Source organism: Lynx rufus, unplaced genomic scaffold, assembly GCF_022079265.1.
Source record: "Lynx rufus isolate CCGP_SWC_20201006 ecotype Redwood Valley unplaced genomic scaffold, mLynRuf1.p SCAF_7, whole genome shotgun sequence".
NCBI classification, from domain to species: Eukaryota; Metazoa; Chordata; class Mammalia; order Carnivora; family Felidae; genus Lynx; species Lynx rufus.
In genome coordinates, this window is record NW_025814889.1 from 29,885,666 (window position 1) to 29,946,613 (window position 60,948).

General features: G+C 40.4%; 1 long non-coding RNA gene across 5 annotated transcripts; it reads right to left on the minus strand.

The window, feature by feature from the left end:
- Nucleotides 1-18,313: 18,313 nt before the first annotated feature.
- LOC124501732 (uncharacterized) lies at nt 18,314-38,369 on the minus strand. 5 transcript variants are annotated; one of them, XR_006959808.1, is made up of 4 exons: nt 38,150-38,367; nt 22,313-23,216; nt 21,908-21,983; nt 18,314-19,995 (listed from the first exon to the last, which is right to left on the minus strand). It is a non-coding gene; the product is annotated as an uncharacterized LOC124501732 (long non-coding RNA). The 5 variants fall into 5 exon arrangements; XR_006959805.1 differs by having other exon boundaries at nt 18,314-20,197; XR_006959806.1 differs by lacking the exon at nt 18,314-19,995 and adding an exon at nt 25,726-25,789 and having other exon boundaries at nt 21,381-21,983; nt 38,150-38,369.
- Nucleotides 38,370-60,948: the final 22,579 nt, after the last annotated feature.

The window sequence follows — 60,948 nt, forward strand, 5'->3', positions numbered from 1 at the left end:
CACACCCTTACTGGAAACCGGCTCATATAGGAATGCGGAACCCCTAACCGCCAAAGAATGTAAACCCCGCCTTTTGCCCGCCAAACTTGCGCGCCAATTCTGACCAGAGTGATAGGCTAGTTCAAACAGTTACTATAGGATAAATTGTAATTCAGTTGGCCACCTGTGTGTGGACTGACATGACTGTGCAACTTTCTGTGTGTGTTACAATCTCATTGGCCACCGGCCCCTATAAAACTGCTACGCCTCTTAGCCTAGGGGTCCAAGTCCCTGCTCCGCTGTGTCGGGTATACTTGGGCCCAAGCTTGAGCTTGCAAGTAAACCCTCGTGCATTTGCATCGGTATTGGCTCCCTTGGTGGTCTCTCGGATTCGAAATCGGGGGCATTACACTGCCTAAGAAGTCACCTTATCTCTGGATTTGTGTGAGCCAATTATTTCATATTCTTTAAGACAAATGAATATTGAGTCCAGATTTTTTCTGACTTGTCACTAAAAGCACACTAATACATGTAGGTTCAGAGAGAGGGAGAGAGAGGAAGGGGAGGAATTATTTCTCACTTATTTCTGGCTTGTAAGAATGGGAAGTGGCTGACTTGTTCATTTATTATATTCATTTTTGTACTTTTCTACATTTTCCATATTTTTAGTAATGAACATGTACTGCTGTTTTGAATAAAGTGAAAAGTTATTCTTAAGGGCTATAAATAGTATTAAGTGCTAATCTCAGAGGGTTATAAGATCACTGGGAATTGGCATCTTGCTTAGAAAAGTGGTGGGTAGCAGGAAGACTCCTCAGATGCAATTGAATTAATTCCAGAAGAATGAGTATGCTTAGGATAAGTAGGAAGAAGTAAGTCCATGAGTCCTGATTTGGTTGAGGAGAAGAACTGGACGAACACTTTAATCATATTTATTGTTTCCTTTCTTCTCTTCCTGATGCTTTACAAATACATAATTGCCTTTCATCATTGCAATGGTCTTGAAAGCATGTATTATTGTCTCTGTTTTATAGAGGTAGGAACTGAAGATCTAAAGCTCACAGGATTAACAAATATTGGAACTGAGATTTAAATGCAGATCTCATGTTAAATACCATGTGTCACGCCCACATAGATGACCTTTCTGGAGTGAAAAATCACAAAATGTTAGAGCTGAAGAGACCATTCAGACAAAGCATTGTTTTGATGATAAGCATTGTTTTGATGATAAAACCCAACCCAAAGTAGGAGCATAAAACAGAACTGATTGGCTTACGAAGCGAGTAAGGAAGACAGCAGACCAGCATCACACTTGGTTAGATCCAGGGGCCAAGGCGTCAGCCTGTACAGGAGATATTAAATGATTTCTTCTACAAAAGGAGAGTGTGTCGCAAGGCTGCAAAGAGGGGGGACATAGGCAATATGCCTCGATAATACCCCTGCAAACCTCCTGTAGTCTCAAAACCTGAGGTCCGAAGGAAGCAACTTCTCAGGGTAAAAGTGGTAGTCAGTCCAAAAATTTGTGGCAAAGATATACATCATTTTGGTTTCTGTTGTTTATATATCATTGTTTTTTGCATATTACTGTTGTCCTTAAAAAAAATCATATTGTTTAAGAAATCTGGACACAGTGGGGTGCCTGGGTGGCTCAGTCGGTTAAGGGTCTGACTTCGGCTCAGGTCATGATCTCATGGTTCATTGGTTCTAGTCCCTCATCGGGCTCTGTGCTGACAGCTCAGAGCCTGGAGCCTGCATCAGATTCTGCATTCTCCCTCTTTGCCCCTCCCCTGCTCACGCTTTGTCTCTCTCAAAAATAAATGAAAACCTTAAAAAGAAAAAAATAAAAGTAAAAGAAATCTGAACAGAGCTGCTCGTTCTTTTTTCCCATAGACAGAGGAACCTAACTCTCACTTCCTGTCATCCAGCAGTAAAGAACACCGACCACAGGGTGACCTTTAAGGCTTTAATTAGCATTAGGCTGGACCCTGTTTTCCAACTCAGTACAAAATATATTTTAGAAGCTTCTGATTATACATTTACTACAGGAAAGGAGAGAACCTACTTTCTTTTTCCTCACTTAGTCCCCAGATCAGGAGTGGGTAAATTTTTTCTATAAAGGGTCCACTAGGAAATATTTCTGGCTTTGCAACCATATGGTTTCTGAAGCAACTACTCCCCTGTGGTCGAAGTGCAAAAGCGCTTGTGGACAATATGTAAACAATGAGCATGGCTGTGTTCCAATACCATTTTATTTTTAAAAACAGGAAGTAGGCCAGATTTACTTGGCAGTTCTTGGTTTGCCAATCCCTGTCTTGGATCACTGTTTTTTGTTTTTTTGTTTTTTTTTTAATTTCTGATTACAGGCATTTTTTTTTTCCACACCCATGACAAAGCAAGAGAATTTCACATTTTATATGAGTGTATTCTATGTTAATTATTTTGATGGTTACAAAAGCAATCAGTATGAAATTGGAATTATTTTTTCTTGTTTTGTGCGTCTGTTCACTCTAGAAAAGGAATAAACTTTTCAAGGCATGCAGCTTAAAACTTTTAAGTTAATAAAACTACTTCAATAAAAAAATCATTTAATGTTTTAAAACCTTGGATTTCAAATACAAATTTGGTTAAGAAAAAAGAGCTATGCAATCTGAACTGTGAGAAGTAGGCGGGATCATAAATTTGAGGAACCACTAAATTATCTTTTCCTGACTGTGGAAATTAAACGGTATTTCCCTGACTAATGAGATAATAGAGTAGCTGCTATTTTTATTTATTTAGATTTTTTTATTCTTAAGAAATCTCTACACCCAATGTGGGTCTCAAACTCACAGCCCTGAGATCAAGGGTTGCATGTTCTATTGACTAAGGCAGCCAGGCTCCCCAGGTAGTTGTTATTTTAAATCTGTAGGAATCCTGCCAAGTGAACCTGTTGACAGATTGTACTTGACTAGTTTTTGGGGGAAGGAGGGAGCACTTTTTTCTATAAATTAAAAACACCTGGGCTAATAAAATTTGGACATTTATTAACATAAAGCTTTAGATGTACATACCATATTATTGAAACTCAAACTCAGTTTAGTGATAGTTATTATCACTCAAAATATTATTGTCAAAAATAGGAGCCTAACTTACTGTCTTTTTTTTATATAATGTTTATTTGAGAGAGAGAGTGTGTGTGAGCAGTCGAGAGGCAGCCAGAGAGGGAGAGAGAAAGAATCCCAAGCAGGCTCCACACTCAACATGGAGCCTGATGTGGGGCTTGATCCCACCACCCTGGGATCATGAACTGAGCCAAAATCAAGAATCAGATGCTTAACCAACTGAGTCACCCAGTTACTCCTACTCACTATCTTTTACTTTTTTTTTTTTAAATTTTTTAAACGTTTATTTATTTTTGAGACAGAGAGAGACAGAGCGTGAACGGGGGAGGGTCAGAGAGAGAGGGAGACACAGAATCTGAAACAGGCTCCAGGCTCTGAGCTGTCAGCACAGAGCCTGACTCGGGGCTTGAACTCACGGACCACGAGATCATGACCTGAACCGAAGTTGGACGCCCGACCGGCTGAGCCACCCAGCCGCCCCTCTTTACTTTCAAACATAACACAACATGGAGATCAGAGAGGTTACCTGATTCTTCCTAAGTTACATATCTTGTGACCAACAGAGCTAGAACTAGAATCTAGATTTTTGGACTCCAAGTTCATAGTCTTGTACCATATTTACCATACCGCCCTCATAGACATGTAGATTTTCCAGTTCTCAGGATTTAAAACATTGTGAATAAAGGAACAAACTATCAAGTTTTCAGTTGTAACCTAGAACTACTTTTTGAAAATCACAATGAAAAAACTTGCGTTTTGGGCACAGATCACTTAAATATGTAGAATGAAGGGGTAGGAGTATATATGGATTTTGAAGCTGTGCTCTGAATTCCTAGAAGCTCAGGTGAACCTCGGAAGTCAGGGGCATGAATATGCTTAAATCTTCCACCATGGATATGTCTTTGGCCCAATTATGAAAATTTAGACTATACAAGAAGGCAGTGTACCAGTTTTAATATTTTCTTATGTGAGTGACCTCTGTAGAATTATATTTGAAAACAAAATTGTCTTGCTAAATAATTTACTAGGTTAGATCATTTAGCTAGTTTTTAAAATTTGTGGCACTTTAAGAATGAAATCTAGACCTGAATGTGAAAAATCTGAATGAGGATAGCAGATAATTACACTGTTTTAATAGAAAAGCAATTTCAGTTATTCCTATTCATTGATGATTTTAGTAAGATCTATACTGCATCTGACCTATAATCAATAGCTTCCAACTCTTTCAGTTTTAGAGTGACTTAAACTCTTGTGTGTGTTTAAAAAACTTTTTTTTTTCAACGTTTATTTATTTTTGGGACAGAGAGAGACAGAGCATGAACGGGGGAGGGTCAGAGAGAGGGAGACACAGAATCGGAAACAGGCTCCAGGCTCTGAGCCATCAGCCCAGAGGCCGACGCGGGGCTCGAACTCACGGACCGCGAGATCGTGACCTGGCTGAAGTCGGACGCCTAACCGACTGCGCCACCCAGGCGCCCCTTGTGTGTGTTTAATAAACATTAAACATGGGTTGAATGAATGAATGAGTGAGTGAATGACTACAGATTTAAGGTCCTGGAAGGGAAAATCCAAAGACCCCACAGCTAAATGTCAAGTAAGAACAGCCAGATATGGCTTTGGAAGCCAGGTGTCCATTCCCGCTGCCCAATCTTCTTTCCTTTTATTTATTTATTTTTTATTGTGGCAAAATGTGCAGAACACAAAAGTTAGCACTTTAAGTTTTTGTAAGTGTGCATGTCAGTGGCATTAAGTATATAAACATTTGTGCAATCATCACCACATCCATGACCAGAACTTTGGCTTCTTCCCAAACTGAAACATTGTACTTATCAAATAATAACTACATGGACCTCCCTCCCCAGCACTTGGGAACCACCATTCTATTTTCTGTCCCTATGAATGTGACCACTCTAGGTGTCTCATACAAATAATAATACAATGATACAATAATTGTCCTTTTGTGTCTGGCTTATTTCACTCAGCATATTGTCTTCAAGGTTCATCCATGGTATAGTCTGTGGTAGAATTACTTTTTGGAGCTGAATAATATTCCACTGTATGCCATTATACATGTATACCATTCTTTTTGTGTCTCCATAATTTTGCTTTTTCCAGAATGTCATATTATTGGCGTTAGACAGCTTGTAGCTTTTTTCAACTAGCACTTATTCACTTAGCATATTCACTTAGCAATATGCATTTAAATTTTTTCCATGTCTTTTAATGGCTTGATAGCTCATTCTTTTTGTGTGGAAATAAGTTTTAAACTCTTTGCTACCAAAGAGTGTGATTCTTAGATCGTATGGTAGGAATATGTTTAGTTTTGTAAGAAATTTCCAAACTGTCTTCCAAACTGGCTATACTATTTTGCATTCCTACCAGCAATGAATGACAGTTCCTGTTGTACTTCCTTACCAGCATTTGGTGATATGTATTGGCATCTCATTATTTTAATTTGTGATTCCCTCCTGACATATATGTAGAGCACCTTTTCATATGCTTATATATCTTCTATATATCTTTGGTGAGGTGTCTGTTCAGGGTTTTTTGCCTATTTTTTAACTGGATTGGTTTGTTTTATTAATGTTGATTATTAAGAGTTCTTTGTTCATTTTGGGTAATAGTCCTTTATCAGATAAGTCTTAAGAAATGTTTTTCTCCTAGTCCTTTCATTATCTTGACAGCGTTTTTTAAAAGAGCATTCTCAAGATAATTTTATTTCTGAAAACACATTGTCTTTCTGTACCACTAGATTTTGGTATGGACCAAAATTGGTATTATTACCAAAACTGCTCTTTGTCTTGGAATTCCCTTCTCAGAGATTGTGTTCTTCTTAAACAGACTGAAATACATCATGCCTAGTAATCAGTTTGAATAGCATCAATCTCAGGCCAACCTCTGTGCAGGCACAGAAGTCTCTTGCTATACCCTACCTAGCCCATGACATGGCTGTCTGTACACCCTACGTTTGCCTAAAATGGTCGGAAAGGTCACACAGGACAAAAATCTGACTTAAAATAAAAATTATTAAAAAATACAACACTGAGGGTCATCTGGGTGGGTCAGTTGGTTAAGTGTCCGAGTTCAGCTCAGGTCATGATCTCACAGTTGGTGAATTTGAGCTCCATGCTGGCTCTGCGCGGACAGCTCGGAGCCTAGAGCCTGCTTCAGATTCTGTGTCTCCCTCTCTCTCTGTTCCTCCATGGCTCACGCTCTTTCTCTCAAAAATAAATAAACATTAATATATACATATATATATGGCACTGAAACTGTTCTGTATGATATTTAATAATAGATACATGTCAGGTATGTGCATACGTGTTAAATGCTTATTATGCGTTTGGCAAAATGCATAAGATGTACAACATCAAGAATAAACCCTAATGTAAACTATGGACTTTAGTCAATAATAAATGTATCAGTATTGGCCCATCAACTGCAACAAATGTACCACACTACTAATTTGAGATGTTAGGAAAACTGTGTGTGTGTTTGTGTATGTACTGGAGCAGAGTGGTAAATACAAGGGTATATGGGTTTATATATACAAGGGTTTATGCTGGATTTTCTGTAAACCTAAAACTGATCTAAAAATTAAGCCTATTAATTAGGACAAATATACTGCTTCAGATTTCTCAGGTGATTTTATTTACATTACAAATTAGTTGAAATGTATGAAGAACATTTTTTAAAAGGTAAAAACAAAACAAAAGTTAAAGACATCAATTCATAAGGTAGAAAGCTAAGATAATTATTTGGATAATTTAATATGATGTTGAATACACACCTTGACAACTGGCCTTTCCCCTACCCCCTACAATCCTGTTCTTTACTAAAATGACTCAACTAACATAGAAGGAGAAATGTCATCCCCTCCAGTGGAAACTGGAAAGGATTCTTACATGTCTGAGATAGTGAAAGGCAGAATTCTAAGAGGGTTTCCCCCTAAGAGTCCCACCTTCGGTATACATGGCTTGGATAATCCCTACTCTTTTGGAATGTGGAATGAACCTTTGCATATGATGGGTAGTTACTCCCTCGGTTAAATGATGCCATATGGCAAATGGTGATGGAAGAGTCACTCCGTTGATTGCATTACATTTTATAAGGCCCTCTTATAGAGACTGGAAGGAGACTGGAAGTCAGAGAAACGTGCTTCTGAGGGCCTGGAGAAATGCAGATAGCCAGGTTGTGAACTGCCTTTTGGGGCTATGCGACAAGAGACCACAAGGGGCTTTATGAACTGAGAGTGTTTCCCAGCAAGAAAATAGGAACATCAGTCATATGGCTGCAAGGAGGAGAATGATGCCAAAAACTCGACTAAGCTTGCGGGAGGACCGAGAGCCCTATATGAGAACGGCAGTTGTGGCCAACATCGTAATTGTGGCTTTGTGAGACCAGCAGAGGATCCACCTAAGCCATGACCGGAATCCTGACCCATGGAAACTATGAGATAATGGGATGTGTTAATTTAAGGCATTAAGTTTGTGGCAATTTGTTATGTAGTAATAGAAAACTAATACAGAGTTTGCACACGGGAGAGTCAGGTTACAAGAAAGACCATCTGGTTTTGTTCACCTCTCCTATGGGAAGCCTTTGGACTCTGTGGTCAGAAGCATTGTCTAAAGGAGTGCCCTCACTGGTCTGAATCTCTCCAGTTGGCCAGAAGAATAGATCCAATTCCAGTTGTCACCTTGACCCCATTGCTTCCTGTCTTGATAGAAAAGAATCAGCATGCCAGACCAGTTTGCTCTGTACACTTAGAAGGGAAACCACCTGCACCTTGCCGTCATCACCAATCCATCTAACGAAAGGCTCAATGACTCTGATTTGTCAACTCTCAGACCATTTCCTCCTCGGAAATCCCAGAAGCACATTTCTCTGACTTTTAATCTTGCAATCTGCTGTAAGAATTATGAAAATACCAGAGACTCATACAGCTAACAATACTAAATAAGCTAGACAAAGCACCAAATCACTAACTACACAAGTAGAATCATCTGGTCAAAAGGAAAGCACCAAGGTGATTGTTTAGAACAAATGAACCTCTATGAAAGAACCAGGAGAGAGTCTGGAAGAAACATTCTTATTCATATTCTCAGTGAAACTGGAGAGGATATCACATCAATTACAACAAACAAACCAGGGCACCTGGCTGACTCGGTTGGTAAAGCACACAACTCTTGTTCTCAGGGCTCTTGGTTCAAGCCCCACGTTGGGCATGGAGCCTACATACATACTTACATGCATACATCTATCAAACCAACCACGCTTTCCTGAAAAAGAAACGCTCTGAAATCAAGAAATAATTCTTTGAGAGGCGCTTGGGTGGCTTAGTCATTTAAGCATCAGACTCTTGGTTTCCGCTCAGATCGTGGACTCAGGGTTTGTGAGCTCAAGCCCCGAGTTGGGCTCTGTGCTGACAGTGCGGATCCTGCCTGGTATTCTCTCTCTCTCTCTCTCTCTCTCTCTCTCTGACCCTCCCCTGCTCACACTCTTAAACTCAAAAATAAATAAACTTAAAAAAAAAAAAAGAAAAGGTTCTTTGAAAAAAAATTTCAACCATAATTAACAAAATGAAAATCTGAATGACACTGAAGAAACAATTCCAAAAACCAAATGACGTTGACAGAGCACACACATAAGGAGAAAGATCACGAGAAAAGAGGAGCATCTTGGAGAACAGATTTGGAAGTCTAATTTAAAAATAATCAGAGTTCTAAATGCAAGGAAAGGAAGCAAGGGAAAATGAGTAATTAATGAACTAATAAAATATAATTCTTCAGAGCTGGAGAAAGGATTGTGTTTGCAGACTGAAAATGTTCAACAACCAAAGATGGAATTGTTTTTCAAAAGCTCATTTTTAATATCAGGAACTATGAGGGATGCCAGGTTTTACCAGGGCTACAAGTTAACAAGGAAAAGAATTATAATTCAGAATCCTAGATATTCAGAGATTCACAATGTAATAGTATACCAACCAGGTACACTTTTTGGATAAATAAAAACTGAATCACAGTAAAAATCCCAGGAAATAAAAAAGTTACAATATACAAGAAAGGGCAGCACTAGGACAAATTCGATAAAACTCAAATCTAAAAAAAAATTTATTATTACATTTTTATTTATTTTTGAGAGAGAGAGGGTGCAAGTGAGCAAGGGGCAGAAAAGGAGAATCCCATGAGGGGCAGAGAGAGAGAGAGAGGATCCCACACAGCCTCCACACCCTCAGCATGGAGCCCAAAATGGGGCTCAAGCTCACCTGATGTGGGGCTTGAACTCACGAACTGTGAGGTCATGACCTGAGCTGAAGTCGGTTGCTTAACTGACTGAGCCACCCAGGTGCTCCAAATCTAAATTTTTGATAAATGAAGTATGTTGCAATTAAAGTAATCTTGAAAAATAAGTCATGCTGTAAAATAATTATTAAAGCATCTGGAAAATTGGGCAGATTATTCAGTAAAGCCTGGTAAAGGAAAATGTAAGGGAGGGAGGGAAAAGTGAAAGCTTGCAAAATGTCCCAATTGAGGTCTCCAAGTAGGAGAGAACATAATTCTGATGTGATGTTAGAATCTGACAGAGAAATGTGGGCCCACATTTCTTTGTTAAAATATAATAATGATTACTAGTAGAATTAAAATAACATGTAGAACTGCCTAGCCAATAAAAAGAGAAAAAGAACACATGAAACCTGGTCTAACAAAGAATCAATCAAGAGAGGAGGAAGCAACGTTAGCGGAGGGGGAATTTCTGCAGTGCTCCCTCAGGTTTACCGGCTGTCAACCATGGCCTTCCTAGCTTCCTCTCCAGAAGAGTTCTCTGTGCCAAATGTACTTGTGGACAGAGGAAGCACTGGCTGTTAGATGAACAAATGGTTGACTTCATCTCATCCACGTTATCTTTTTCCTGCATCTGGTAGGGAACCTGACTCCAGGCCTGAGGAGGCCCTGCCAGCCCTCTCTCTGCATGCTTGTTACTGCTTCAGCACAGTCAGAAAAGCGGGTGGGAACCCCACCATTCAGATTTGGGTGTGAGGAGGGTGGCTCATGTCTAAACTACGCTCTGGATACAACCAGCTTTTCCAGAGTTCTGTATTTAGGTGCTTGTGTAGCAAATAGCAAAGGGAACGCTGTTTTCCATTTGCCTGCTAGGGGAAGCCCATGGAAAGGGAACTGATTGGCTGGATCAGATGATTCATTTGGGGAGGGGTCTTTGATCATAAGAACATAATGCTAAATGGTTAAAATGTCAATCATACCTTAACCAGAATGGCTCCAGGAGCAGAAACAACGGCTATAGAAAACGGACACATACAATGTAGTAGGTGGGTACATGAAATATTTTTGAAGGGAGGAAGAGCAATCGAAACTATAACAGTATTTTTAAAGTGTATAAACTTTGACCCAGAAATTTCTCTTATGTAATTTACCTTTGTGGGGATAGTTAGTCCTGGGTAAGCAAAAATTAAAAGATGTTCACGGCAGCATTTCCCACAACAGGGAAACCACTGAGGGGACTCTTAAAACTTCAAGAGGAGACAGATTAAATACATTGTGGTGTATTCTGTCAATGGCTGCAGTCAATACAAGGAATGGGGTTGATCTATATATATTACTCTATAAAGTTACATAAAATTCATTGCAGAACATTATCTTATGACCATACAGAAATGTACATGCATGTGTGTGGGGGAGTGTGTGTCTATCCTTAGAAAGAGGTCTGGCAGGATATTCTCTCTCTGGTCTTCCAGGAGAGTGGAACTATAAAGTGATACTCACATTTATCTTTGTGCCTTTCTGAATTGTTTAAAATTTCCACAATGAGAATGTTAACTTCTGTTTAAAAAATTAAAGATAGTCTATGTAGTGGAAAAATATTGTTTCAGAGGAAAACATTTTTTTCCTCCCTATTTTATGCAAAAAAGATGCTTACTGGGTGATTATTTGGCTTCCTATGTATGTCACTTTACTCAGTCTTATCAGCAGTTTAGAAGGATTTTTCTAGTTGATTTGCACAGAATAGATACTCCTTTTTTCCCAGCTTTATGGAATCCAAGAATAAACCCATGGGCTCATGCTGGTTATTTAGTATGATGTTTAAACTTCCCATGTGACAGACTTATTATAATCTGATAATCAATATAGCCATATAAATATGTATATGCAACCTGTATATTAATTATTATCACTTGATAATATAACTATATGTAAGTTTTAAAAATGAGAATTTATTGCTTCCAAGGGGTTCAAAAAACCCTAGAGGCATAATTACATATTTTAATAGAGTGCTAAAAAATAAGTACAGACAGATGTTACGACCATTTTATGAGTGGAAAAGTGAGGTAGTGTGAGGTACGCACATGCTTGCAAAACAGAAGAGTCAGGAACAGACAGACATAAAAGCTTTCTACTCTTTTCCAAACATTCATCCAAAAGTCCTTTCCCTCCTCTTGAGAACATTCTGGTCAAAATCCTTGGTAGTTCTAGTTTTTGGTTTGCCAGTAACTATCACCTCACAAACATCAAAGCCATTACTATACATATTTATAATAAACGTTTGGACTTGCCAGCAAGGTTGTTTTATGGCTATATTTGCATTATTTGTATACGTATAGCAATGCTTCAAAGGCACAGACATTTTGTCGTAGATCATAAGCTGGAATGCTTCTATTTAGAATATTTCTTTTTTTTTTTCAATAAAAAGTGAAACGAACATAGGGATAAAGGTAGTAACAATTATCATTTTTAAAAATCAAGGTTGAGCAAAGTCTATCTTTCAAGTTCTCCAGAATTTTAATAACTTTAACTGACTGTTTTATAACTCATGCCAGTTGGATTTCCCTGAGTGCGCTGGCATTTGCAACACTTCCGTTTTCTGATCTGTCTTTTGAATCATCTGCAGACTTAACACGGTTAGTAATCATGTCTGCTGAAGGGCAGATTTCGCCCTGTCCCTCCCAGCAGGCACTCCTACTTAATGCCACTGACTCAGGCTTCTCTGGAGCTCTTTTTTTCACCAGACACTTTTCTCCCTATATATGGTAATACTGCTCACACAGATGATCTTGCCTTGCTAGGAAAGCTGGAAAGTGAAATCACACCAAAACTTGAGACGACCGTAGGCCACGGTAGTTTGTCTTCTAATAACGGTGAGAGTCGGTTACGAAAGCAGGGAGACTGACCCCGAGTTCCCCGGAAAGCCGCGTGCCCCGGCCGCGGTCCCGGGAGGGCGCGCGAACGGCGGGCGGCGGGGCGCGGCCGAGCAGCGCGCGCGCAGGCCGGCCGCACGCCCCGAAGCCGCCTGCTCCTGCCGGGTCGCGCGAGCTCCGAAGTGTCACAGCGGGCTGGGCGGTTCTCTTCTCAGCGAGCTTGCTGTCACTCCGTGCTGCCTGTTAGTAGGGCCTCATGGCACTGCCTTCATCTAAGAAACAGCCATTCCACTTGAAATAGAGCACAAAGAGGAAGTTCAAAGGGGGACAGCAAGCATGTGGAGGTCCCATTGCGTGCAGGCATAACTTGAAATAACCTGGAGGCTTTTTCCTAGTAGAGTTGGTCAGGAAAAAGCTATTTATTCACAACGACCAGAGATTTTAGGAAACGCGTAGAAATAAGTCTTCAATAGGAGCTTATTAGCTTTAAATAGCTGTCTCTTCCTTGACTTTTTTGGAGGAAAAACTGGATAACTAAAAATATCATAAGGAGCTTTTTCACCCGAATTTTATACTAAATAAAATATTTATTTTACTTTCTAGATACAGTTAGAAAACATGCAGGAGGACTTTGAATGTTCTTCAACTATTGAAAAATATGTAGATGTCTCACAGGCTTCAGTGGATTTTAAGTTCCTTTGGGGTAGATGTGATAGCTACTATACAATGTAAAGGTAGGACTCACTGTATAGTGTGTTGCACAAAATAGACACAAAGGATGTTGACTAAACCTAGTTTTACAAAGGATGTTGACTAAAGCCACTTTTCCAAGTGATTTAAAATTAGTCAGGTTTGAAGTTCACTGTTAGTTTCTTTCTACTAAGTTGATTAAGTACAGTTGTATCCAGGAGCAGAAAGATAACCTAAATGTCTCCTTAAAGTAACTTTTGATAATGTTTCTCAACCCTGGGGTGTCTGGGCACTTTTGAATGGCTGGCAAAGGTTCTTTGGTGGTGATGGTGTGTGGCTTTTGGTAATAATCTCATTGCTATTTATCATGATCATGTGTACCTTCCACCTATAAATTCCCACTGTGCCCTTCCTACCCGATCTCCCTCTACCCTGCCCTGCAAAAATTAATAAAATTAATAAAATTAAATAAAATTTTATTAATAAATTAATAAAATTAATAAATTAATAAATAATGCATTATAATCAATATGGTCTCACTTCATAATGTCTTCATTACCACTTTCATTATCTGGTCCCTCCACCATTTCCTACATGGACAAAATAAAACAAAGTTAATTAAACAGAAAACTTGAAAAAACAAAAACAAAAACCACCAAAACCACCAAACCCCAAAAAAGCAAAGCATACTTATTCAGATCTGAGTATACTGAACCCCTCGCTCCCCCAATCACTTTTAGTGGAATGTGGATAGCTGTTATGTATAAAAGTTGAGTTTTCTTATATAAGCTTTGAGGACAAACAGAAATATGTGAGCCATAATGCTTCTTTTTTTCCACACTGTGGCTTTCATTTTTTTTTTTTTTTATGGGATGGAGAGAAAGTAGTTATTCTCTGCCATCTAGTGTACTAAGTTGGAATTGTGTTTTGACACTAAGATCCAGTAACTAAAATTCATAAAGATCATGTACTGATTCAAAAAAGGATGGATGGATTCTACAAACAATTGTGCTTCCAAGCTTCAGAGATCCACATATTAGGAAAAAACACACAGAAAAAGGACACAATGATAAACATTTATTGCAAAACTGGAGAGCAGGAGTTGATGCTGGAAAGAATAAAAAAACCCCACTTACAGAACCATGTAATGAATAGCTGTTTGTGGTGAGGAAATATTGTTGTAATTGATGAATTGATAGCATTCAGAATTCTCTGTGGAACAATTACTTGAAATGATCCTCCGATAAATTTGTCAGTGTGTACTGTCTTTCAAAGACCCATGACTTTGCTGACCACTTGCATGAGCTTTAATCCCTTGTATCTCTATAAGCATGCACCTGTATCCCTTGTATCCAGTCAGCTAGTCTTTCCAGTTTTTTCCTTCATGTTTCCATTACCACTACTAAGAGTGGGTACTAGAATCTTTTCCATATTGCTTTCCATCTTCTTAGCTCTTACCAGCTTACATAATAATTGCTATACAATCTTCCTTAAACACTGGGTCACTGTTGCTTGAAAAGCCCCTGCACCCCTATTTCTCTTTTTGCTTACATACCTCCTTCACCTGGTTGCATTGTTGCGTTAATCAGATCTCTTCCTACCTTGAAATTTCTTTTCCCTTTCTTCTTGAACATTTGTGCCAATCTCTTCATGGTCCCTTGAATAGCCCTGCTCATTGTTCCAGTCTTCACTGGTGCAGTTTCTCTAATGGGGAACGCCTGTCCTTCCTTTCTTTCTCCAGCCAACTTTGCTTCATCTTTCAGGATCCAGCCCAGCCGTAGCCCCTCCATGGATACCCTCCCTTGCCTGTGAAACCTTAGGGGAATTATAGGTTATATTCCGTAACTGAACACTTGTGCAAATACTACGCTATGGTTTACCATTATTTCACAGGTTTTAGTTCCAATTCTTCCAAAATCTATTGTGAAATACTCTGGGCCACGTATTTTCCTAACTCTCTTTAAGCCCCCCTTGGGGTCTACACTTCTGGGAGCATTAGGAGCTCTTGGATACTTGTTGACTGGTTTTCTTCATCCTCAGCACAATTCTACAAGGCAGATGGAGCTGGTATTGTTATTTCCATTTTATGAACGAGGATAGCAAGGCCCAGAACATTTGCAAGACTTGCTCTTGTCAATGATACTGCCAGGACAGGGGCTCTGGGGTCTTCTGTCTAGCACATCTCTTGGCACACTTTGCTGTCATTGGACTGGCAGGGGTAGATGAAGCGATGCACTAAACCCTTCTTTATTTTCAGCTACACATGCTATAGATAACTGTCATGAACTCATATTGTAGGAAGCAACCGAGCAACAGATTATAATCAGGGCGTGTAGTTGTGTCTCCTGCTTGGCAATTTCAGTTCTATCTTGGTGGTTATGCCACATTTTCAGCCCACACCCATTTGTCCTGTTTGAAAACCACAAACTGGTGTCCCGGGGTATATGACATTCTTCCACACAGCCCGCGGATTAAATGATTTGTTGGGACCTTAAAACAACGGTGACTCTGACTGTCTCTTGACATTTCTCACCCAGTGAAAGAAATCCTGGGGCACCCAGTCTCACACTGCTGATGAACAGTTAAAAAAGTCACTACTATTAGTGTCTTAATCAGAGTTGTTAAGGGAATCAGGGAGGATTTCTAGGTAGTTCCAACTCTGGCCACAGGATGGATTCATTTTCCTTGCTGTGTGCACCTTGGGTGACTTGCCAGCACAGCAGCAGAGTCTGCCTCCTTCCACAGACTTACACACAGGGGTCCCTCCACTATGCATTCGTTCTCTCCAGCCTGCTTAGCGTGGTGGGAGGACTCAGTAGCAAAATGAAAATATCATATCTACACGAGTCAAGCAGTTCAGAGGGATGGCATTGATGAAATCTGCCCTCTTAAAGATCTGGAAAATAAATGCTACCTAGATTGTTAAACAGTTCTACCAGTTTAAAGTAACTGTGTATTAATTGAACAAAAAGCAGCAGGAGAAGGTTTAGATTCTGTAAAGAAAGTCTACATTCATAGGTGTAACAAGGGACTTTTATAACTGCATGTCTGAGGAAATGATCAGAACTAATCTAAAAGTGTCATGAAATGCAATATTATTACCTTTATTTTATGATAACACTGTTAACACATGAAGAAGATTGGTTTCTACCTGAGCTATAAAACATTTTCATGATTGTAGTGGTGGGAAATTTTCAGCTAAAAATTAGATCCAGAAGTTTCAGTTTTACAAGATGAATCAGTCCTAGAGATCTACCGTACAACATGGAGTTTACAGTTAATACTGTATTATATGTTTTAAAAATATTTGTTAAGAAGGTAGATTTTATGTTAAGTGTTCTTATCACATACATGTAGATAAATAAAGAGGGCAGGAGGAAAGTTCTGGAGGTGATGGACATGCTTATGGCATGGATTGTGGTGATGGTTTCCTGGGTGTGCACTTATCTTCAAACTCGTCAAGTTAGATACATTAACTATGCACACCAATGAAATGGTTAAATTTTTTTAATGTTTATTTTTGTTTTTGAGAGCGAGAGAGAGAGAGAGAGAGAGAGAATGAGTGGGGTAGGGACAGAGAGAGAGGGAGACACAGAATCCATAGCAGGCTCCGGCTCTGAGCTGTCAGCACAGAGCCCAACGTGGGGTTCAACCCATGAGTAGTGAGATCATGACAACTGACTGAGCCACCAGGTACCCACCCCTAACATGTTTTTTTTTTAAAGATAATTAGATCCAACTAGGAAACTGGCATATAAAGCATTAGATGCAGAATACTCATGAAGAGCCCAGAATTACCACCACTAACTACCTAAAAAACAATGACATCCCTTCTAACGCACACAAAAGATAAGCACAAACTTCATTGCCATCAGTTCTCCCAGGAGGCATGCGGAAAGGTGGACCAGCTCTTCTGATGCCTGTTTTGCAGGTTTAGAAAGTTAAAAAGCCTCCAGTTCTTACATGTCTCATACTGTGGTGGTGGTGGTGTGGGGTGGGGCTGAGATCTGAAGCCAGGCCTTAAAACTTTTCTTCCATTAACTACCCATATACCAGTGTGTTAAGATATGAACTGCATCAGGATGTCATATTGACTATTCAGCCCTTGGAATATGTTTGCATAGAAGATTATTTTTCTAGTCTTGCGAAAATTTGAGTGTTCCCTGAGCAAATTTCTAATATGGCATCTTGGGGGAGAAAAGCATTACGAAATGCTTGTACTATAAATTTCACTTTGTGAGTCATCTAGATTTTATGAATCTTCCTACCGCTTCACGCAAAACTTTATTAATGAAGAAAAAGAGGATTGGAATCATGCCCATGGTTTCTGACTCTTTTATTGGCCAATGATATCTGCAAAGCCACTTGCTATCATAAGTAACTAGAATCAGAACCCCTAATGCCCAGAATATCTCATCAGTCAACTTCGGACACAGTCCTCACAAAGCAATATAACCCAAGATGTGAGGTTGGACACACACTGGGGGCTATTGCTTGTCTTTGGTTCTTCACAAATTTATCAGAAACTCTATTCCTGAAGTCCTGGATGCAAACCACATCGTTTCCATTTAATGTGACAGATTGGCACTGATAGATGGTGTTGACATCACATGATATATTGAAACACCAGATTTCCTGCTGAGAAAATCCTGGGTAGGTTTGTAGGACCAAGTCAACTTAGTAGAAAATACTGTATTGACTTTTCATGTACTAAGGCTCTAGTTTCTGATTTCTTGAGTGCCTAGGGAAGCTTATTGCCATTGGAAATGAAAGCTTGATTGATTAGAACAGAGATGTGCCTTTTAGAAGATTGAATTGCTCGCCTTAAAGGATCAAATTCAACTCTCAAGAGGGAGACTGGCCTTATGATTCTTTTTTCTCCCTAGGCAGTTGTGATTCTTTTTTTTTTTTTTCATGCCTTGAAACAGCAAATTGTGGAAGATCATTCTGTGTGGATAATCTTGTGTAAATTGTCCCTCAGGTGTAGGTCTAGAGATTATAATCTATGAGAAGAAAGCTAAAAAAATCCACAAAATACAGGCAAAGCAGGAAATGATTTCCCACTTCAAATGATGTCTGCAGGAGGGCATTCTCAGTGGGAGTGGACATTCAGTTATAAAATTAAAAATTGAAGAGTACTTAATAATAGCTTCACAGCTTGTCCTGGAGTGCTCCTGGACACATCACCCCTCTGTCTAACTATAACTATGACGTCAATCTGATTTAACTCAGTTTCCTTGTGTCTGATCAGCATGCTCACAAATGATGGGCATTCTCTACCCTTCCCTTGAAGCAGGTGTTAGCTGGTGATCTGGACCATTTCTATCTAGATGATGGTGACATCTGCATTCAAGTCCCTTCTAAGTCAAGCTCTAAAAGTGAGTCCAAGGCAAAATAAAATCTTATATTTTAATGGGACACAAGCAAACTGGATACTCAGAGATGTTCTAGGTAGGGAATTATGTTGATGCCCAACCTATTATAAATTGGCACTTGCATAATAGGGTCAACAATTTGGTAATTGATATGATTTTGGTTAGACAGAATCTGCACACATACACCGTTTGGGAAGTGTAGAGGAGTACATGAGAAGTACTCTTCTGGCCTTCATCTTCCACTGACCCAATTTCCCTGTCTGGTCACATTTGTTTTTACAAATTTCCTTGTTCTTCCAAAGATGGTATGTATCTACACTCATACACACATACACAGATTATATGTTATGTGTGCATATAATTTTTGTACAAATGGTTGTGTATTCTATACCTTATTTTTAAACCTAACATTATGATTTTGAAGCTGTGTCAATCTTTCTGTCTGCTGTATAGTGTTCCATTTTGTGGTATAATTTATTGAATCAGTTGCCATTAATAAACTTTTAAATTGTTCCCAGGCTTTTGCTGTTACAAACAGCTGTGCAGTAGACATCTCTGTACATACCTCGTTCACATATATATGAATATATTTGGAAGATACATTTCTTAAAGTGGATTTGATGGATCTTATTTTTTGTCATAATTAATGATACACTTCTGTTTTTTTATTGACCTTTTTATTTCTACATTTCACTATGTGGTCTGTGTTTTTTCTTGCTTTTTGCTGATTATATGAAAAATATAAATTTTTCTCTAGTGGTTTGTTTTAATAAGCATGTGGTATACTTTACTTAAGACCTCTATTTCTTTGATCAGCATTCTTTGACTCCTTACCATATTAATGGTGAAATCAGCAATTTCCACTTCTTAGTACTCCTTCTAGTAGCTGATTTTGATTTTTATTACTTTATTATATTTGTATATTTTAAAAAGTTGTATTAGCTGGTTTGTCAGCTTTGCTGCCTGGCTGTGAAAGTTAAGGAAGTCTCTACCCTTACATTACCTTCCCCCCCCCCCTTTTTTTTCCCTCTGAACTGTGCTATTTATATAATGTTTCCATTGTTAGGAAATCTCTATCTTGGATATTCAGGACTTCACTACGCTATGTCTTAGTGTTGACAATCTGATGTAACTTTGTATTCCCTTGAATAAGATGTGCCATTTAGGATTTAGAGTCCTCTCTCATTAATTCTGGATCCAATGAATGTGTCTTCTTTATTGATCATTTATCTACATTCCCTTCCAATTCTTGTTTATTGCCATTTCACTTTCTCACTCTTGTCGTCCACTGTCCTTATGTGTTCTCAGCAGTGTCTATTCTCCTGGGTGCTGCTTCCAAAGTAACCCTCATATTTCCCTAAGGGCTTGTTTTTTCCACCTATTATTTCACTTTATCTTCCCTGGGCACTCATAACCCAATGGAAAAATTCTTATTTCATCAATCAATAGCTTCATTACCTTGTGAATTCTTGGTGATACATGGACTTGATGCTAATTTTTGCCTGGGCTGTAGTGCCACATTTCTGGCATATTTCTGATGCTTTTTAATTTGTCACCACACCACTGCTCCCTAGCCCCCATGCTCTGTCCCTTTCAATCTTTTCTCTTGTAGTATCTTTGTATACTACATCCCAGGATGATTCCATCTGGCTATCATTTCTCTTTAGGACGGGCATTCTGGACCAGCAATTGCAGGTGGTACCTAGGTGGGAGGAAGAGAACCTTGTAAGTCATAGGAAAGATCCTCCCAGCAGAGTCATGTACAAGAGTGAGCTCTTTCAGACTTCTTCATGCCCAACAGAGACTGGCAGCACTGTGTGCCATGCACAGGCCTTCACCTCCATCTTGTCTGATGGATGGATGGGATAACTGTGATTGAGCATTCAGCTCTGCTTCTCATGTTTCTGGAAGACAGAGGAAAGGGGCAGTTATACCTTTATTCTGTCATTTAAATACTGGAAATCAATTGCTACTTTTTAATTGATATTTAATAATAGATAAAAAGAACAATGGTCCTGAGGCAAAATGAGCCACCTCTGCTGCTTACTGGCTATGCAACTTTGGACAAGTCTTCAAAGCTCTCTGAGCCTGTATTTTGTTATCTGTTAAATAGAGACAGTAATAAAGCCTGTGTAGTTTGACTCATGGGGTTGATACGGAGAACAATGACAAAAAAGATGCGAAAGTACTTCAAATTGAATTCACTATATGTTAGGTGATGTCATGATTAATAATAATGTAATTATTTTGAAAAAAAGGAAATCACCAACTCTTTACGCCCATCTTAGTTAAAAATTTTGCAGGCCTCAGAAGGAGGGAGGTTCAAGAAAGTATTTCACTCACTCTGGATTATCTTTTTATTTCCAAGGGGACATTTCAAATTTTAAAAGGATGTGCCCTTCCAAGGAGTCATCTTAATTTTTAAAGAGCCCCAAATAAATCCCTTATAATTTTTATTATCCACTTTTATCACCCTTCTTTCCTTGCTACTGCAGCTTTAAAGTGAGCTGTCCATTATTTGTAGGAATCTTTTAAGTTCCAAAAATAAATGACCTTAGAACTCATCAACAGTATCTCCAAAAGTCAGCTTGAGGGAATACTCTAAAAATCTCCAAAAGAATTTTATGTCCTTGCTCTGGAATGATGTTCTCAGAAAGCCCCATTAACCAGAATCTGAGTCTGTTTCAGGTTTACTGGGTATTTGTCACCAAAGCAACTAATGAAGCATTTCTTACAGTCCCAGATCTCATTCATACTAGAAAACCTGACTCTCCTATTTTGGAAGAGCAAAACATATTGGCCCAAAATATTTATTGGTGGGTTTTAAAATTATCATTCATATCATATACTTCTTCAGTGAAGGTATTTCAAATATAGATCAAGAAAGTATGTCCCTTGTGTTTTATAGGGTATATCACTAGATTCACAAGAACTGGAAAAGTGATTCTGTATTTCATTCACCTTATTTAACTTTATAAAAGCTATACATTTCAATAATCCGTCGTCAATCATTCAACAAATATTGAAGAATGCCAATTCTGTTTCTAGAGCTGTTATAGGTGAATGGGGATATAGAGATGACACCAATGACAGAACTGAACATTTATTTTGAATTTAGGATGTGCCAGCCATTGCATTAAGCATGTGTTATCACATCAAATGCTCAAAACATTCTCATGTATTAACTTCTGTTGTTGTAATACATAATTTTTTTTGGATTACAACAAGAAATATTGATTTCTGGCTCATATTATATTGAGGTTGGGGGTCAGCTGCAGCACTGCTGGTCTGTTTTGGGTCCTACATGTCTTCTCATTCTGAAAACCAGGTTAAAGCCACTTTCCGAGACAGCGAAAAGACTGATGGAAACTTGCAGTGCTTTTGAAATCATGTTTTCAGTCATGACAAACATCTCATTCATTCTGGTTCCTTTGGCCAAAGCAAATCACATAGCCACACCCAGAGCCAGTGGAGTGAACAAGTGTACTCCATCTACTGAGAAGACTGGCAATGGCAGTGAGAAGACAAATAATTATGAATAATCATGCAGTCTGCCCCAATTTGTTCTTCTGCTCACAAGATGCTTTCACCTCTCCCCAATTTCCCAAAAATACCAGGCATTGGGCTCAGATGTCCAGAATCTGGTGAATATATATCATGTCTGCTGGCTGCTCTTCTTGATTCAGTGACCTATGAGTAAAGTGAAAAGTTGTCAGTCCTCTTATTCTCCTAAACCCAATATAATACAATAGTGAAGTAGGGACACTTTATTAAAAAATTGGAAGAATGGGGGCACCTGCGTGGCTGAGTCAGTTGAGCATCCGACTCTTGATCTCAGCTCAGGTCATGATCTCACAGTTTGTGAGTTCAAACCCTTCGTTGGGCTCTGCACTGACAGCGTGGAACCTGCTTGGAGTTCTCTCTCCCCCCTCTCTCTGCCCCCACCACTCTTGCTCTCTGTCTCTCTCTAAAAATAAATAATTTTTTTTTAAAAAATTGGAAGAATTGGAGGTACATACCAGTCACTGGTGAATAACAGTTCTGATATTCCACTGAACAGAAGTTGCAAGTTCCTCTACACTAATGGTAGGGACTGCTCCTTGATTTGCTCCAGTGATATTTTCTGGGAGTCATTTCTTAGTCTGTGTTCTCCATGATGTTTGATTGGACAACTCTTCCTTTTCCGTTATCCTCCTTGGCCTTTTCTGAAGTGAGTATCAGAAAAGATGCCATTTGTGACTGACAGGCTATTTCAGATTGCTTCACACCTGTAGAAGACTAGGGACCCAAGAGTTATTTATGATTTGAATAGTTGTAGTCTCTTCTAATCCAGGCTGGGAGTACTTTGGCAACAGCTCTCTACAAAATTTCTTTTTTCTTTTTAATCAGTTTGATCCCAACAAGTTTCATGTGAGTCAATAACCATACCCATAACTTTTCAAGAAATACCTTCATAGATACTTTGATCTTATCAAGCTTCAGATGGATGCACCTTTAGTGTCTTTTCCCTGAGCCATTTGTCTAACTGAGATCATTTACTAAGGCCATATTAATCTAATCAGTAGACTTGACCAAGGGTGTGTTGGATCTGTGAACAATCTTTGTCTGAATTTTAGATTCTTTAACTTGTTAGAAATAAGAAAGTTTCAATTTTCAATCCTAAAAGTTCTGAAATTTCTGGATATTTGCAGCTCTGCTGGACTCTTCTTGGCAATGGTCCCTGTGTCTTCTCGTTCCCGAACCCAGGATGAAGAAGTAGCCGCTACACGAAACTTGATGGTCTCAGGGTGGAGGTCAGAACACAAGAGCTCATCTAAAAACCTCTGCTCAGATGAGGCAAATGTTCATCTATTTATGGCCCATCTCGGCAAGTCACAAGGCCCTCATATCCAATCAGTGGCATGAGGATGTCTACAGGGAAAACTGGAAAAGATGAAAAGGAAATGGATAATTGTGAACAAATGATACAAATCCATGCCTCATGAGGTAGATACTGCTATAACTCTCTTGATAGAGATGGAAATTGAGGCACAGAGAGCTTGAGGACCTCTCTTGGACCTTGTCCTCTATCTTCTTAGTAGTAGAGCCAAGATTTCATCTTAGGGAGTCTAACTCCATGATGTTGAATCATTTTCTAGACTCTTCCTCTGGGAACTCTCATTTTTGTTGAACAATCTGTATCATCTTGTCTAAATTTTCAGCAGGCTCCAATGAAAACAATTTTCGTGGAAGACTCAAATACAGGAATAATAACGCTTTTTGTAAAAATGCTGTGACAGATTTCTTCAAGAAATAATTCATTAAATTGATGTCAGTTATAACTTGTGAGATCATAAAGCTCAATGCAGGAATATTGAAAACATGACAGTACTCTTAGGGCAGCATATTGAATAATTGGATCTCTTCAGAGAAGCTCTCAGCTCCCTCTCAGAATTGCTATGCTACACTCTCACCTAGACTCTGAGAATATAAAAACTTAAGGTATCAAATAGTGAAATGAGTTCAAATTCCTGAGCATTACACTCAGTTAAGGAAATATTTTGTGACAAATCTTAAAATATTTGTCATTATTAGCCCAAGTCTCTGGATTCAAAAGTTCTTTTAAAATAACATGGTCAGAAAACAGCAATTAAAGCCATATGTTACAAGCCTGTTGTAGCAAGAATTCCAAGTGAGGTGTTTTGGTCCTTGACCCTCCATCCTTTTCCTACTCTCATTTCTTCAGAACTGGCTCAGATTTTCCTGGAAGAAGAATTTTTTGTAAATATCATTCAGGCTCATCTCCAGAGAGGCATGGAGATCAGACCTACTATAGACTGCAGGTCCCAAACACTCCCTAAATAAATATATTTATATACACATTAAACAAAATTAAAATAAAAGCAAGAATGGCCTTGAGGAAAGTCATAAAACACAGCTGATACCCTGAATGACGTGTACAAGATAGGAGGAGCAAGGAGAGAAGTGATTTGGTTTTATGGAACTGGTTCTACCCTGCCTTATGGAGGTAGCCAATCAGGGCGGCAAGAATGAGGTAACCACTGCAAACCTATTGGCAATAAGTTAGAGATAATCTGGGGCTAGACATATGCGCTGGGAGTCCTTCTGGAGAAAAGCGAGCCAGCACCATTGGTATTTATTCATACAGTGGAATATACCATGTGCAAGCAGCTAGTTTTTCCCTGAAAATTTCTTCACCCACTGAATTAGCATAGATTAACACAGGATGGACGATATCCAACTCTTTGTAGCTTTAATGGCATAGAAAGTTTATTTTTCACTGGAATCATAGTCTATTTGGTGGGTGGCCTCCCATGCATCAACTCTGGCACATCGCCCCCATGCTTCCATCTTGTGACTCTGCCATCTTTGGAGTCCCAGAGTTCTCCACCAGAGGTTTCTGGTAGTGGCATCTTTCGCATTTGCCCACGTGTCATAGAACTCAGTCACATGGCTCCACATAACTGTGTGGGACACTGTGCAATTCAGTTTTCCTGGAGGACTAAGAAGCAGGTGTATGAGTTTGAAGAATGTATTACCAAGCCTTGTAGAGGGGAAACCCCTTACAGGTAAGAATTGAGTGATGTCTACTTACCGCGAAGAAGAATGCAACTGTTAAGTCAGAGGAGTTCTTTGCTCTTTGGTAAAAGAAATGTTGAGCCCTTGGCATCTGGTACAGAGCTCTTCACGGTTCAGTTCCAACCTGCCTAGTTTCACCTCTTGCTGCTCACTGCCCAGCCTCCACCTTCCCTACCACATGCATGTAACACTCCTACCAGATCAGACTAGTGGCTATTCTTTGAATGTGTCACATATCTTCACACCTTTGGGCATTTGCAAGTGTTTCCTGTTTGAAACACCAACTCACCCTACACATAAGAACAAGCTCAGATAGCTATTTTTCTATGAGACTTTCCTTGAACACACTCCTGCAGGCCCAATTAATTACCACCTTCCGGACACTCCCAAAATATCCTATATATTACTTTACCATAACTTACTATGTTGCATCTTTCTTATTTGCTTGCCTACATGTCTTTTCCCTGTGCTGTAAAATGATAACTGAGTGAATCTACACCTGGGAGTCCTGAAGGCTGTCACTGTCTCACTGAAGAAACTCTTAGTGAACATAAGAATCAAACCATAAAAGACTCTTAAATATGGAGAACAGAGCCGGGGTTGCTGGAGAGGACGTGAGGAGGGATGGGCTAGATGGGTGATGGGCACTTAGCAGGGCACTTCTGGGGAAGAACACTGGGTATCATATGTAAGAGATGAATCACTGGGTTTTTCTCCTGAAACCAGGACTACACTGTATGTTAGCTAACCTGAATTTAAATAGAAGAAAAAAAGAAATAAAAGTAAACAAAGTCATATGAAAATAGAAATGAAAAGAACTTACCTTTATGCTAAACGGATAGATATGACATACCTGATATTATTCTGCATTTTTAAAGATGTACATGTCAAGCTATATGAACAAATTGAGAACTCTTCTTAAAAAAAAAAAAAAAGGAGTCAGCCAAAATTTGGAATCAATAAAAAGACTGAGTTTTATTGAAGAAAAGTTGTAAGCTGTTTGGAAATGTGTTCTAGATGCATTATTCATCTCTGGAGAAATATAAAAACTAAAAGTGTAAGTAATGCATTTCTGAGGCCAAGATAATCATGATGTTGTGTTCTTTGCACTGCTCACCACAGTGCTGGTTCAGGTGCATGGAAAAGAATAAAACCGAGCTCAGGGAGAGCCTCTGATGAAATGCAATCTCCACAAATTTTCATGGAGGAAGCCTCAAGTTTTGGAGAAGTGCAGAAAAGAAATAAGCTTATATTAACATTTCATTGCATGATCCCTGCAAAGGGTGCCCTTCCATGGGGGACTGTTCAAAGCTCTGAGCTGAGCCCTGCTGAGACTTACTCGGAACCCTTCTTTCCCAATAAATAGGCCTGAATTTCCACCTTACCAAAGTCAACACAGACAGCTAGAGTTCAAAAGAAAATTTTCCATTACCATAACGGATTATAATAAAAAGCATTGGCTGAGCCTCTTCCTCTCTCTTTATCTTGGCATTTATGACTTTAGGTTTAGTAACTTTCAGGGTAAAATGAGTTCACTCCTTATTCAGATTTTTTTTTTATTTTTTGCACTCCTCATTTCATGTGGTTGTATTTATACAAGCTCACAACCTCTCTCCTGGCTCTGATTCCTCAATGCCTCAGGCCAGACCTTCTAAGACAGACTTTCCCAGCAGTCAATGCCGTGGTTATTGCTCCCAGTTTGGTTAAAAATAGACCTTGTACTGCTGCTTCAATCCTTAAAGAATAAGAGGTGAGGTCATTTTCTGCTTGGAGAGTGGATCCAGACAGAGTGATTGGCACTAGCACATTCAATTGCAGAAGAAACAGGTGTTAAAGTGACTTCTCCCATCCTATTAAATATCCTTTTCACACATTGATTCACAGACATGTTTCCATTCTCATGACTGAATAGGCAACGCTGTAATTTGTCCGCTCCATCCATTTTTTCCTACCCCTTGGCATCAGAATCTGCCTAGATAGTCTATTGTCTCCCTAAGTTTCTGCCCAAGGTGAGTGCTAGAGGGATGATCTTATGAAATTAAGCAGCGAAAAGCAACAGGCATGTAATTTGCCAGGGCTAGCAGGCAATTGGTAATGGGCTTCCTCCTACTGCTTTTCATAAGCTTTCTGACAATAGCTCTAAGTTACTAAAACTTCAAGCCACAGAAATGACTCCACCACAAAACTGGGGACAAGGCAGGGGCATGTATAGAAAGAGAGAGAATTCTTAAATGAAAGTACCAGACACTAGAAATAAGGAAAGTATCAATTAGACTTCTTTCAAGTCTTTCAGCTATTGTATAACATATTACGCATAGGATGTGTGGAAACCAACAAAACATGTTTACACTTGAGCAGGCTAGTTGTTTGCAAACCTCCTAGTACAAAAATCAGGGTTAAGAAGACAACTTTAGCTGTAAGTCCCAAAACTGGGCAAATGAGGACAGAATAAAAAAAAAAGGTAGATTTTAAAGAAAACTGTGTCCTAATGCCAGTTTCAATATTGAACATATCCCTGACTTTGAACAAATTACTTCATTACTTGAGACCTCAGTTTCTTCATGTGCAAATTGAGGAAGTAAAATTAGGTGATCTCCAAGGTCACTTCTGGCTTTAATGTTCTGTGCATGCCACATCTGTATATCATATCATCTGGAAAATCAATTCCATTGTTACTGCTTTTAATTTATGTCACTAGAAAATGGCCATAACTGTGAAATTAATCTCTTGTTGGTTTGTCTTACTATTTTCAATTCTGAAAGAGTCTGTGTCTATGTGTGTATATGCATGTCTAGGATATGTATTTGTGTAGGGTGCTGTATTCAGATTTGAAATCCTTAAAGTAACCAAGTAAAACCATTGTGTTTAGGAGACTAAAAACCAGAGGGTCAGGCTCAGGGAAACTTAGTACTTTTCTTTCTCTCCTTTTTAAAAATTTTCTTCCAGGGGCGCCTGGGTGGCTCAGTCGGTTAAGCGTCCGACTTCAGCTCAGGTCACGATCTCGCGGTCTGTGAGTTTGAGCCCCGCGTCGGGCTCTGGGCTGATGGCTCAGAGCCTGCAGCCTGCTTCCGATTCTGTGTCTCCCTCTCTCTCTGCCCCTCCCCTGTTCATGCTCTGTCTCTCTCTGTCTCAAAAATAAATAAAACGTTAAAAAAAAATTTAAAAATTTTCTTCCAATGACCCATCCCCTTCTCTGGCTTCTCTTTCAGAATCTGAGAAAGTCTCCTGTAGACCACGGTGCTGCTGGAGAGGCCTCTAAGCACCATGCTTCTACTGCTGCCTACAAAGATCACGATCATCCACTCAGGGAAGGTTAAGGATAGTTAACAGAAGACCCGGAAGTGTACCAGACTGGAGAGGAAGCTAACTGGGACCAGGGGAAGCTAAGGATAACACCAAAATGGTGAGGAAGCAGTTTTGAATTTTCAGGCCAGTAGACTTTTTGTAGATTCAGAAGTACCCTAAGCAAGATTCTTTGATGACTTCTTGTTCTACAGTTGGAAGTATTTTGGTGTCAGCTGGCTAAAGTGCATAAAGCAAAAATCAGTATTTCTTTGAACATGTGCTTTTGCAAAGTTTAGTCTTCCTCAGCCTGGTTATTTGAACTTGTGCTATAAATTCCTCTGTATGCATGTTTCAAATAACAGACATTATTTCCCTTTATTCTTACTTAAAATGAATATAGACAGGAAAAAAACAGTTTCAAAACAAGAATTAAAAAAATAATAAAATTCCGTGGTACAGATTCAACATAATGCTCCAAATTATTTTGTTTATATAACTGGGCTAAGATAGTTGGCCTAGTGATCTTTAGCTGGATTTTATGTGTGTGTCCAGCAGAGTGCTATTAAAGAAGTTAAAACAGATTCCAGCTTGCTGCTAAGCTGATGCTGGTGCTGGAAATAAGACCTGGCTGGTGAGTGGGTAGGGGGCTCATTAGGTGTCTACTTATTTGAGGTGCTGAGGGCTCCTGGAAGGAAACCAGCCTAAGGAAAAAGGCAATGGGGTCCAGACTTAACCCAGTAATAAAGCCTTATTACAAGTTGGATGAGGGGAATACTGAGTCTTTCACTCTGCTTTATTCTTGGCTGCTTTCCACTAAATTCATATCCCAGGAAAAATGTTTCCCTACATAAGGACTGTTGTCCTAAAAATTCTCATAAGATGCGGGGGGCACAGGGAACAGATCCAGGGGCCCCAGTGTAATGAGTTGATGATCAGTGGCATGATGACCTTCAGGGAGGGCAGTGAGTGTGCTCAGCAGACATGACGTGAATGACGGTGCAGACAGCGGAGGCAGGTGCCTGTGGATATGCTTCCTGAAGGCAGCATGGGAATGTACGGATGAGGCTGTCTTGGACAGGTATTGCTATGCCCCATAAAGGCTAGACACCACAAAAGGGAAATATTAAAGAACCCTGGAGACACATTCTGAAGGTCCCTAGAAATACCTGAAACAAGGGGACACTGAATGCAGGGAACCAGGCAAGACCAAAAAGCAGCAAAATTGTAGTGACAGAGGATAAAATTTTTAGTTTGCCCTCTTGGAGCTTATAATCTAGTTGGGAAGACAAGACTATCACACCTGAAAGACTAGGAAATGATAAGAATAGGAAGTGATCAAACACTACTGCATTTTGAGATTACATTTGGCCTAATCATAGTGGCCTTTGTGAAGAGTGTGGAATATGACATGGTCTTAAAGACAGAGTGGGCATTGAGTAGGCAAAGAGTCTTCTAGAAGGGGTGACAACTGCAGTCCAATAACAAAGCCTTCTTACAAGTACACTGAGCCCTTGCCACATGCCATGGAACTCATTAGGAATTTTATGCGGAGCATGACTAATCCTCACAAAAACTGGTAAGGAAGATTTTATTTTCATCACTGTACAGAGGTGAAAAATGGAGGTTTGGCTAAATTAAGTGATTTTCCTTATTTGCAGTTAGCAAGGGGGACAGCTGAGTCAAGAGCGGATCACAGATCCACCTGTTTCCTAAAACAGTGAGAATAAGAATGTGGCACAACAGTTAGGATCCAAGCCAAGCCAAGGTTTGTGTGCTGTTGTGTAAGGAAAGGGGAAGTCGCTGGTGACTTTTTGGTGGTGCTGGGTCGGGGGAAGACCACCATGGTATTAATCATGGTTGGGCTAATTAATCAGGAATTGAGATAGGAAGAGCTTGAAAATAAAGACAATCTATATAAGGTACACTAAGTGCACGTACATAAATAAAGGTGCATTTAGTAATCTAGACCTTATGGAATTAAAAGGAATGGTGAATTGAACAACATTTGAAAGGAAGAAACTACAGGCCTTGGTGACTTCCTCTTAATAAGGACCATAAAGCCTAAAGAGAATTGGAAAACTCTCAGGAAATGCTGCCTTCTATTTGGTGGGCCAGGTTCTGGCAAAGCTGGGTCAAACCATAAATCCAGGTCAGAACCAGAGGCCAGAGATCCTCAGACTCATGAAACTGGAACTGAAATCAAGCTCAGTTGATTTGGTCACAAGACTGGGCCCAGAACCAGGCACTGGGTGGGATGAGAAGGGCTGGTGATAAGGACCCCTCTGATATCCTGAAGTCCTTGTCAGGCCCAATCAAGGGTGTAGGCAAAACAAGAGATTTCTATAGACCAAAACCAGAGTCCCACAGAGTGTAATAAGCACAGAACTGAGATGAAATCAGGAATTTCATTTGTCTTTGTTCCAAGCAAGGAGACCAAGGGAAGCAATCAGCATCCAGCCGTTTAGAATTATAGTTTTAACTGAACTGTATTTTAGCATTGTCTCAATCTTTAAAAGTGGTTAGGTTCTACTTACATACATGATATTCCTCAGCTGAAATAATAAGTTATAGTGCCCTAATTCTCATCCTGGATTGTGTGTGTGTGTGTAAAATTGTCTAATGGTAAAATGTATCACTAATTTATTTTCTAGTGTCTAGGTTAGAATATAACTATGAGATATATATCAAATGAATTTCATGGCTATAGTCCAAATGTAACAAATGAATCATTTAAAACCATCCGCATATTGGTGATGCCAAATTTTTCATTTTCTTCCATTTTATAAATGCATCATATCTCAGCTCAAAATCAATCTATTAACCTTGAAAACATTTTGAGCTGGAATGAAGGTTAGCAGTGAACTTTGCGACCTTCCACGTGATATTAGTCATATTTAGCAATTATTATTGGCTTTGAGTAATGAGCCAGTTGAGACAGGAACAGTAACATGGCGGTTACCAATAAACTAGACTTCAGAGACCACAGGGAAAATAAAGAGTATGCAAAATCAGGCTTTTTAAGCCTCAAGCTTGTCTGCCCTAAAGCTCCTGCCTTTAAAAAGAAACTGAACATCTTGGCAGCTATTCTGATAAATTACACATAAAATATTCTAGTAAAATCTTTGTTATGAGATAAGGAATTCTGTTCAATGAATTTGAAAGGCAACCGAAGACTAAAACAACGACGTGTCTGCCTTCTAAACCTCCATTGGGATGTGTCTGATGGATTTCCCAGGTGCCAGGACTGTTGATCCTGCCATGAGCCTGGAGGAACAATACAGGTATGAGCTGAGCAGCATTATTTTAAAAATTAAAGCCCAAGTAAATGCCTCAACTAAAAATGCCTTAGGAATACATAAATATATTATCCTCTGGATGAATTTTATATTACATTATATTGATTTTAACACAATATAAAATATAACATAGATACTTTTGGATTCATAACGTGAAAGAACAGTTAATGGTTTGCCCATATGGGACATATGAAAATGCTTCCCTTAAATTCTTTTGCCGTGTTTTATGGATATTTGAGTTTCATACAACTAACACAGTTTGGAGACTTGTTGCCATAAATGGAATATTTTTCATCTCTATTATTTGTTAGACATCAAATAAAACAGTGCCATCTTTACTGTAAAAGGGCCCAACTTCACAGAATTTGAAAAGTATGTTAGTTGTATTGTTTTCTTAATTTTAAAATATTTTAGATATAAACAATCTCATTTCATCTGTGGTCCTTAAATATATGTAATTTTATAATATTACTCACAGAGGAAACACTAGATTTACCTCTAATGCCAAATATCAAGTATCTTCTACTTCTAAATTGGATGAAGTTTTTAAAAAGTTAGTTTCCTAGAATCTTTGCCTATGTTGACTTAAAGGTGAAAAACATTAATTTACATTAATTAAAAATTAATATAAAAAGATAGTCAAACCACAACTGTAAGCTGTAAAATTTAGAAATTTGGTATGAAAGATAAACCATCTCTGTTAGAATTGTGGGTAATAGAAAGTCACTTCTGGTAAATAAACTCAATGACCCTTCCAGAGAGAGAAAGAAATTACCAATGGCTGCTGACTCCAGAAATTCTTCCAAGAAACCTAGAATCATGAAAATTCATTCAGTGGAGTTAGGAGACATAGTCCAATTATCCTGGGAACCAGAAATTTTTCTACCAATTGTTGGGAGATTCTAGCCAAGTTTTTTTTTTTTTTTCCTTTTCCTGTCTTTTGGTTTTGCTCACTGTTGCATTGTATTAGCTGAAAATGTTCCGAATAGCTATAGCAAAAAGAACGAAAGATGGGTGGACAAACCTGGTATACTTTCGGTGTATCCCACTGCCCATCTACTACACTACTAGGTTCATTGTAGGTGCTCAATTCTTATTGCATTAAAACTATCCCCACAGAAAATGGAACTCCTCAGAAAATGGAAGCCTTCTCTTCCAGAAAAGATCCAGATACAGATCTTTGGGAGGGATTTCAGAATGAGCAATGGATCTGACCTATTGAGGCCCCAGAATACATTGGTTCCTGGCTAGGAAAAGGATCCAGAGGCCAGGTTAACCAAAACAATTTGCAGATAGATTTGAGTCTTATTGTACAAGACAACTGATTAATTCTGGGGTACATTAGTGGAGGACTGTGGCTGATACAGGTTTTATCCCTACAATTTTCAGCAATAGACAGCAATAGAGGATTAAATCACAAACTCGTCTTGAAATTAGTGTTTCACCAAGACCATGTTTATAAAGACATATTAGAATTTACTTTTAGTCTTTCTTTGTGGCAAGTAACAATGTACGTGTTTTGTTTAACCTCTTCAGATGTTTTGAAATGTTTTGGTTTAACTGGCGTGTACTTTATTAATGGCAGTTCATCTCATAGATCTCTTAATGACTTGGCTTAAGAACAAAATTAAACTTCCTGAATTTGATTTCTCTAAAACATATCCACCAAATGCAATTGCCCTTTCTGTCAAATAAGCCCTTACTGGTTTGTAAGTCTGAAGTGATTTTTTTTTTCCTCTCTCATTATGGTTGTTCCAAGACTCTTGACATTCTCTAAATCATCTTTCGCTGAGTACAAGAGGTCCATGAGGAAGTCAAGATCGATGATAGACTTCATCTCTCTTGAATTTTAATGCAAATGTCTGTTCCCCTAATCAAACAAAGGTTAAAAAAGGAAATCAAATTAGCTTATTACAAAAGCCAGCATAACTGAACTGACAAGAAAAATGCTTTCTGTATGAAAAGCCCTTAATCAATACTTTAAATAAGAATGTCACTGGAAAGAAGGGTTCATATGTGGTCAGTTATAATCTGCAAATCAATATGTTCTTTTTAATAAATATTTGACCACAGTAGCTCAATAGGCATTGCCCATAAAAGCTTCTTTCTTTAAACCAAAATGAAACAAAATTACAGCATAAATGTAATGTTCAGGGCATAACTAAAGCTGTGAGGGAATTCAGGGTTAGGGCTATTTCACCTTTTAATCATTGCATATTAAAAACAGATTTTCTTAGTACCTTGTTTCATGTACCAGTCCCTTACGTAATCTATCTGTTCAAAAGTAAAATGATGTTGGAAAAGAAATTACTTATTAGAGATAGATCTAGGTTCAAGTCTCCTATTCTAGGCTTAGTTTGACTATCTGGAAGTATTTAATCAAATACTCTACATGCAATAAAGCTTCAATTTTGGCAGGTTTTTAACTCAAGTCTATAAAAATGAAGCCATGTGGCAGGTGACTTTTTATAAATAAGTATACTTCCATTGTATTCCATCAAACCACAATCAGTGAATATCTAAGCACTTTCTTCATGCATAGTAGCATGTGTATAGGTTGTTTGCATTGTTACCAACATGACTTGGAATCTTCCACTTATTGGATGTGTGATCTTAGGCACATCACTTAATTTTCCATACTAGAAAGTATGTTAACAGGGATGCCTGGGGGGCTCAGTCAGTTAAGCGTCTGACTTCAGCATAGGTCATGATCTCATAGTTCATGGGTTCAAGCCCCACGTTGGGCTGTGTGCTGACAGCTCAGAGCCTGCAGCCTGCTTCTCATTCTGTATCTCTCTCTCTCTCTCTCTCTCTCTCTCTCTCTATTTCTCCCCTGCTTGTACTCTCTCTCTTTCTCTCTCTCAAAAATAAATAAACATTAAAAAAAAGTATATTAACATACTGTCTGGCTCATTATAAATGACAAATTGTAACTCTTACTATGAATTATTATTACTTGAATTCTGATGGTGGACATAGAAAGAAACATAATTTAATGCACAATTTTGGTTTTAACAGCTCAGTAGCATCCAGGAGAATTAAATAAAATATACCTTGGAACAACCCATCGGACCATTGGAGATACCTAACCATAATCTATAATTTTACTTTATGTCTTTAATTTGCTTACTTTCACTTTTGACATCAAATGAGAGAGTGGAAAATATGTTTTTTTACTTCTCTTTATCAGATAGTAATTTAGAAATAACTCATAGCAGCTTATTAGGGAAGTCCAAATCATCTAAGTATGCAAAGGGAATAGAATTGTTCCTAAGTTTCTGCATATAAAGTTACTCTACACGCAGAATACATAGCTTTTGTTCTTTTATTCTCCTTTTTTGAAATATAATTTTTTATTCTTTCATAGGAATTTCTTTCTTAAAGAAGTTTTGCAAAGCAGATTCCCTAAAAAAAAACGTGGATTGCTTAGCAGGATCAGTGAGGATGCAAGATTTATTTCCTCCTACACTTGAAAAAATATGTACCATTCTCGCCTTTCTGAGATAATTTTGAAGTGGTTTCTGCATAAAGTAAGAGGTCTTTCTCTTGAAGTATCAATGAACCTGACAAGGAAAGTTTAGAGTAAATTTACACATCAAAAGCCTGCTACTTGGCAACATTCGGAAGCCTCTAGCTACTGCTGCTGTGGCTTCTACTGCTCATTAATTATTCTTAGGTGACCATGTCAAGATTTCTAGACAATCTCCTTGGGAGCTAAGTGCTTTGAATGTTTTGAACTATACTGGTAAGTGGAAAATCAGTGTCCTTGAGTATTAGACACAGTGTTCTGATGAATTATAAAGTATATTAATTAAAATAAATGTTTTTTAATGGGACTCTTTCCTGACCTATTAAGGGTACCTAATTTAGGGTCATGCATACATTGACATTATGACTTTTTAAATGAAGAAAAGTGATGATGGTGACCAACATATGTGCAATAATTTCTAGTTTACAAAGTGCTCTATTTAATCATTTCCATATCTGTTATTTAATTTATCTCTCCCAGCTATCCTGTGAGATAGGCATTATTATTCACATTTTACAGAAAAGGAAAATAGATCCTTGAGAGTTCAAGAATATGTCCCAAGTTACACAGCTAGAAAATTGTCAAAATAAGATTTTAATCTAGACCCTTTAGCTCCAAATGATTCCTTCTTTCCTGTTACGTAACAGTGATTAACATTTTCCAACTTTTCTCCCTGTGTATTTGAGAAGGCTGAACATACCAGAAGTCCAAGATAGAAATGGTTAATGCAATTGTGTGTTTATGATTTTTCAAGTAATGCTATTTTAAACTCTCACATGTATGATTTTGAAGTCAAATCTATGGTTCAAAGTATTGGTATTTGAGGCCCATAAAAGTTGTAGATGTTGTATTTTGACTTTGAAACTGCAGGGATCAGGATTGTAAATAGAAAAGTTCAAGTTGCTCAGGAGTAAACTTCCTATAATAAAGTATTTTGTGAGTAATCACGATGTTCAGGACTTCAGCATTTCCAATTGTCTTGTAAATTTAAGATGCTCCCAAGTAATGAAGGGTGACCTATGGAAGCTTGCAGATTAGATATCAAGTAATTAGATTTGTTCAAGAGCTTATCTGCTACTGAGCAAAAATTGCAAGCTTAGTCTCATCTGGGATAATTCCTGTTTGCTTCCTGTCTGCTAATTTGGATAAAGCAAGGTCATTTCACTCAGTCTACCTTCTTTAAAACACATCTACCTTCCTGAAGGGCACTGCTTTCTTTAGTGCAGGGCACAACAAATGAATTATCATTATTTGGGGTTCTCATTATGAGATGCCAGAGAGAAGGCATTACTTATTCATAGATTTGGATAGAAGTGAAGCTGTTCTGATGTCAAGGATAGAATTACATAGCGCTTCAAGTATCTTGGCAGTGGGTGTAATGCTGAGAGAGCAGAGAGAAAAAAAAAATGATCTGACCTCTATCTGGCCTACGGGCTTCCAAATTATGTGACGTGTGGAATTTGTTGAGGGTCTCCATCAATTGATGAATGAAAAATAGCCATTGATTCCCTTGTGTGTACATAACACCATGTTCAAGACTAAGGGAGATGTACATGACAGGACAAAAACTCCTACCTTCTAGGAATGCATAATCTAATTGAGGACATCTCAAAATACTAAAGAGCAGTCAATGATATGTCCCCAATTAATAGTGTTTGAATCCTTGCTTTAGAAGCCAAGGGACAGAAAGAGCAATCCCAATGGGGAAGACTCAGGCAACCATTTACTGAACAAAGTTGTGTGGCATGTGGGTAGGATGTAGAAAAAAGGATAGTCCTGAAGAGGAAATCCACAATGGAAGGAAAATTATATGAGTTTGTTTTGGGGGACTGGAGAAAAAAAAGTCTAGGATATTAGGATGAGACCCACTGGGGGAGGGCCTGAAATGATAGCCTGCAAAACCTTCAGTTCACGACATATACAGCAAAGTGCCCTTTTTGAGGGGCAAACATTTTTGAGGGGCAGATGCTCAGATGGAGCTGATGTGTTAGAATGGCTTAGCTGGTGATATCAAGCATGAAAAGGTGGGTGAGTAGGGCCAGTGACTGGAGGTAAGGAAACCTTCCAGAAGATGCAACAACAATTCAAGACCACTTTTGCATTGTTCACATTAATGAAGTCTTAATATGTATCTAAGGAATTTCAGCACAAATTATGTGATGGTCAAGTGACCAAACCATCAAGAAACTTGTCGAGATAAATGATGGTTGATTTCTGTATGGGAAGAATAACAGTTGCATGAATGGTGGCCTGGGGTGGGAGAGGGCCATGGCTATGAATGGGAGAGGTGCTGGGAACAACTTCCTAGTAGTAACTCCTTTCCTTCTCTGGAAGGATCTCTGTCAACCCCATTGCAACCTTGTGGCAAGAAAGCCAGTCTGACGTAGTAAGATTAGTTACCCTAGGATAGCTCAGGAGCCCAGCTGGGAGGGGAAGTCAGTAGATAAGTACAGGAGATTGGCAGGCCTGGGAATTTCCCTACTTCCCCTAAGGGCAAGGTCATTATCACAGACACAGAAGATGGTACGCTACAAATCAGGGCTACAGAGAGCAGATGCTTGGTTGAGTAACTATGAGGTTCCCTTGGAGAATGGTAGGATGCCTGAGGAGAACAGGGGATGTCTGAACTGAAATTACAATTCTAAAGTCTCTTTTTAAAAAAATTTTTTTTTTTTTAGCGTTTATTTATTTTTGACACAGAGAGAGACAGAGCATGAACGGGGGAGGGTCAGAGAGAGAGGGAGACACAGAATCTGAAACAGGCTCCAGGCTCTCAGCTGTCAGCACAGAGCCTGACGCGGGGTCGAACTCATGGACCGCGAGATCATGACCTGAGCCGAAGTCGGCCGCTTAACCGACTGAGCCACCCAGGCGCCCCTACAATTCTAAAGTCTCTTTGACCTGAGTCTATTCTCATAAGGCAGGAACTAGATCCTAGGTTTTCTTCTCTGGGTAGACACCACTAACTAAAGCAATTGTTAGTCCTAAGAGGAAACAAAATAAAATCATAGGGGAAATTGCCAGGGATTTGAGGAGTACAAGCATAATGGAAAAAAGAAAAAAAAAAGGCAACAAATGGGCAAAATTCTCCCAGAGGAAGCAGAATTAAAAATCTTCTTTCCCTCTTGGCCACTATAGTGAGAGGAGCTGCCGCCATGTCTGCCTACCTGTGATGGATGGTCTCCAGTGGAATTGCTCTGGCTTCCTGATCAAGAGGAATAAGCAGTCATACAGCATGAACCCCAGTCATCTGAAGGCTGCAACTCCTTCGCTACAATGGGCTGATTCACTGTAAGACTGTGGGCGTGGAGTTGGGGCTATGGCAGAGGTGTAGTGGTGGTCAGGATGCAGAGATCTGGCTAGTGAAACCCTGTGACTTCCTGGTGCAGACCACCTTCAACAACACACTGGCCACCCTCAACTTCAGGCATATGACCTAGGAGAACACGTACCACCCAGATCTGTACTTGGCTGCAGTCCACAGAGCCAGTGCCATCCTGTGCAGCCAGAAGCCTGTGATAGTGAAGAGGAAGCTGCCTGCCCCACCAACAGCTCCTGAGTACCTGCCCCCCCCCCAACACCTCCAAGGCAATAAAGATGTTAACCACTTAAAAAAAACCTCAAAAACTGATCAAGTACATAAATACAAGTACAAAATAAGTACAATTAACATCACCACAGAGATATGGAAGACTACTGAAAAATGCCACAGGAAGAAGCAATTATAAAGAAGAATCAATTCGAAATTTTGACTTTGAAAATATAATTGTTGAAATAAGGGAATTAGTGGATGGTTGAATAACAGAATTGATACAGCTGAATAAATAAAATTCTCTTAAAAACATCACAATGGGATAACAAGATAGATTGAGAAACAAGTGAAGCTATAGAGAAGTAGAAACAAATATCAGGACAAGAGACTCAGAAATAGTGAAAAGGCAAAATAGAAGAGATGAAATATTTGCAGGCATACCGACAAAAGTTTTTCCAAAATTAAATGGTCGACCTGGGATTAAAACCCAGGAAGCTCACCTCTAGTCTTTGGACTTTTGGATACTTGCTTTCTGCTTTGGCAACCATTGGGCAAACTTTGAACTGGTTGAGAATTCAGCGAGCCTCTGGGTAGAAGATGGACAGTGTTGCACCATACCAGCGTTAATCAACTTCAGCATGTAGTGGAGAATAAGACATTACATATAATAGTGACACAAAGTATAACTCAGAATTAACCAGAGAGGAAAAAAACGGACTATTACTGAATGTGAAGAGCTACTTCTTAAAAGGTTTAGCTTGGGAACGGTGCAGTCATTTCCATGGGGCTTAGTCTTGAAAGAGGTTGAAAACATTTGCCAAAATACCGTGAAAAAACCTGTCAACAATGGTTGTATGAATAAAATCAAATATCCGGCTATTTCCAAATATCTGTCTGAATGATGTTATTGGAGTATCAATTTTTTCATTGTCTCTCTTCATCTGGGAAATGGGCACACGTGCAGATTTGTTTTAGTCGTGTTTGTTAAGGCATGGAAGTCAGAGCTAGCAGACATACCTTGTGACCCTTCCCATAATGTTTGGTCATGGAAATCCCCCAAAGACAACCTCTCCTCTAAGGCAGTTGGTGATGCCCTAGTGTGTTAACTTACTACATGAGAGTATGCAGGGGAAAATATGGCCAAGTACCTGGTGCAAAATGCATAACTGTGTGGATATGCAAATTATGTGCAGACATACCTAGAACTTTAATAAAAGTGTGATGGAGCTCAAATACAATTGACTAGAGGTTCCCACATGTGGTGCATCTGGAGGGAAGCCTAAAGGAGAACTGATCCCTGTGGCTTCTCTTTTCTGTTGTATCATGGACTATGCATCCCATGGAAATGCCTGGCACTCGGATAGTAAGTAATAAAGCATACTTATATTCATCACCTCTTTTATCTTCTTAGCAGCCCTGGACATGATTTATTTCATACTAAAACTTAGAGGGGTAGGGTTTCAAAGTTGGGAGGAACCTCAGAGAGCCCAGAACAATCCCTCCATTTTGTGAGTGAGAAAAGAGTTCCAGAAGAAGTAACTCACTCGTCTGAGTCCACAAGCAAAGGTGGTGGTTGAAGATTGGGGATTATTTGCCACTATAGGGATTCTTCAACTCTCTCCAGAAGCAATGGGAAAATGCAGCTATGACCCTGTAGTGCAGAGCTCCAACAAGCTTTGCAGAGCTGTGGTAGAGAACGAAGTGCTTTGTGAAATTTCAGAGGCTCCTGTCTCAGACACACCCCTGTTAAAGGCAGGAATTCCTGCCAGGGCTCCAAAGGGAGCTGGAGCCAGAGTCAGCTGGTAGGCCTCCAGCTTCCTGAGTGCTAGGCAGGGCTTCTACATTCTCACTTCCATTTCCAAGAAAGTTTGTGAAGAAGCTCAGGCCAAGCTTATTAGAAACAGGGTTTAAGGGCAATTTGAGCATCTCGTTTCCAGTCTTGAGGCTGCTGCTAAGGGTGAGTCTGAAGGCTCACAGGTTCATTACCATAGTCTCCTCCCTCAGAGTCTTGCATAGGACCTCAGAACAAGTTTAGTGGGGAGCCTGATTGTCATCCCATTTCCTCTGCTCTTGCACAGGGGGGTAAGCAAGAATTGTCTTCTTACCGTTTTTTATACAGTGTCATGCATAACAAATGGGGACATTTTTATGGGGTTGGAGAAAAGTATAAATGGTAGTTGTGCCACTTCATTCAGCAGAAAACTAAATAAATATGTTTTGTGTTTTTTTTTTTCAGTGAACTATTCCCATGATCTTTTTTTCTGACTGCAAAACATCAAACATTGTTAAGGAATTATAAATAGCATGCGAATCAATCTGTGGCATTGCCTTACATAGGCTCTTGAAATCTCAGTAATGATTTAATACACAAACATGTTCAGTGCACCTGCCTCAAAGAAATGCAGTGATTTCCCCTGCTGACTGGTGTGTGGTTCCCTCCCTCTGTTCCAACTGTACTGTGCTTTCTTTTTTTCTGTCCTTGTTTCTGATCCTACCCAGCTTTCCAGTAGCTTGTGTTTATCTTGTGCATTAGGTATGCCTCCAAAGTGATTTTCTCTTCTGCTTTATTTTGCTGAGGTGGTGTCTGCAAATGTGATTAGGCAAAAGATGAACAGCCTCGCAGAAATGTCCTTCTTTCCAACTGAGCTAGGGTTGGGGGATCTCACCAACTCCCCTTATGAATAAAACACAGGGCCAGTTTTGCTTCTAACGCATAATTCAGGTTTGAATTTATAATGCAGAAATAATTTGTATCTGGTGAATAAAAATCGTGACTGGACTGGGCTCCACATATTTTTTTCTCCTTTCTTGTTCTTTGTGTTAAAAGGCAGAACGCAGGGGGAAAAGTCTTTTAAAAGCAAGCACAAAAACTCTAGGCTTGCTCACTGGGTGGGCTGACATGGGATGCCAGATTTGGGTGATTAGGTACAGAAGGTTTCCATTTTGTTCAGGTTCTGCTCTTTAGAATTAGTTTGGAAACTATTGTAATCAAGTCAGTTGAAATGAGCATGGTTAGGGAAGTGATTCATGAGTCGACTAAATATCCAAGCCTAAGCAGTCTATGAATACATGATGTGGTTAGATTTCCTTTATTACTCAAAGGATGTTGACTGAGCCTCCAGTTTATGCATGAAGAACCTTTAGCCTTCCCAAGGCCAAGGCCATCCCCTGGTGCTGTCTGGCTTGTGTTCTTAAATAAATTCTCCTGTTCTCAGGCAGCATCTTTCTCAGAGCTACTGTACGACTGTTTCAGTTGATCCTGGCTGTTGCTCTGGACATAGTGGTTCTTCATGGCCTGCTCCCGTGCTCTGCCGTGACTCCAGAAGAGACCCTATTCCAAGAATTACTGGTAGGATAGTTTATGCCAGGCTATTATGAGGCACAGAGAGAGCAAAAGGCTTTTGCTCAGTGGCTCAAGTTTAAGCACCACTCCCAAGTCCTTGGTTCCTGTCCCAGAATTTACTTCTTCTTCCTTCAATAATTAACCAGAGAAATATCCACTTCCCTCAGAGAAATCCCACTCCTATGCACAAGGATGTGTAAAGGTTTGATATCGGTATATTCTGAGTTAATAGTTAATTATTAATTAATAACATCATTTAGGAGAGTTGATACTCAGGTCCAAGTTGGACTATGTCAAGCCCAGGCAGAGTTCTTTCCATGGATTCTGTTCTGCTAAGAGGACTGTTTTGTTGGGAAGCACCATTCCTTTCTATCTTTTGCTAGTTCTTCAATCTAGATTCTTTTGCAATCTCCAGACTACATGCAGCAGTGTGTACAATGCCCTCTAAAGTTACACAGAGCTAAGAAACATTCCCAGTACCCTTCCCTGAAAACCCTCAAAAAAGGCAAGAAATCTTAAATGGCTTTGGCTCAGTTGATTCTAGCAATGTTTCGATTCTTCAAACAAAGTGTCTCTCAGTGTTGAACACTGCATTCAGGTCAATGGTCATTTCGAAGTACCAGGAACAATAATAGTGTACCTTCCTTCAGATCCACACAGTTAAAGGGCCATTTAAAGATTTTCCCAAAGCAAAGATCAGTCTTTAAAAAGGTGAATGCACATCTCCAAACCACAGTATAGACAGAAACTCTTTGTATATTAGAATGGTTCCTTCTTCTAGATTCTAACCATCAAGTTCCAAAACCAAATAATAACACAAACTTTAATTGGTAAATCACTATGCAATGAAATTAATAGGAAAAAAAAATTCATTAGGTTGTTAAACATTTTTTTTCCTACTTGGGTTACTAGAGGAACCGGGATTAAAATAAAAGCCAACAGGTTAGTGTGCCAGGACGAGTCGAGAGGAAAACCTAAACATGTGTTGGACATCTACTACGTTCAGTGCTGAGCTAAGTAATTTACATATGATGTTTTATTATACTTCTCAAACATCATGTGATTTAGCCATTATTGTAGCCACCTGGTGGAAGAGAATATAATACAGACTCAGGGATATTAAATATCTTGTGAAAGGTCACACAGTTGGTTTCTAAGTATGGAGTTTAGATTCAACCAGGTCTGAAAGATTCTAAATCTGTTCTCTTTTCTCATGGCTGCTATAAGTTTAGAGGGTATGTTAATTAAGCTGTGGAAGCCTAATGGGATCCCCTTCTCCATCCTTGTCCTATACTCCATATACTTTGTTTGAGAAAACAAGTGTGACCCTGTACTTTGACTTAAGTAATTCATTCCTTTGAGTCCTTACTTTGCACCACACACTGGGGGTATTGCAGGCGCAGAGGACAGTACTGGTGGGGAAGTCATTTCAGCACAATACATTTCTAACTCTCCTAAATCACACTTCATCCCTGTTGCCCATCCCCCCTCCACACCATGGCCTGAGGAGAGACCTAGGGTTGCAGCCTTGTGTCATTTGGGACATTAAGAGAGCTTGAACTATCTGAAGACTCATTCCCATGATTCTTTGCTGTGATGTCTTTCTGTAACTCTGCATAATTGACTGTGGATTTTTAATTGTTAGGAGGGTAAATTTTTAATCAGGAATAGGATAAAAGTAAGTGATGGAAGAGATTTATGAGGCTTTCAGGAAACTTACAGGAAAATCCCTGAAAAAGTCATCATTTGTTATTCTTAGTATTGACTTGTTAAAAGTGAATCTCATTACCTTTGTTTTATCTGGCATATTTATGGAATATGTTTATTTATTAATGAATTTTTTTAAAGCAAATGTAACAGACACATCAGGGCATTCTCATGATCACTTCACTCTATGGCTGTGTATATTTATTACTAGCCTCTAGAGACTGTTCAGAAATGGAGAGTTCCGGGAAAACAACAAAAAGCATTCAATTCCTTAAAATGCACGCATTCTATGAATCATTTATTCAAAGGATTAAGAAGCAAATATATTTCTGAGTTTGTCTGTGATCACAAATAATCCTCCCCAGCACCCTTCCCAGAATCGTTCAGAACAATTTTCTTTTCCTTCAAGGTGACAGCTGTGGCTCTGAGGTCGCGGTACAAATAGGTGGGTGCACCTGACAAGGGTTTACTACAGAAATTTCTCTCCCAAAGCCTGATCTGGTTAAGCGAGGATGTGGAGGAAGCTGATCCTATTCTCTTCTTCCTTAGATCTTTGCACTCATTCTCCACTGCTTCCACTTTTGCAGGTGTTGGTAGGCATCACAGAAGCCCACAAGTGACACTGGCAGTGATGAGGCAGTCATAGAATCAGAGACTGTCACATTAGGGAGGGATCTGCAAGCCATTTCACAATCAGTTTCCTTGTTCTATAGCTTTGGAAACTGAGGCCAAGGAAGAGTCACTGACTTTTCCATGGTCACCTGATAGTTCCTGGAAAAGCTGAGTCTCCAGCCTGGGGCTTTTCCCCATTCCATACTGACATGTGAGATTTCAGGGGGTTTATCAGATCTAAATTTCCATCCCCTTAAGTCTACAGATGAAAGAGTAGCAACCACATACTTGGCCTGAAAATCTGAGAGTACTCTACACACCTAGAAGGGTGCATCAGTAACACTTTGTCATCAGAAATCCCAGGAAGTGAAGAACACACATTTGAATGAAATATATCCATGGCCAGTAAACAAGCATGTGCACATTAATAATGAAGACCATGTACTGCAACAAGTTCCAAGCAGTATTTCTTACTTGATACAGTAGTTCCCCCTGATTCACAGTTTTAGTTACACATGGTCACTCGTGGCTTGGAAGCAGAATCATTAGAAGGCCAATAGTCATAGCCTAAGACTATGTCACAATGTCCATGCCATTCGCCTCACTTCACCACATTATGTAAGCATTTTATCATCTCACATCATTACAAGAAGGGTGAGTATGGTACAGTAAAATATTTTTTTTAATTTTTTTAAGGTTTATTCATTTTTTAGAGACAGAGACAGAGCATGAGTGGGGGAGGGGCAGAGAGAGAAGGAGACAGAATCCAAAGTAGGCTCCAGGCTCTGAGCTGTCAGCACAGAGTCCGATGCGGGGCTCAAACCCACGAACTGTGAGATCATGACCTGAGCTAAAGTCGGATGCTCAACCGACTGAGCCACCCAGGCACCCCGGTACAGTAAGATATTTTGAGAGAGACCATGTTCTCATAACTTTTGTTATAGTTTTATTTTTTAATTGAAATATATTTGACATGTAATGTTACATTAGTTTCAGGTGTACAATACAGTGATTCTACAGGACTATAAATTATGCTGTGCTCACTGCAAGTGAAGCCACCATCTGTCACCATACAATGCTTATTACAATGTCATTGACTATATTCCTTATGCTTTGGCTTTCATCCCCGTGACTTATTCATTCCATAACTGGAATCCTGTGTCTCCTACTCCCCTTCACCCATTTTGCCCATCTTCCCACCCCTCCCCTCTGTCAACCATCAGTTTGTTCTCTGTATTTATGGGTCTGTTTCTGTTTTTTTCATTTGTTCATTTGTTTTTTTTTTTTTAGATTCTCCAAATAAGTGAAATCATATGGTATTTGTCTTTCTCTTTCTGACTTATTTCACTTAGCATAACATTGTTTTAATTAGTCTTAGTTATTGTTGTTAATCTGTTACTGTGTCTAATTCATAACTGAAACTTTATCATGGGTATGAATGTACAAGGAAAAACAGTATACATAGGCTCGTTTCAATACTATCTGCAGTTTCAGGTAACCACTGGGGGTCTTGGAACGTATCCCCTGTGGATGAGGGGGGAACCACTGTAATTGCAAGTTGAAGACTTAAGTCAAGTTCTAGGATCCATAACTGTCCTTGAGCTCTGCTTAATTTAGCAATAGCACAAGAAGAGGGTTGTGTTTTCTGGATGCTGGGGTCTGATAGTAGGCCTAACCTGCTCCAAGATGTGATGGTTCTCAATTTTGTTCCTCTCTTTCTTTTTCTTTTCTTTTCTTCTTTCTTTTTCTTTTCTTTCTTTCTTTCTTTTTTTTTTTTTTTTTTTTTTTGGATAAGGCCAACAGGATCTTCTCATCAGACTATGTGCTTCTACATGTGTGTGTGTTTCTGAAATGGCACTTCTCCTCTTCCTTTTTTAAGTTCTGATAAACTAGCAGTTCAAGTACTTCTGTAATCCATCACCTACTGCCCTGGAAACTAAGGGAGGCTGAAGAGGAGGCAGCAAAATGAGAGTCTTGGGCTGAATGTTTCTGGCAGACATATTCTGTTGGCTCAAACAGTACTTTAAACAATTTGAGGCAATATTTACAAACTGGTGGCTTTGTTTGAAAACCTGGATTTGGGATGTCTCTCTCTCTCTGTCTCTCTCTTTTAACATTTACTTATTTTTGAAAGACAGAGCATGAGTTGGGGAGGAGCAGAGAGAGGGAGACCAAGAATCTGAAGCAGGCTCCAGGCTCTGAGCCATCAGCACAGAGCCCAACCCAGGGATCAAACTCATGAACTGTAAGATCATGACCTGAGCCTAAGTTGGACATTCAATTGACTAAGCCACCCAGGCACCCCTGTGGTATGTCTCTTTAAAAAAAAAAAATCAGGGGCACCTGGGTGGCTCAGTCAGTTGAGCATCCGACTTCGGCTCAGGTCATGATCTCACGGTTGGTCAGTTCGAGCCCCATATCGGGCTCTGTGCTGTCAGTGTGGAGCCCTCTTTGGGTCCTCTTCCCCCCCCCCCACTCTCTGTCTCTCCCCTGCTTACACTCTCTGGTAAATAAATAAACATTAAACTAATAATAATAATAAATAAAACATTAGAAGTGCTGGCCACACACAGGAACCAAATTCCTCATGGCAGAATTGTCAGGGTCTGTGCCTTGTCCACCAGCTATGCATTCTCTTACTGAGCCTCTGGTACTGCAGGGATCTGGGTTTGCAACCTGTATTAAAGAGGAAATAATTAAAGCCACTAAATCGCATCTTCACCACAATTTATTTATTCTTCTATTCACCCACTCACAAATATTTATTGAACTCTGACTCTACGCCAGAGCTTATTCTAACACTGGGGATAGCACAGTGAATATAGACAAGATTCCTGCATTGGAACTTACCATCTAAGAGGGGAAAACAGTGAATGAATAGTAATCAGGAGAAACCCAGCACACCAACCGGCACTATGCAGGGTGATCTGATAGCGACTTCAGATGGGGAACCAGGAAGACTTCTCTGTGGGCTGGTGTGGAAGCGGAGATCCTGAGATCAGAATGCAGGAGAGGGGTTAGCCAGGCAGTCGTCAGGGAGAAGAGGGTTCTAGCAGCTCAGAGGCTCGCTCAAGGATCTGAAAGAAAGTCCATGTAGCTGGACAGAGGGGTCATGCAGAGAGCCACGCGGCACTTTGCAGCTCAGTATGGAGATCAGATTTTATTCTAAGATGGATGAAAACCACTGGAGAACTTTATACAGGGGAGTGGTGTTATCTGCTTCAAATGACTGCTTCAGAATGTGTCATTTTCCATTTCAAAACAGAGAAAATTAAATCCTAGAGGTCTAAAAGAAGTAAGCACTTCTCAAGATGCTTCAGTTTTGCTAAAAGAATGACTTATTCAGTGTAAAAGTATATTAGTTTCCTGGGGCTGCTGTAACAAATTACCACAATTTGGTGGCTTTAAACAACAGAAATATATTCTCTCACAGTTCTGGAGGCTAGAAGTTCAACATCTGCTTCACTGAGCTTAAATCAAGGTGACAGGAGGGCTGTGTTCCCTCCAGAGGCTCTAGGGGAGCCTTGCCTCTTCCAGCTTCTGGTGGCTGTAGGCATGCCTTGATTTGTGGCCTCAGAAGCAGACCCCAAGACAAAGATTTGATGCAGGTAGTTTTACTTAGGAGGTGATTTCAGAAAGCACTGGTAGGGGAGTGGGAAAGTGAGAAAGAGAAGGGAAGGAAGCCAACAAACATGTTTTTGGCCATGTTACCACTATGGGCAGCCAGGGCTCCATCCTACTGTGGAATGCTGGAAGACTATGTAGAATGGGCCTTGGGGTTCTCTCATCCTAGAGATGAGGGCTTAGATATGTATCCTAATTCCCATCAGCCATTGGCTGAGCTGCGAGCTGGTGGCCAGAGAAAGCCTTTATCACATAGTAGAAGGAGCTGTAGGATTGGCAGATGCAGGGGTAGACACAAGTGCTCTGGGCGACGCCCGGACATCTGCTCTAGTAGATGGTGTTTTTAAGATTTCTCTTGGGGGCGCCTGGGTTGCTCAGTCAGTTAAGCGTCTGACTCTTGATTTCGGCTCAGGTCATGATCTCACTGTTTATGGGATTGAGTCACAGCGTTAGGCGCCATGCTGATAGCACAGAGCCTGCTTGGGATTCTCTGTCTTCCTCTCTCTCCTGCTCCTCTCTCCTGCTTCCTCTCTCTCCTGCTCCTCCCCTGCTCATGTTCTCTCTCTCTCTCAAAATAAATAAATAAACAACAACAACAAAAAAGATTCCTCTTGAGCCTGTTTCATTTTATATTAAAACCAGTGGATGTATTGCCAAAAAGATTTCCTAAAGAGACCAGTGTGAGAAAGTTTATAAATATGCTACTAAATAGATGATTTCTTTCAAATTTACATTTATCTGTGAAAACTGAGAACATTAAATTAAAACTTTTTTAGTAGTTTGACTATTAAGTGCATGTGAGCATGCATCTAGTAGGTTTTTACCTGTTAGATGTATCTAAGCATGCACCTATTAGGTATTAGGTATTGTGAGCATATAAAATAGATTTGGCCCTCTTGCTCAAGTAGTTTATAATCTAGTTGGAAAGACAGAGACACATAAATGATTTTCATAAAAGCCTTCATAGTACAGGTTCATGAAACAACACTCATTCTTTCATTCATGAAATATTCATCGTGTCATACTATTTTAGGTACTGACGGTCCAGGGATAAATGGCAATGAGAGCTCTGCTTTCATGGAACTCACATTTTTGCCTGTGATTCTTTAACATGGTATTTCAGGTTCACTCATGCTATCTCTCCTTTCTCATTTCCGGCCACTTCCTTTAAGGTGCTGATGCTTAAGCCACATGGACAATTCATGAATTGTTTGGTTGAAGTTTACAGAGCTTGTGAACAGCAGAGCCAGGCCGGATGGAGCCTGCATGATCCTTGTGCTGATGCTTTAGGTTCTCATCGCCACACTCACCGAAGGTAGACAACATTATGTCAACGGACAGAAATATTTTCCATGAAAGTGAAATATTTTCAGTGTCTTGTTTGCAACATTTCCTTTTTTTGGCAACACCATAGTAGGCTGAATAATATCAACGGCCCAGATGTCTATGATTGAATCCCTGGGACCTGGGAATATGTTGCCTATATGGCAAAAGGGATTTTGAAGATGTGACTAAATTAAGGGTACTGAGATGGAGAGATGGTCCTGGATTATCTGTCTGAACCCCATATAAATGCACAGGCCTTTACAAGAGCAAGGCAGGAGGTCAGGGGGAGAGAAATGTTATGCTCTTGGCTTTAAGGATGAAGGAGGCAGACAACAGCCAGAAGCCTCTGGAAGCTGGGAAGGGAAAGGAAAGGAATTCTTCCCTGGAACTTGCAAAAGGAACCCAGCGCTATGTACATATCATAGACTTCTGACCTCCAGAGCTGTAAGATCATTATCTTATTATTATCACTGTGTTGTTTTAAGTCACTAAGTTTGTGGTTATGTGTTATAGCATCAAGAGGAAATGAATGAAGATGGTGTAGCAGAAAGGTGTCTTCATCTATAAAATGTGAGCTTTGGACCTGTTTACCCCACGGCTCTTTCTGGTTTGCTGTCTATGCCCACCAGGTTTGGATCTTCAGCAGGAGACAGACAGGATCACTCAAGGACCACAGTCCTGCCTGGGAAAGTTTGGAGTTTGAGCACTCAGTCCAAACTAGGAGCCCAGGAGTTAATCTAAGGCACAAATGCTTTCAGTGATCAGTCTAAAATGCAAGCAGCATTTTACTGGCAGCTTCTTAAAAGCGGATGACTCATTCAGAAATATAACATTTGGTCGATGGCTATGTCAGACTTTCAGGTAAATTTAATCAATGGACAACCACTATTTTATTTTTCTCCAAACCAGAATTTCATATTACATTTCATTCCATTAGCCTTGATATAAAGTGGCAGTTGATAGCAAGCCATATTGACAGGCCCTCCTGGGCATAATCTAGTAGTCACCTTAAATCACTTATTCACGCCATGATTCATGGCACGCAGAAGAGCAGGTACTCATTGAATATTTAAATATAAAGCTAGGGGCGCCTGGGTGGCGCAGTCGGTTAAGCGTCCGACTTCAGCCAGGTCACGATCTCGCGGTCCGGGAGTTCGAGCCCCGCGTCAGGCTCTGGGCTGATGGCTCAGAGCCTGGAGCCTGTTTCTGATTCTGTGTCTCCCTCTCTCTCTGCCCCTCCCCCGTTCATGCTCTGTCTCTCTCTGTCCCGAAAATAAATAAACGTTGAAAAAAAAAAAAAAAAAAAAAAAATTAAAATATAAAGCTAAAACAACAGAATGCTCAGAATATTCTATTTAGGTTATTTAATCCACCTTAATTAATTAGGAGGCGTTTGACTACCCCTCAGCATCCCAGTCATAACACATGAAGTGTGTGTTCTTACAATAATAAAGGGAAACAGGCAGGTGGGGGAGGTGGATGGGATGACAGTGTCTGACTTCCAAAGTTGCTGTCCCCAGGGGCTAGCGCCTGCAGTGGGCTCCCACTAGGGACAGCTGTCTTTCTTTGGTGCAGAGGATGATGAATATCATTGTAGATTACAAACATTTCTTGATCACCTAGTAAATGTCAGGCTAGTCATTAAGGGTTTAAAGATTAATAGGACTCAGATCCTACCCTGCAGGGTCCTCAGTCTCAGAAGGAAGAGCAGAAGTCCTAACCCCGGGAGTTTCTCTGAAGTTTTTGAATTATCTCCCACTGATGAGTAATTTTAGTTTAGCAGTGCTGGTGATGAGAAAGCTAACAGTGACTTAAGAAGCTAGCTTCTAGTGGGTCTTTACTTGCAGGAGGCTAACATGATAGGTTTTGAGGTCGAAGAAAGACACAGACCTGGAGGTTCTTCCCGGTCACTGGAAAGCACTGCAGTGAGATGGATGGTACTGGTGGCAGAACTCTCACCCGAGAATAGGTGACGTCACTTGGAGAATAGTTCTGCGTGGTCTCCTCACAGCATTCAATTCCTGTTGGGCACCATTTAGCTCACAACAACATGTCGTTTGAGAATCTGAGAAAGAATTCAACCAGACCAACAGAAAATCCAGCTATGAACGAAAAGTTCTATGTTGGGCATACATGAGAGTGACATGCAAACCTGCCACAAAGCAAAAGAAAGCAGACCTCTGCTGGCCACAGTGAGAAGAGGGTGCTTGGATCCCCCCAGGTTTTGCTTTCAAGAAGCATGTGATGCTATAAACAATTCAATCCAATCTGATTCTTATAGTATGTGAATGCTTTGGGTTGGTCACAGGAGGATTCTGCCCACGAGGTAGATGTCCAGCAGTAGCGAGAACACGGAGATGTGAACAGATTAAATCCCCCACCCCCATTGTGTCTCTTCTCCTGCCAGGTCTTGTTAGAATCCCAGAGCCATGGCCCGTGCACAGCCTGCAGCCGGGGGGAGCGGCATTCACTGTGTGTGAGCCGAGGTCCTCGGGATTGAGGGGTTGCTGAGATACCAAGCAGGCTCTGCCATAGAAGAGTTTACCATCCATTTAGGGAGATTTGCCATATCAATGCAAAGATAACATGAGTTGGAAAGTGAAATATTCATCAAAGTTTACAATTTGTCCTGCAAGAATTGAGGGCAAGGGGTTTAGCCTTTTTGGAAAAAGTGGGCATTGGGCGGGATTTTTAAAGTACAAACCAGGAGGCCTGGAGCTGATAAGAGAACCCACACACCTTTTCTTGCATGTGATTTTTACACTAGCTGCTTGTTAGAGGCAGGATGGTGTTGTGGGAAGACCCTAGAGTCTAGTAATAAGATAGGCCTGAATCCAAATCACCACTCCTAACGCTGCCATTTCCTACCTTTGTGGGTGAGGCACTAGAAGTGTCTCTGAGCCTCAGTGTTGCTACTTATAAAACATAATAAGATTTAACTCAACATGTTTTTTAAAAGATTAAATGAAAAATATGTAAGGTGCCTGATTCTGTCTGAATATTATAGTCTGTGAAGGTAATGTTTAAGTGACTTCAACAAAGACTTCCGAAGCTACAAAGACTTAAAGAATAGAGATATTCATCTCTTTCTCATGATAATCCATCCCTAATAATGCTTTGATTTGGTAGGGTCCCCTACTCCATGAAGTCCACTGGGGAACCCATGCACCTCTTATCTCAGTCTTCTGTTATTTCCTAGGGTAGGGATCTGCAATTTATGGCCCTTAGGTTGTCTTTGTAAGTAAGTTTTATTGGAACCCATCCATGCCCATTTGTTAACATACCGTCTGTAGCTGCTTTCATGGGTAGAGTTGAATAGTTGCAATAAAGACTAAATGGGCCATAGAGGTAAAAAAAAAAAAATTACTATCTGGACCTTTAAGGAAAACATTTGCTGACCCCTGCTATAATCCTTATCTGCACGGTGGAGGCTCAGATATGGCCGTGTCCATGTTCCAGCTCTCTAAAAAAAGAAAAGAAATTTGAGGGCAACAATTTCCTTTTAAGGTGGAAGTTGCACACATCACTTCAGCTCACCTGGTCACATGGTCATATCTGACAGCCAAGTGTGTAGTCTTTAGTTGGGCAACCATATGCCAGGCTGCAACTGCATGACTTTGGAATAAAGGATGAATGAATTTTGGAGGAAAACCAACAATATCTGTCACACTATGAGTTTCTTTTCTTTCCAGGTGTCAGTGTACTCAAAGGATCCCCAGTTCTTGTTCCTCCAATACGATGTCTTATAGCTTCTGTTTCTTGCTTTCCAGAGTGCCTCAATTTTTATTTCTTAACATTAATATCACTCAGTTCTCCTATAATTTTAGAATATCTGGCTGATCCCTTTTAAAAACTGAGAAACTGGGGTTTCTTGGCACTTGACATTTTGAGATGCATAGTTACTTGTTGGCGGGAAGAGGTGTAGGCTGTCCTGGCTACTATAGGATCACAAGCAACATCTCTGTCCTCTATTCAGTAGTACATGCCATTGTCACAACCCAAAATGTCTTCAGACATTGCCATATGTCCCCTGGGGAGGAAAGAGAAACCAAGTCATGTAGCCGCAAACTAGGACATCTACCCTTTACACTTCTGCATGTTTAATGTTCACCAATCTTGTGGTTCCCTCTTGGTTGAGATCGTCCAAGATAATGACTTTTTTTTTTTTTGGATTAGAAAGCAGTGTTATTTGACTACATTTAACATCTTAGGTACTGAGCATCTAATAAGTCCTTATCTTCATGTGTGAAGCCTTTTAACTCTAAAGAGCTCTTGGTAATTATTCCACCCAAGTAATCCCATGGGTGCTAGGATCTCTTCTAGAATATCTGCAAGGATTGGATCAGGACCCTGGGTTAGGGGAGACTTTGAGGCAGTCAGAAAAGAAGCCATTTGAGTTAGTCATCCAAAAGCAGGCTCTGAGGAACAGAAGCTCCCTGAGAAACAAAGTGGACTTACTAAGTTCTCATACTCATGACAAGAAAACCACTAGCCATGTTACTATGAACCACACAATAGTCTAGACCCCAGACTTTAGGATGCATAAAAAACATCTTGGAGCTTGTTTAAGCTCCTATCTGGGGCAGGCTGGACAGAAAAATATATTTTTAATACCTATCCCAGGAGATTCTGATGTTAGTGATCCGATCCATGGGCCTCAATTTAAGAAACACTGTGTTAGATCAACTTTTCGGAAATCTTTAAAATAGAAGTCCTTTAGTTTATGTGAGGCCAATGGTTTGGACCAGCCAGGCTCCCCTTGACACCGGACAGGAGATGTTCAGGCCTCCTGTCCCAAGGAGAGAGCGATCCTTTCCCTCCTATCATACCGGCAGTTGAAATCCAGAAAATGCAAGAGAGGAGAAAAGCCACACTTGCAAGGGAACTAGCCTTTAGCATAGCTGTCCTGACCCATGAATATCAGGCTTTCACAAACAAGACCAGTCTCTCCCTCAGGTTCATGCAAGTAAGAGTGTGGGGAAGGGTCTAAACCGTGGATGAGAATCGGCTTCTCTATAGACTAAGTGCAATATGGGATGCTACGGGTAAAAGACTGCCCTTCATCCTCGATTCTCTTCTTTTTGTCCACTTCTCCTCCCATTTCCTTCTTTCCTCCCTGCCTTCCTGTTTCTTTCTTTTCACAAGTCAATTACAAATTCTTCATGAGAAGCACCCTTAAGACAAGGTCAAGGGAGTCCCACCGTTCATATCTCTCCTTCTCTTTAGGTTTTGAGATGACCCCTTCATTCTAACAGACTTTCTGACACAACAACTGGCACTGAGCTGAGCACACAGTTGGAGCTTTGAGAAGGCACAAGGTCAGATGCTGGGCTCAAAGGTGTGCTTCCCAGATGGATAAAGGCTTTGTGGGGATAAGGTAGTTGTCGTCTAATGGCAATACTAAATGCGCTTCCCCTCTCCCATGGCTCCCCTTTCTTTGACCACAGACACACCCTCAGAGTTTCCTTCCTCTGACATTCCTGGCTCTGGCATTTTCTGGGGTTGCCATGTCTGACAGTTATCACAGCCCTAACTACAACTCTACTGCATCCTCCCTACAACGAACCAACTCTTACCTTGTATCCCTCTTAGCCTCTGGAGTTGGCTAGATATTTGCATCTCTGGGTTGAGAGCTGATCTGGTCTTCCCTGGTTACAGGGTTAAAACAGGACACTTATGACAGCTGGTATGGGGGTGCTCTCTCTCCTTGAGACCAAGGATGGTGTATTAGTTTGCTACAGCTGCCACAACCTGGGTGGCTTAAACAGCAGAAATTTACCATCTTGAAGTTCTGGAGACCAGAAGTCTAGAATCGAGGTGTTAACTGAGTTAGTTCCTTCTTAGGACTATAGGGGAGAATCTGTTCCATGCCTCTCTCCTAGCTTCTGGTGCTTTTCTGGCAATCTTTGGTAGAGATGAGCCACCCTACCTCTGCCTTCATGTTCACATGACATTCTGTGTGTGTGTGTGTGTGTGTGTGTGTGTGTCCAAATGTTCCCTTTTTATAAGGACACCAGTCATACTGGATTAGGGGGTCACTCTACTCCAGTATGATAGCCTCTTAACTACATCTGTAACAATGTTATTTCCAAATAAGTTCACGTTCCAGGGTACTAGAGGTTTGGACTTGAACATTTCTATGTGGGCATAATTCAGCCCATAATAGATGGTGATTTTCCCTGCATGAGTACATATTAGGCTCTTTACCAGACTAGAGGGAAGACTGAGGCACTCAAATAGAGTGCTAAATTTGGGGGATATAAAATAGCTCAGCATTCAAGGTAAATACTACACTGATATATGCTTAAAAATAAAAATTAATCAGGGCATCTGTGTGGCTCAGTCAGTTAAGCATCCGACTTCAGTTCAGGTCATGATCTCACGGTTTGTGGGTTCGAGCCTTGTGTTGGTCTCTGTGCAGACAGTTTAGAGCCTGGAGCCTGCTTCTGATTCTGTGTCTCCCTCTCTCTCTCTGTTCATGCTCTGTCTCTCTCTCAAAAATAAACATTAAAAATAAAAAAAAAATTAATAAAAAAAAACCCAAGATAAACAAAATATCAAAATTTTAAATAAAAGCAGCATCTGACTCCACAGTCGCCTGCTCCTGACTGTCACTCAGCGGCCATACTGACCTCTGCAGGGAGAGGCCTTGTCTCTCTTTACTCTTTTTTTTTTTTTAATTTTTTTTTTTTAACGTTTATTTATTTTGGGACAGAGAGAGACAGAGCATGAACGGGGAAGGGGCAGAGAGAGAGGGAGACACAGAATCGGAAGCAGGCTCCAGGCTCCGAGCCATCAGCCCAGAGCCTGACGCGGGGCTCGAACTCACGGACCGTGAGATCGTGACCTGAGCTGAAGTCGGATGCTTAACCGACTGAGCCACCCAGGCGCCCCTCTTTACTCTTGAATATAATTCCACTAAATTAAAAAAAAATTTAATGTTTATTTATTTTTGAGAGAGAGAGAGAGAGAGAGAGAGAGAGCATGAGTAGGGGAGGGGCAGAGAGAGAGGGAGGCAAAGAATCCAAAACAGGCTCCAGACTTTGAGCTGCCAGCACAGAGCCCAATGCAGGGCTTGAACCCAAGGAGGTGAGATCATGACCTGAGTGAAAGTCAGATGCTCAACCCACTGAGACACCCAGGTGCCCCTAATTCCACTAAATTTAGAACACAACCAAAGACATTTTTTGGATTTTAGAATTCAGAAAGCTCATTTAACACTAGGAGTGAACTTTATTAATTTCCTACCTCAGTAATTCTCTGCCAAGTACTTTAACACTTCTTTCAAACTACGTGTTTAATTAGAATACCTTGATTTCTCAGACTCACTTAAACACCTCCTGGAGGGGGGTCTCTCTGTTGCAGTTTGATGTCATTTGGCCCTGTCGATGTTCCCCAGTCTTTGGTATTTTGTTTTGTTTTCTTTAAATACCAAATGGTGGTGTGCACTTAATTGAGCAGGGCTCTCTCTGCACCGCCCTCCCTCCTTGGCCTCCTCTGGCGGTAGACTGGATCTCTCTGGATGCTTATTCCTCCTCACCTTGAGGGCAAGGTCAAATCTGGGGCAAGATTATGAAGTAGCAATTTCCTCAAGACTCATCATACCCACATAATTATAGAAAAACCACCTCAATTCCTGAAAGAAGATTGGCATTAGGGTTTTCACAGGGGTGACCATGAGCTATTTTGCCAAAGTAACAGAGAGAAAGGTAACAATAGCAGGCAGGTAGGCTAGAACTGGTCTTTATATATTATGGTGAGCAGGACAATGCTTTTACAGACTATGTAGTTTGTGATCATCTTCCTTATGTCTTCCTTATGATCATCTGGGCAGATGAGGTGACTGGACGCAGGCCCGTTCATTCTCTCTGTGCCTATGCTTTTCCAACTTCCTCCTGGAAAGCTGTTTTTCATTCCCATCACCTGTCAGACCCCCCAGCTTCGTTCTAACTTCACTTCCTATAACACACACACACAACCAGCACACACGTTTACATACCTACACCAAATTCATTGGCCAGCCCCCTAACTCAGTAGCTGAGAATATTTATTTAAGCCCTTGATTTCTTTTGTGAACTGCAAATATTGACCAGGCTAGTTTCCATGGTTATATCAAGGGGGAAGATATTCGGTGCTGCAGCTTTGTTTTATCGATGTTCCCATCTTTTTCCTATGCCATTCACCAATCTCCTAAATCTCATAGCTTGGAGGAAAATGATAGCTCTCTCACTGCATTAATGTGAACAAAACAGCACAGTCCTTGACACCCAGTTGGAGCCTAATAAATAATAGCTCTAATTATATATCCACTAAGGAAAGTCTAGGAATCAGTTTGTTTCAGAATAAGGAAATTTCACAGGGCAAACATGTTGTATTGCAATATTAAGAAGACCAACATCTTAGGAGGCTGCAGAGATTAGGGGAGACAGCCTTTGGCTGGGAATCAGGCTTGCTAAGAGCTAATTGCAGCTTGCTACCGGGGGACTACTTAACAAGTAACCTAGCTTCTCTAGGTCTGTTTTCTCATGTGTAAAATGAGAGGATTGGCACAAATGGTGGTGAAGAGCCCTTCCCCCTCTGTCTGTGAAAGTGTGATGGCTCCTGTTCCTGGATGAAGGGACACACCCGGAGAAATTGCTTTCTCTGTAAGTCAGCAAACTGGAACGAGAGCACCTTTGATTCTCTGTAAAGGTCGGTGCTGCCGACGGCCACAATTCTCGTGCACTCAATACACTGTGCAATATTCTGGAAACAGCTGCCTCTCAGGAATGGTGTTTAAGTCATCCAATTGGGAAAACAGAGAACAAGAAATAACCGTAAAATGCTTTCAGGGGGACAAAAGATGATGGAAATAGAAGCCGTGCTCTTTATAGAAAGAATCAAAAGCTGTTGAATGACTATTTCTGTGAGCTGTGCCTAAATGAATATCTTTAGTTTTTTGGCTTTGCTTTCTTTTTTTTCTTTTCCTTAAAGAGCCAGGGCAATGAGAAAGGGAGAGATTTCTTTGGAAGTCAAAGAGAAAGATGTGCTTTGCAAGAAAGAGAAGGACCCAGGGAAATGAAGCGAATGAAGTGAATGAGTGAATGAAGGTGGCAGCATGTCTGGGCTTTGCCTCCAGCACCGAGCACACTGCGACCCAATCTTCAAGCTCTGGCAAGCTTGTGGCGAAGATTCTGGTGCTGTCTCTTCCCATTAGTTTCTTTGGAAGCAGGACCGGCTGGGAGAAATCAGCTCAGTAGTGCACCAGTAGTTATGTTACACAACAGCTGTGCAAAATTATTAAGCTACCAGAGAGGCAAATGGCTTGGGAGTGAATAAAGTTAGCAACTCTGGAAATCTCAATAACAGTTCATCATGTTGGTCTTCTGCCTAGATTAAGATCCCAGTTCCTAAATGAGAATCCAAATTACAGTAAACTTTTTACTTTACTCAACTCCCTTTTTTACCCTCTTGTTTTTATTTTGTCAGAGCTCAGAGTACACGGCTTCATCTCATTCCATTTCTTTCCTCTTGGCCTTGAGCCATCCTCTTTGTCTCATCGTCCCAAACAGAGTCGTGTTCACTCTCACGTGGTGGTCTCTCTCTCACACCCCTGAACACACTCACCCATGTGCACTCCCTCACACTTACCCACCACACACCTCACATGCACGCACACAACATTTGAACACACTCTCACACATGCACATGCTCACTAATGTGCATTCCTTCATACTCATGCACCACACACACTCCTCACACTCGCACATGCAAACACACTAATTTGTGAACACATACAAGCACACATAGTCACCCATGTGCATTCCCTCACACTCGCTCACCACACACTCCTCACACACACTCACATGTGAACACACACTCTGTCACACATTCATGCATGCACACATGTACACACTCTTGCACACATTCATGAGGCTCCATGTCTGGGCTGTGGTCATAAGGCCAGTCTCTGAATTTCTTCCACTCTTCGAGGTAGCTGGAACTGCATGTGTCTACTCCTAAAAGCTGAAAACTTACTGTGTTCATATGTGTAACTGGTTTATTAAATGGTATAAATGTGGTGAGGAACACACATGAAGTGGTTTTATTATTTTTCCAAACACAACCTTTCACCATGCTTTGTCAAACCTCCATTTCCTTCCCTTAATGATAGATCCCACAGCTTCTCAGTTATTGTCAGGCATCCAAAAAACCACAGTCTGGTCTAGATGAAAACATAATATATTATCAGCCTTAGGGCTCATTCACTGCCTTCCCTGAGAGCTGTCCAGGCACCCAGGACCTTGTAGAGAGGAGGAGGGTGCTTGGCATTTTTGTTGCTTTCACCTCTGCTTCTAGCCTCTGTTGGGATGAAGGAGGAGGTATAATTAGAGAAAAGGAGCAAAAGCTTTTATGTAGCTGTTGCCACTGGAGTTTTCTCCTGGCTATTGATGGTCCCTGTATGGAGACTTCAAAGGGCCAGCTCCGGAATGGGGGCAGGTGGGTGCTCTGGCAGGGGGGTGATGTGCTGCCTCCTCCCACAAAATCTCCTGATGTGGAAATCCAATTGGCTTGATGTTTTTTCTTTTTAATGTTTATTTATTTTTGAGAGAAAGAGAGAGAGAGAGAGAGAGAGAGAAAGAGAAAGTGGGGGAGGGGCAGAGAGGGAGGAAGACACAGAATCTGAAGCAGGCTCCAGGCTCTGAACTGTCAGAACCAGGCCCAACATGGGGCTTGAACCCACAAACAGTGAGATCATGACCTGAGCTGAAGTCAGACACTTAACCAGCTAAGCCACACAGGCGCCCCTGTTTTCTGACTGTGCCCTCAGCTCCTATGCCCTCCAGCACACCTACAGCAAACTGCTTCCTGAATGCCACAGTGGGAAACCCACTCAAAACTGACCACATTCTGCAGTGTTCATGAGCAGCTCACACATCCTGGTGAGGCAAATGATGGGGTGCAACTTTGCTGGTCTGGCCATCCTGCGGTGTCTCTCGGATAGGACTTAAGGGCAGACCAGCATGTCAACTGAAGAATGTCCACCAGTAACTTTTCTTGCATTTGCTCTTATTCTTCACAAGTGAGACTTTGGAGCTCTTGGCTTTTTTTGGAGGGAGTATCTGTCTTGGGCAGTAAGACAGCCCCAAGATCCCAGCCCTGGTGTATACCTTCTGCATTATCCCAAGATTGTGAACATGATGGGTTTTACTTCCATGGTTAGGTCAGGTCATATGGCACTGTTGACTTTAAGAAAGGGAAACTATTGGGGGTGCCCCTGACCTAATAAGGGGAGTGTTTAAGAGGGATCAGGCTCTTCCTGGAAAGAAACTTGAAGTGGGAGAAGGATTGGATATGGGAGCTCTGGTTCTGCCTTTGAAAGTAGAGAGGAACACATGGTGAGGAGTATGGATGGCCTATAAGAGCAACCCCCAGCTGAGAGCAAAGAAACAGGGACCTCAGTCCTACAGCTACAAGGAACCAAATTCCGCCACAACCAGGCAAGGTTGGAGTTGAACACAGAGCATCAGGTGAGATTATAGCCTGCCGACACCTTGATTTCAGCCTGTGAGCCCTTGAACAGAGAACCCGGCTACACTATGCCTGGGCTTCTGACCTACAGAACTGTGAGCTAATGAGCTCCTGCTGTTTTAAGCCATTAAATTTTTGGTGATTTGTGACAAAGCAATAGAAAACTGTTCCTTCTCCTGCTAACAGGGAAGAGGGAGAAGACTCTAGTGGTCTCCAACTAAGTCACCAATTCCCAATTCCAGCTAGTGGGTTTTGTTTGTTTGTTCATTTGTTTTGCACATACAGATTGGAGGTAGATGGTGGGTTGATGG